Here is a 72,089-nt window from a genome sequence, read left to right as displayed (position 1 = left end):
TAGCACTGAGCCAGGGCAGTTAAAGCAGTCTCAAACTGGATTATTTCTGCAGTGTGTCTTGGATCCAACTCAGGCTGCATCTTCACTCCAGAGACAATCCAGTTTCATACCATTTTAACTGCCATGGCCCAGTGCTATGAAATCTTGGGAATTGTAGTTTGTTGTCACACCAAAGTTTGCTGAGAGAGAAGGTTAAATGTCTCAGAAAACTAGAATTCCCAGGATTCCATAGCACTGAGCCAGGGCAGTTAAAGGGATGTCAAACTGGATTATTTCTGCAGTGCAGTTGCGGCCTAACACGTTTCTATTTGGCACAAAGCTTCCTGGGCTTTGATTCCAATAGGAACCACTTGAACTGCCACGGCTCCATCCATGCAGAATCCCTGGGATTTGTAGTTTGGAACAGTGCCCCCCCCGCATTCTTTGGGCAGAGAAGGCAAAAGACTTTATAAAACTACAAATCCTAGGATTCCAATAGAATGGAGCAGCAGCTCTTAAAGTGGTGTCAAACTGCATTAATTCTAAAGTGTAGATGCACCAAGAGGAAGGGCGGGAGGAGTTGTTGAGGCGGGTGAAATAATGTTGTGTATGCTTTTATTTCAAATGTGGAACACACTCCTTCCTCAGAGTGTAGTGGAGTCTCCCTCCTCTTCCCCTTCTTTTCTTCTTTCCCCTTCTCCTTTTTTCTCCTCCCCCCTCTTTCTCCTCTGTCGCTGCTGCAGCTGTTGTTGTTGTGTGCCTTCAGCTCCTTTCTGACTTATCGTGGAAGAGAGGGGTAGTCTTATACGGTGAGTATATCCCAAACACTCTATTTTAAGTTGTAAAGTTGGGGGTCGTCTTATACGCCCAGTCGTCTTATACGCCGGAATATACGGTATTTCTTTCTCTGAAATAGTAAAAACAATAAACAAAATATTAAACAGTAGCAAGAATTAACTGATTACTAGTGATTTGAGAAACCCATGTTTTTCTTCTTGTTCATAGCGAACTTGAGGAGAATTTCTTTTAAAAATATTCATTCCACAAGTCCCCCTTTCAAAGCGTGATTTCTTCTCTCCCTTTCAGCATCTAGCGAAATATTTTTCACAGATTTCTCGAATGACAATAAAAGACAAGTCGAATAATTACGCTAATTACTTTGCATTTCAAACTCAGTTACCATGTCAAAAGGAAGTTTGGCAGAGGTTTAAAGAACATTCCTATGCTTTAAAAAAGCTGAAGGCACACACACAAAAGGGGGGGGGAGCCCAGTCTCAACAAATAAACTGTGATTGAAGCCCCAACAAGAAAGGGTAGAGCTGAGGGGACCCTCAAGGACCATCCAGTCCAACCCCCTTCTGCTATGAAGGAATACATGGGATCCAACTCTGCACCTCTCCCATGGTGATGCCAAGGTCATGCAATAATAATATCAACAACAACAACAATAATAATAATAATTGGCAAGGAGAGTGCAGAATATCCATGAGTGAGAGAATGTGACTTACCCAATGTCACCCTGTGGATTTACATGGCTGAGCTGGGATCAGGACTCTAGCCTCCCAGTTCACCATAGAAATTCACTGGCTGACCTTGGGCAAGTCACATGCTCTCAGCTTCAACTCCAACTCCTAGGTATTCCTTCATGGTAGAAGAGGGGGCTTTGGATGACCTCTTGAAATCCCTTCGAATGCTAGGTTTTATCCATCATGGCAGAATTCCTGCCATTGCACCCCACCCTGCCCCTTCTTCTCTTTTGTGAGGGTCACACTCTCTCAGCCTCAGAGGCAGAGCATGACCAACTCTGCACTTCTCCCATGGTGATGCCAAAGTCATGCAATAATAATAATAATAATAATAATAATAATAATAATAGGCAAGGAGAGTGCACATTCTCTCAGCCTCAGAGGCAAGGCATGACAAACCTCTCTCCAGCTCTCTCAAGGTGATGCTAAGGCAAGCCTACTTTCATTTTGCATTTTATTTTATATATATATATATATGGGAAGGAGAGCTCAAAATATCCATGAATAAGAGTGTCCAAAAAGAGCATGGCATAAAGGGCAGAATGTCTTATCTACCACCAACACACAAAATGCCTCCCCTTTTGTTCTCTTTTGTTTTTCAAAGTAAAGCTGTGAGTGAGCAAAGATGGGGGGGGGGGGAATCACTCTAACAAAGGAAATAGCCTCTGGTAAAACCCAGGATGAATGGTAGCTTTTCTTACGCAAAATACCCAAATCCTGTAGGTCGAATTTGTCAGCTGAAAGTTTCTTCTTTTCTCTTCATTTGGAAATGATTAAAAATCAAAATTCTTACTCATGATCGAGAAGTGATCAGAATTTCTTCTCTATAAAATGTTTTCGAAATTTTCGAATTAGACATATTTCTACTAATTTTTGAATTTTGGAGAATATTCTTTACATCCCTACTCATTACCACCACACTTACCTTCAATTCTCAAATGTGTAAAAGGAATAAAAAGGCCTTAACTTTCAAGTGAAATGTTAAAATCAATGTAGTCAAACATGTCTTATGTAGAAGAGAATTTCACAACAGGGACCACTCCCAAAAAGACTCAGGTTTGGAAGCTGGCATTTTAATCTGTGTAAACTGTAGTACAGAAAAAGGTCTCATTTCCTGATCTGAATAAAATAAGGCCTGGATATCCACTATCAGCTATAGAACAAGTGTCAGGCAGCACTCAGACATTAAGACACCAAAGAGGGAATGGAATGAGTAAACTTCCTGAACAAGTATCATTAAAAAAAAATCTTGTGTAACTGCTCTTCATCTCAATAGTGTTCACTGATGAATAAGATAGTGAACATCAATAGTGTTCATTGATGAATAAGATTAAAGTCTTGTGTGTTCTTATTTGGCAGTTAAGTGCCATAGATCAAAGTCATGTTTGTATCTCACAAGACATACATGGAATCCAAGCATACATTATGCATATGTACTGACTGCTTATCAAAATCTAAATACTTCAAAGCTAGGTCATGTTTCCAAATACCCTTTGAGGTATTTGGTAATCACTGATCAGGTTCCATTGGATAAAGGCTATGCTTTACTTGTTGGCAAAAGTACTATTTACTGTAATGGACCTGGATTGCATTAAAGATTCTGTAGTGGCTCACATTTACTATCTATATGCTGAATGGATAGTGGATATGGGCTGTGGATTTAAGGGCCATTTATACTGATCAGCATATTTTGTTCTAATCCAAAATTCTGATCATTGAATAAATAGGCATTTGTCACAAAATTAGGAAATCCATTGATTGTTTGGAAAGGTATGAGCTTAGCCCTTGGTGGAAACCATTCTTGAGTTTTTATTCTAAAATGTTGCAGTTTATCAGTTAAGTTTTCATGTTTTATTGCTAAAATTAAATATTTTTGTGGTTTAATATTATGTTTGCGAATGTTTCAGTTGTCAGTAATTATTTTTAAAGTTGCACACATACTGGAAGTGCAATCAACCCTTGTACTTAAAACAGTTATTAAAGACCATGCTAGGTTTGGTTTTTTCTTTTCAGTGGTAGCAGTGCCTTTAATTGCCTGTCAATTTATGGTGACTCCATGGATTTTTTAGGATTTTTATAGGCAAGGAGTAGCTTGCCATGGTCTTCTCTGAGTATAGCCTGATTATAAGCTGTTATTTCCTGGAGGTTACTCTTCCAATTTCTGAACAGGCCTGAGCCTGCTTAGCTTCCAAGATCAGATAGAATCTGTTGCCTTCAGGTTATTTAAGCTGTTATTACATGAATAGTGGGAGTATTGCCTACTAGTAATGGGAAAGTATGTTGTTCAAAATTGATAGTCTCTCTGGCTTTACTTCATGAACGAAGATTCAGGAAGGACTCATCCTGTGCTTTCCACAAGCACGTTGATGACTAAAAAGGCCACTCTGAGATAAACAAGTCCGGTGATTCTTTCTGCATTGTCGTTTCTCTTCGAGACTCGTTCGGTATGAGCTTTCAAAAAAGGCTGCAGCATCGTGGATAGTGCATCTTCATGCCTCCCAGAGCGAGGCCAGGGCGGACCATTGTTGGTGATCAGTTTGGCCAAGCCTGATTTGTTGTTTCAGGGAGTCCTTGTATCTCTTCTTTGGGGCGCCCCTCATACGCTGACCTGTGACGAGTTCACCGTAGAATACTAATTTTGGGAGGCGATGGTCCTTCATCCTAGAAACGTGTCCTGCCCAGCCCAGCTGCGTCCTCAATAGCATGGCCTCAGTGCTAGTGATCCCTGCTTGCTCAAGGACAGCAACATTTGTCACATAGTCAGTCCAGTGCATATTTAGAATTATGCGTAAACAGCGCTGGTGAAAGCATTCGAGGAGTCATAGGTGTTGGCAATAGGTGACCCATGTTTCAGACCCATAAAGGAGAATAGACAGTACAATGACTCTATACACACTGATTTTGGTGCTTTGCCTCAAGTGTTTGTTACTCCAGACTCTTTTGTGAAGCTTTCCGAATGCACTATATGCCTTTGCTACTCTGTGATCAATTTCTTTATCAATCTTGGCGTCTGAGGAGATGATGCTTCCCAGGTAGGTGAGCTGCTGAACGGACCTAAGCACAGATTTGCCTACAGTGATGTGGGTATGGTAGTGTTCTTCCTGTGGTACAGGCTGGTAGAGAACTTCCGTTTTCTTCAGACTGACTTCCAGCCCAAAGAGCTCTGCAGTGGTAGCAAAACAAGATGTTAGGCGCTGCAGTGCTGCTTCCATATGGGCAATAAGGGCAGCATCGTTAGCAAAAAGCAGCTCACGGACTAGATAGTTTAGAGTCTTAGTGCGAGCCCTGAGACGGCTTAGGTTAAACAGGCTACCATCAATACGGTAGCATATATAAATGCCGTCTTCTTTTTCGAGATCTGCCGTAGCCCTTTGGAGCATCATGCTGAAGAAGATTGTAAATAGAGTTGGAGTGAGAACACAATCTTGTTTCACACCATTAGTTATTAGAAAGGGTTCCGAGAGAGCGTCGCCATATCTGACTTGACCTTGCTGGCCTTCATGTAGCAGGATAATCCTTTTGAGGAATTTGGGGGGAGGGGGGGCATCCTAGTTGTTCCAGGATCTGCCACAGACCTTTTCTACTCACAGTGTCGAAGGCTTTGGTGAGGTCGACAAATGTTACATAGAGTCCTTTGTTCTGCTCTCTACATTTCTCTTGCAGTTGTCTAAGGGCAAATACCATATCTGTAGTGCTCCTATTAGCTCTGAAGCCACATTGGCTTTCAGGAAGACGTTCTTCTGCAATGGGAGGAACTAATCTGTTCAGGAGTATCCTTGCAAGGATTTTTCCAGCGATGGAGAGCAGTGTTATACCTCGATAGTTTGAGCAATCAGATTTTGCTCCATTTTTCTTATACAGGGTGACGATGACTGCATCTCGGAGATCTGATGGCAGTTCACCTTTTCCCCAGCAACATATAAGGAGCTTGTGGAGTTTAGCATGGAGTACATGATCTCCGTGTTTTCAAGATTCATGTGGAATTCCATCAAACCCGCCTGCCTTGCCATTTTATACCTGTTGTATGGCCTTAAAGGTCTCTTCCAAAGTGGGAGCTATGTCCAATTCATTTTTCATCGGTTGTTGTGTCATATGTTGAATAGCTGAGCCTTGGACTACTCGGTTGGCACTAAAGAGGCTTTGGAAATGTTCAGCCCATTGGTTCAGAATGGAAGCTTTATCTGTGATTAATGTTTGACCATCTGTGCTGTATAGGGAGCTTTGGACCTGATATGTAGGTCCAAACACTGCTTTAAGAGCTTCGTAAAATCCTCTGGAATCACCCAGATGTGCACAACGTTGTGTCTTTTCTGCTAAGTTGATCCACCACTTGTTCTGAATGTCTCCGAGTTTTTGTTGGAGTTGACTACATGTGAGGCGAAAGGCTGCTTTTTTTACATGGCAAGATGGCTGGGCGAGATGTGCCTGGTGAGTAGTTCTCTTCTTTGCCAACAGCTCCTGGATCTCTTGGTTGTTTTCATCAAACCAGTCTTGGTTTTTCTTGAGGGAGAATCCTAAGGATTCCTCCACAGATTGCAGGATGTTGTTTTTGATATGTTGCCAAAGAGCTGGAGGAGAAGAGTCTACAGGATGGTCTTGAAGTTTTGTTTGAAAATTTGCCTGGAAGTTGTCTCTCATGGCAGCTTGTTGAAGATTGTTGACTTGGATTCTCCTCTTTAGGATGCCACCCCTCTTAGGTTTAAATTTAAAATGAAGATTTAGTTTGCATCTTACGAGGCGATGATCTGTTTGACATTCTGCACTGGGCATCACTCGGGTATGACGGACATCGTGAATATTTCTCTGGCGCACTAGGATATAGTCAATGAGGTGCCAGTGTTTGGATCGGAGATGTATCCAGGTTGTCTTCAAGTTATCTTTCTGTTGAAAGATGGTGTTTGTAATAGTCAGCTGCTGTTCTGCACAAAACTCTAGCAGGAGGTGTCCGTTATCATTACAGTTTCCAACACCATGCTGGCCTAAAACACCTTTCCTGGTTTAGAAGTTCTTTCGTACCCTGGCATTGAAGTCACCAAGAATAATGATTTTGTCTTTTGCAGGGACTTTTTGTATAAGGTGGCGTAGGTCTGAGTAGAATTTGTCTTTCTCCACAGGGTCGGCTTGCATAGTTGGGGCATATATACTGAAGAGAACAACATGTGGGAGGCATAATGAGATAATGCAATCAGAATGTCCTGTTGGCAAGGTTTTGAGTTTGGAGGCAATGGAGTTTTTGATCATAAAGCCTACACCTGAAAGATGTTTTTCAGTTTTGGGTTTGCCAGACCCATAGAGTGCATAGCCGGCACTGTGTTCTTTAAGGCTGCCTTCCTTGTGGAGACGAACTTCACTAACAGCAGCGATGTCGATGTTAAGTCGTGACAGTACATGGGCTATTAGAGCAGAACGGCGCTCAGCACATCCACTATCTGCAGAATCTTGCATGGTTCTGATGTTCCAGCATGCGAGCGTTAGTCTATTTGCACCTTTGGAGGCTGGTGTGTGTCTTTGTTTCTTTGTCTTAGACTGCATCAGAAGATGCCTGTTGGCCGCAGCTAGCCAACCGGGTATATGGGGATGAGCTTTCATCAGGCCACCTTTTCTATGTCACTCTCCATATGGAGCAAGCAGTGCTCTCCTTAAAAATGGCTGCTTGGTCATTCAGGATGCTGCCGAACAAGACTGTCATCCCCCAGGTCAGTCTCAAATGACCAAAGTCGTGAACTGCCTGCATGCAGGGTTGGGTCTGCAGCTTCCAGTGCATCTTTACACCTGCCGTTTTGTCCCTCGCCTATCACTAAAGGGCTTTTTCAGAAGTTGGATGTATCCTTCGAGCCTGTGCAATGGGTTCTTCTGGTGGAGCGCAGCGTGCACAGAACTGGCCTCACCCTTTAAACCAGAGGTTCGTCTGCTGAGGCCTTGACAAGCATGGACAATGGCAGCGAGGTTCTCGGGTCGTAGGTTTGATTAGAGTTTCCTTCTCTTAGATGGTTGACCTTACAGGGTTAGACGAGCACCATCTGTCTGGGTTTGGGATTAGACTTTTCCTTCTCCTAGGATGGTTGCCATAAGACTAGAGAGCCCATCCTGCCCTTTGGTGCTTTTGGTCAGACCCTTCGGTTGTGACCTGTCTGGCATGGGAGGCCCTACCGGTTGCTATTATACCAGCGCCAGCATAGCTCACAATTTCATTAGGGTATGCAAGCCTCTCCCCCACGACAAGGGGGCGTCAATGGAGAGGAAATTGGTAGTATCCACTTGTCAAATACAGGAACTTTGACAACTTCAGAAGTAGCAGTCCTGTGTAGATAGCTGGAAATGGGGTTGCTGTTCTGTCAGATGAAAATGCATGATGAGCCACTCTGAAACAAGAAGCTGTAAAGTAACTTTGTACTCATAGTACACTGTATATTTGAGATCATGTGCACCTCTCCTTTTCAACAATGATCTTGTCCCACCAATAGAACCTAATCATCATAGATCAAGGTGACAGCTGAACACTGAGAGCCTTTTCACACCACACTATTACAGCACCATGATTTCATTGTTGTGGTTCTGTGCTATGGGATTTTGGGATTTCCAGTTTAGGGAGAGGTAGTTAGAATTCTCAGCCAGAAAGCGGTAGTGCCCCACCAAACTGCAAATCCCAGGACTCCATAGAGTGGAACAATGATAGTTCAAGTGGAATCATAACACTGTAATTGTGTAGTGTGAAAGGGCCTTGAAACCTTGAAGTCAGACTGCTGCCAAAGTGTAGAAATAAAACAGTCTGATACCACTTTGACTTCCATTGCTCAATGCTGTATAATTTTGCCCTCAGCACTGTGGCATCTAGTTGCCACAGTCCCATGGTATTCCTGGGGCACTCGGGGTGAGAACAGTCTCTATCCTTTAGCCCCATCTGCTTGAGACCTTAGTAAGTGTATGAAAGCTCGTGCTGCCAACTTCTTTCTTTTAGTTAGTCTCAAAAGTGCAACAAGATTTCTCTACCTACTGATTCTACAGACTAACACAGCTATATCTTTGAATTCCATCTTTATGTATTTCTGCCTGCATAACATGGAAATTGAAAGATTAAAGAGTCATCAACCTGGATAATCTCCAAACCTAACCCTAAGGCACATTTTCTTCAAGTAAACACTGCCATCTATCAAACCTTATTCTCCAGTGGATTTGAGATGGCAGTCAAAGGAGAAAACTCCTCACCTCGGTGGCTTGTTACTTCTAAGAAAACTGTACGCTGAAACAGATAAAAGAGTGATAAAGTTTGTGTGGCATAGGGTTTTGTGAACTACTACCTATTTCATCCAATACAAGTGGACTGACATCCAGGAAAGCCTATCTCAAATAAAATATTTGCTCGCCCCGGTGGTGCTTCCTTCTTTGAAATCTTGGCAAATACGCACTGCTTCCTGAGGGGTGAAAGGTTGTGTCTGTGTTTTTGTGTGATCCCCCCATTCTATTAGGGCTGAAGTGCAGGATATAAATACTTAAATAAATAAATAAATAAATAAATAAATAAATAAACCCTAACAATACACACACCACTAATAGATATGACCTACCTTTAACTATTCTTATACTAAAAACATATAACATAAAAGAGCAAACTTCCAACCACCTCAGTTTTTTTGTTCCTTTAGTATTATTAATAATTTTTTTATCTATATATTATTCTTACTGCTAACTTTACACTTTCTGATCTAATTCAAGATTATATAGTCCTCATTGCATTTAAATTTAGTTGCTTAACCTACTTTGGGGCATTTCATTTGAGTAAACTCAATTTCTCTCCAGTTTACATTATTAATTGTATGTATTTTCTTTTGTTCTTATTTCTTGTGACCAAGCTATATCATCCTCCTATAGTTACATTCTTTCCTTACATTATACAGAGATTCTGATTAAGATCTTATTTCTTAATTGTTGTCTCTTTCCATGCTTTGTCTGCTTTCCAGTGTTTGGCATAAATAATTCTAGCACATGTTAACAGGTAGAATAACATTTTCCCATATTTCTTCTCTATCACTTGTTCTACAATTCCCAACAGAAAGGTTTCTGGGCAAAATGATATCTGTATATTCAGTTCTACTCTTAATATATTATAGATTTCTAACCAATACTTCTTTGCTATCTTACATGACCACCACATATGGTAGTATGAACCTATGTTATCTGCACATTTCCAACAGTTTGACTTTGGTTTTTTTATATATTAAAGAAATCTTTTGTGGTGACAAGTTCCACCTGTAAATCATTTTGTATACATTTTCTTTTAGTTCTTGACAGACAGTGTATTTCATTTTCCTTCCCCATATCTCTTACCACATATGATATTCTAGATGATGTCCTACATTATGTGCCCATCTTATCATACTATGTTTAATTATTTCTTCTTCAGAGTCCCATTTCAACAGCATCTTATAACATCTAGCAATCATTTTTCTCTTCCTTTATTTAGTATTTCGTCACATTCTGATTTCTCACTTTGTATTCCTTCAAGTATTTTTTATCAGTCCTAAATCTTTCTCTTAACTGCCTATAGAGATACCAATGACAGTCCACCCCAGATTCTCTCAATTCTTCTTGAGATTTCATCACTATTTCCCCTTGTATCATTTTCAATATGTTGAAGTATCTTAGCCATTTAATTTTTGGAATACCTTCTTTTCCAAACAGTGCTTCATGAGGGGAAAATCATTGCAGTATTTTCATGCAAAGTCTGGTTTTATATTTCCCCCATACATTTAATAAAGCCTTTCTCACTAAATGATTTTTACATTTATATTTATATTAGAGTTGTTTGCTTTTATTTGAGAATGCCCTACACTTTTCTTGAATGTCCTACATTTTGTGGTGTTTTGTCTTCATTTAAGGTTATGATATCTGATCACCTTGGTGCTGCTTCCCTCCTGCCCCAGGAATCTTTTATGAGAACCATTGGGAAGGTGGCTGCTGACATCTCTGGTTGGGTTCTTGAAGGCAGAAAGTGAGCAAATATGCATGGGATTGTTTGGCTAGGTGGCGCTATGTTCCCACAGGTGTCCAAGGAAAGCAGAGAATGTTCAGTGAACTGAAACCGAATGTGTGTTTGTGGGTGTGCATGCACATATTCTCTTGCCTCTCCTCTGGAGAGATGGTGCAAATTTCTCCTTCCCAGAATGGGAGGAAGGAGGAGTGGTTTCTTCAACAGGTGATTTGGAGCATGAGGGGGAAAACAACTTTTTATGTCTTAGGGAGGTGATCTCGCTACTGTGATGATTTTTTTTCTATATTTGGTGATGAAAGTGGTCTGTACATGCACAGGAGCTCTCTCACTTTGCAGGAGAGACTTTTTTCCAGGAGGGATTGTGTGCGCATGTTGAGAAAGAATGGAATGTGTTTGCAGATGGCTTTCTCCCAGATTTTCACCTTTCCCTGTTTTTTTGCAGGACGAAGGGAGGAGGGGGAAAGCATTGTAGAGATTCAGGTTTCTTAACACAGAGCTAATTTCATGCTTTGCTATGCAGAGATACAGCTGTAACCCAAAATCAAAGATACACTGTCTATGTGTGGACATACATGCACCCATTTCCTTCGCTCTCTAGCAGAAGAGCGCATATAAACCTCTCCTTTGAAGTAGGGGAGAAGGAAATGGAGAAGGAAGTGGGCTCCTCAACAGCAGGTTTATTCATCAAGATAAGGGGAACATGTTGATAACAAGGAGACAATTAATGGATCTGAAGTTCCTCGCTACTATCAACAAGCTCTACCTGCCCTCTGCCTTCTTTTCCCTGCTCCTGCATGTCTGAGCATTTAACACAAAGTTATACAAAGCAAGTTGATATTCTAAATAGGAAGTATTGCATTAGATTCCTAAAGCATTATAAAACAGATGTCATGACAATTTGGGATAGGAACAGGCAATGCCAATAATGGCACACAAACATGTCTATTCATGCACCTAACCACATGTACTTTGAGAGAACCAAAACATTTGGAAAAGTGTGTGAAAGTTCAGATCTTGTACATTACAGGAACTTTTCCAAGAAGTAACATGAATAGTTATCTCAATTTAATATCAAACAATGAGGTATATATAATTTTTGTTTTAAAAACTGAAGCCTTTATCACTATGCAAAATACATATCTGTCTCTGGATTTGTCCAGTGATACACATGAAGTTTTTGTTCAAAATGGCTTGTAAAACAGCTTTGAAAATCCCATTTTAAATTGTCCATACAATGACCCTGTTACAGATAGGGTAATTGTAGATAGTAAATGTTCAGCCAAACAGAAGCCAAATGTAAGATGCTAGATAGTCAGTGCTGATCATTTTATCATCAGTAGGGTGCCTTGTTTTTCAGGGATATGCAGTCGAAGCATGCATTTCAGCTGTCTCAATATCTCTTGTTAAAGCCAATTGTGTTTTATAAAACCTATGCAGCAAAAATAAGTGTGGCTAAGTTTAATGGTGCTGGCTGCTGGGTAACTACATAGAATTACATCCAACTATGCAGGGCCAAAAGGGTACTCCCCCCACCTTCCTTTCACAACATGTACAATGGTGCCACGGCAGTGAGGTGGGGGCACACTTGGCCCTCTCAGCAGCCCCCCATCTTCCGAGTCCCTTGTGGCCATAGCAGAGTTGGATCCAGAAGGCAGCCACCTTTCTACCCCAGCCTTATGAGTCCCACATGGCCGTGGCCATTCTCCTCAGGGTTTACATGCTTGCTCCCCCAGGGTATACTACCACACTGGGTGACACCCCCCTCATATAACACAAATTAAATGAGTGTGTATTCTGTTGCATATTCTATTCTATAAAATGCCTAAGGAGATCAGATATTAAAAAACAAAACAAAACATCATTTCACACACACACACACACACACACGATTCATTTAACAGAGAGATAGGAATGTGTCACAGAAAAAAACTTCTTCCAATGCTTATGAAATCATTCTGATAGTGCTATTAATATATTTCTTGGTTTTCTTTGGTATTTATCATGAAGGCTTTTGATTGCAGTCTTGGTCTGGAAAAAAAAAGGGGAGAATATAAATGGATGTTCAGCCCAACCTTACTATTTTTTTGCCTTTTTTATTTTTTTATTTTGAGGGATGAGGTTTAGGAGGGAAAGGCAGCTTGTGTGGGAGGAAGCACTGCAATTGCAACTGGTTATGGGTTGATTGGGCTGTTTTTTGTTTTTCTTAAAACCACCTGAAAATCAGCATGATTTTTTAAAAAATTGGATCTGAGCACTTAAGGAAGCTCCATCAGGCTGTATTTTGGGATTTCAAGGGCCACATGTGGCCCACAGGCTGCTCTTTATTTACACATAGACGGGTTAAAAACCGCCGGCTTGTGGCGGTCTCCCACCGCCGCCGCTTGCAGCATCCAGGAGCCACAGCTGCCACATCGCGGAGCTCCCAGATGCTCCGAGGAAGGAGCGCTGAAATCATGCTCCTTCCTGTTCCCCGGAAGTGGCACCGCAAAGCGCAAGGCGTGCTTTTGTGGCATCACTTCCGCCGCGACACGTCTGGATGCTATGCGTCCAAGACGTCAAAATGGCGGCGGCCGTGTGGAACGGCCGCTGCCATTTTGTGCGCGTGGAGCGTGTACTAGGGTTAGGGGTGTGTGGAAGCACTGCCCCTTCCTAACCCTAGTACGCGCTCTGTGCGTACTTTCTGGCGGTTTGTAACCCGCCCTAGTTTACTTTGACAAAAGATTAAGATCTTGAGAAAACCAAAGATTCATCTATAAGGGCCCTGAAAAAGAGGAAGGATCTCAGGTCAAAAGACACTAAAAAGGGAAGTGTGGGCTGCATCTACACTGTAGAATTGATGCAGTTGACACCACTTCAACCACCATGGCTCCATGCTATGGAATTCTAGGATTTGTAGTTTTGTGACATATTTTGCCTTCTTTGTCGGAGTGCCCTGGTTCCACTACAAACTATAAATCCCAGAATTCCATTGGATGGAGCCATGACACTAACAGTGGCATCAAACTGCATTAATTCTGCAGCTTAGATGAATACCAGGAGTCTGAGAGATCTGGGGCTTCTGTGGTGAGGTTATGACAGACAGCAAAGAACTAAATAAGAAAATATCAAGTAAGATTGTACAAATCTGATTAAAAGATTCTGCATTTTGGATGGCCCAGAGCCCACCAGCACCCATACTGTAAAAAAATTGGTTCCAAGTCCACCAATGCCACCCATAATGGCCTAAGAAGAGTCAGAAATATCATGAAGTATATTTCACCTTATGTCATAGGGGATGTGGAGACATTTTTTTCCAAATAAAAATCCTTTTTAAAGATGGGGACATCTGCCCTCCTCCATTCTTCTGGGACTACTCCTGTTCTCGTGGAGTTCTTAAAAATTCATGCTAATGGTTCTGAGATTACATTTGCCAATTCTTTTAATACCCTTGGATGTAGGTCATCTGGTCCTGGAGACTTACATTCATTTAGATTAACCAGGCATTCCTGTACTTCCTCTTTACTTATTCTGTGCTGCATTTCCCCTATTGTGTCCTCTGTCTAATATCCTCAGGGTGAGCACCCTTTTCCTTTTCTGAGAAGACTGAAGCAAAGAAGGTGTTGAGTAATTCTGACTTTTCTCTGTCCCCTGTTAGCACTTTGCCATCTTCTCCATGCAGCGGCCCTATCATTTCCTTCTTCTTCCTTTTGGTATGTACATACCCAGAAAAGCCCTTTTTGTTGTTCTTAACTTCTCTAGCAAGCCTGAGCTCATTCTGTGTTTTTGCTTTTCTGACTTAACCCCTACGTGTACTAGATATTTAATTGAATTTCTCCTTGGTGATTTCCCCCCTTTTCCATTTCTTATACATGTTCCATTTAAAATTTAGCTCAGTTGAAAGTTCTTTAGTCATCCATCCCAGTTTCTTGAGACATCTCCCATTTTTCCTCTTGGAAATAGACCTTTGAATAGTGTAGGTCACCACAGTGAAAACATTTGTCCTATGTCCTACGGCTGTGAAAAGAGTGAATGGCATCTTGGGAAAGGAGAGGAACTAAAAATGGAAATCTCAGTATTGTAATACTTTTATATAAATAAATGATGTAAACAAATTTGGAATACTAGATATGTATCTGGTCACTCCACCTCAAAACAGATATTGTAGAGCTTGAAAAGCAGAAGCAAAATAATCAATGTCCTGGAGCAATTGCCAATGAAGAAGGACACCTGAAAAAATCCAGTTGAAGACCACTTTAATGTCCCTGGCTCAGCACTAGGGAATCCTGGGAATTGTGGCTTTAGAGCTCTCTGACAGAGAAGGCTAAATGTCTCACAAATATACAATTCCCAGAATTGCCTAGCATTAAGGCAGGGCAGTTAAAGCAGTCTCAAGCTAGACTATTTCTGCAGTATGTTTTGGACCTTCATTTCCAGAGTATTTGGTTAGAAAATAATGAGGTAGGAGTACATGATAGCGATGTATGAAATCAATCATGGCTGGAGAGCTTGGAAATGGAATCTTTCCCCCTCCCACAATCAGTCATTTAAACTATTATCCAATTAATCTAAATCAAATTAAATTCCAAGAGAACTGAGGCAAATAAAAAGAAATATTTCTTCAAATATCACATATTTATTTGCCACTTTTCTCCTGCAAAGGAACCCAAGGTAGCTCACAGATAAGTTAAATAATGGAAATTGTTAGCACAATAAGTGGTGATACTTCCTTTGGTGCACAACCCCACCGTTTAGAGAAGGCCATTTAAAAACCTGTGTATTCTTCCTTATTTTATTATATAAACTTTCATTTACATACACAAACACATATAATGACGATGAAGATGATTAACATTTTCTGTTACTAGTTTTTAAAATACCAGAAGACTCCTTGCATTTCCAAAAATAATTATACCAGAAGAAATTATTTACAAGAAATATCCTGAACTCTAGATACAATACACTTAGCAGCAAGCAAGTAAAATCCTTTCACATTTACTGTTCCTTGAAATCCTGCTCTTCATTTGAGTCCTGTCACCTCCCTCTGACTGCAATATTGTTTCTTCTGAAGTGGTTTTGTTCAATGTAATCAGTTTTCTCCCAGTCACTCCCAAATAAAAAGGGTGTTGAATGCCACTCCTGTGTCAGCCATGCCAGCTTAAATTGCTAGTAAAAGAATCACACCCACAGCAGCAGCATTCTGTTACACCCAACTGCAAAATAACACCTACACTCTTTGCTCTCCCCATGCCAACTGGTAACTTCTCTGTCATCTGTTGTCTGGCTGCGACTGTCTACTTTCCTGGTGATGATAATCACCCATCCTGTGACTGCCATTACATCAGGGCAGAAAACCTGTTGCAACCAAATAGCAGCTCAGACATCATGACTGGCACTATGGATTAAGCCCAGAAGTGATAGGCATCATGGAGAAAAGGTTAGCCTCATTCCACCACAGTTTAGATTCAAATTGCTCTGGCTTAGAAACATCCTTCTCCATCCCCATGACAGCTTTGTTCTGCCAAAAAATAGTTGTCAGGAGATCCATTGTGCTTCCAGAGGTGAGGGCTATTACAGAGGAGCACAGTTGTCTACTGTTCTTCAGCATCTACATCTAGTAGCTATGGTGCATTCCTCCCTTTTGCACACCCCACTATCTTCCACCTATACAGCAGCAATAATGTAGATGACTGTGAGCAACTGCATGAGACCCAAGGTTCAGTTTTCCTGCTCTGACTCCCCTGAAAGCCACACCCTCAGGAGTACTCTCACATATCTCTGACATCATTGGAGGTCTTCCCCAAATGGGAACCAGACTTCATATTGTGTCACCTCCTGCTACCATTTTGAGAATATCTTAGGAGCTGCTGGGAGTTCTGAGGGACTTTTTGTGTGAGGCAGAGTGTTGTTGTTGTTGTTTTTTGTACATGAGAGCAGCTTTCCACACAAATTTGGTTGAAAAATGCCCAAATATAAATGGCCAAGAAATAATGTGAAACAGATGGGCCTGAGATGTCAAAGTGCATTCATCTAAAAGAAAATGGCTGAATATATCTTTGTTGCTCTCTTGTTCTCTTCTTCCCTTGGGGAGATGCTACCACACTGAAAAGATGGATTTTTTTGGTGAGGGATTCTCCAGGAGGCAAAGTATCAATGAGGCAGAGATAATGTCTCTCTATGCAGGATTTTGACCACAATTAGACCTTTTTTGATTATTAGTAATTAAGTTAATGTGTTAATCCCTTCCCACTTATTTTTCCAGCTCTGCCACTTATAGTTGATTGTCAAAGAGAACTGTTTAGAAAGCCAGGTTTCTGCCTTATGGATAGGGAGAAGGAATGCTAACTGCTCATGTTTTATTGTATTTTGGCCCTTAACATTCCACGTTTATTGGAATGTTGGACTTGTATTGGCTCAGAAGTTTAGACAACACAGAACGTGGGGATGTTGGCCATTATGAATCAGAGTGAAGGAAGATCTAGCTAGAAATACCTAAACAGTCCAGCAGCCAGGGTACAGTTATTGATAGAGAGAACTCAAAATCACTCAAGGCAGAGGAGAAAAGCAGGAATCCAGAGGCAGCTTTTCACAAATGGCAAAAGCCTTAGTGGCCGTTGATGGTAGTTTTATGGCACCATTGACACTTGAAGGATGGTTAAGTTGGTTTGGAGAAACACAGGCTTTTAGTGCTGGGTTGCAGAAGCATGCTTACAATAACCAATGCAATTTGAGTTGGGAAAGAATGAGATTTTGTTGTGGCAGATCATACTTTACTGTGGCTCTGTGTGCCTGCCTATAACAGCCAAGGTAAAAAGCAGTTGCATCCAGAATCTCTTATTGAGAATGCAATAGCAACAAAACAGAGAAAAGGGGAGAACTGGTAAGCCTGCCTATAATTGTTGTGGGAGATCATACTTTACTGTGGCTTTGTGTACCTGCCTATAACAGCTGTAACGGTACAACACTCCTCCTCCTTATGGCAGTCCTATGTGGTTTTCTTTCTTCACCCCGCTGCCACCCAATGTATATAACGAACCCCCTTTCTTATGTGGCAAGTTCACAGTATGATATAATATAGTAGCGTGGATACAATATATATGGCAGACCAGTCTTTGGATAAAACAAAATATGAACTTTATTTAACAAAAGGTTTGAACAAATATTTCTTGAACTAAATGATATTAAACAACTGTTAGTTCAGGCACGTGTTACTTCTTACTGGTTACTATATTACCACAGTTCAACTTGTTACAGAGTATTTCTATGACCAGCTGTTAAGGACACTGACACTGTCCTTATTGCCTACTTTCCTAAGTTTAAACACTACAGTATTGCCTCTCAGGCTTACTATAATCCTTCCTTCACTTGGAGTCTCTAACTGGTTAAAGGTCCCTCTCTCTAGACTATAACCAAGTTCCCCTCTGGAACCTACTCTTCCCCTAACTGTCTCCTCAACTCAACTCCTGCTTCAACCCTCAGGAGTCCAAAAACCCAACTTCATCTCTCAACATTCTAACCCCAACTGACCCAGCCCAACTGCCAAACGGAATCTTCAAATTCCTAAGGCAGCACCTGATTGGCTTAGGGCCCCTGGCTTCTGATTGGCTGGTTTGTAGTCAGCTCGTTACACAAGATAAAAAGCAGTTGCATCCAGAATCTCTTATTGAAAATGCAATAACAGCAAAACAGAGAGAAAAGGGGAGAACTGATAAGCCTGCCTCAACAGCTGCCTCTTGGTATGTGTCCCTTCCACCCTAGATCTGTATGTTTGGCAACCAAAATGGAAATCATAAGAAAAGTGGAAGTCTATGAAAGAAACCTTTTGGAAAAAAGAACTAGGAAGTGGATGGAAGCAGCATCCAAAAGCTATCTGGAAGTTTCAAAATGTTTTTGTTTACTTATGCAAGGCTATGGGCCAAAACAGAGGGCCCTAAAGGGGTGGTTTGACACCACCTCTTTGATCGCTGGATTAGAGCCTCAGCAACCACATGCTGCAGCCCCAATCTGGCATTTTTTTGGCCCAAAAAGAAGCAACAAAATGTTGCTCCTAGTTGCACTGGGAAAAAGCCACCCTTTCTGCTTCTGACGAGACTTTGATGCTTCTCAGCATGCGGCATCTAAATGCCATGCAGCTGGAGCGCCAAAAGGTTGCCTCCATGTGGGCAGTGACGCCACAAGATGCTGGCTTCGGGGTGCCATCAGGGTGTGTGTCATCCGTATGACACGTCCCCAAGCTTGCAGGAAGCTGGCATATTGTGCCGGTCTGTACTGGTTCTTACTTGACCTGGTTGTTTCATTTCCTCAACATCGATATCTTATTGTGACTATCATACCTGTCATTGCACAGAAAAAGGAACTTTATAGGATTGTGTTGGTGAACCTATGGCACGCATGCCACTTCTGGTGTAGCAGGCGACTCCTTGTTGCAGCCTGGATCTCCAATGCAAAACCAAGACCCTGTTAGAAGCCCCATCCTCCACGAGGCACAGGCCCCCGCAGAATGCCTTTTTGTTCTCCTCCTCCTCCTCCCAGATGTGGGAGTGTGTCTTGAACATTTCTTGAAACAAGGTTTTTCTTCCCTCCCCTCCCCCTCTCTCCCTTTCCTCTCTTCCTTCCTGTCCCTTCTCTTTCCCTCTTCTCTGCCAGCATCCTGCGTGTCCTCCCTCCCTCCCTCCCTCCCTCCCTCCCTCCCTCCCTCCCTCCCTCCCTCTCTCCCTTCCTTCCTTCCTTCCTTCCTTCCTTCCTTCCTTCCTTCCTTCCTTCCTCCCTCCCTCCCTTCCTTCTTTTCTCTTCTCTTCCCCCCTTCCCTGATGGTGTCCTACATGTCCTCCCTTCCTTTCCTCACTCTTCATTCCTTCTTTTCCCTTCTCTCCCCCCATACTTTCTTGGCAAATTTCTTTGTCATTCTCTGTGACTGAGAGAGTGTGTCCTGCCCAAGTGTACATGTGTCTGTGCTCTGTGCCTTCCAGCTTGCCATTTGTTTTCCTCTGAGGCTGAGAGAGGATGTCCTGCTGAAGGTTTCCTCCTAGGCCCTTGTCACACAGAGCCTTACTGTTGGTAAAATCTTCCTGAAGTATTCCTGAAGCATGAAGATGAGATAGCCAGTCATGCTTCTTAATCGTCATTGAGGTGTCCTGCTTGTCAAACATTTGTAGAGCAGCCATTTTTTGAATAACAAGAACTTCCATTATTCAAGAAATGACTGCTCCGCGAATGCTTTGACAACGGGAGAGAAGCGGGACACCTCAATGATGATTAATGTATATATTCGACCTCATGTACAAGTCGAGGGCAGGTTTGGGGGTTAAAATGACAGATTTTGATATGACTTGTAGATAAATCAAGGGTAAAAGTTAAGGGCATGGAATGAAGGATGTGAAGGTTGAAGCAAAGGAAAACAATGCCAAAGAACTTACAAAATTCTAGTGGGCATAACTGCTTGTAATAAAGGCTGGATGGATGAGAGAGCAGAAGGTGGTCAGTGCTTCCAGGGCAGATTAAACTCTTGCCTTTCATCAGGAGATGGTTTTGTGTACGTATATGTCTCAGTGAGTGAATTAAAATACAGTACTTATATTGACCCATGGATACATTGACTCAGGGTTTTTTGGGTCTATTTTTCAACCTAAATTTCTAGGCTTATACATGCGTATATACATTAAGAAGTGTGACCGGCTATCCCACCTTCATGAATCAGGAACACTTCAGGAACCCTTTGCTGGCATTTTAGCAATGGGAAGTGCCTCCATGTGAAAGAGTCTCTAGTGGGTTTCATAGCCCTACATTTCTGCAGTGGGTATGAATTCAGAGAACCAGACCTGTTAGTCTGGAATATCAGTATGCACGGGTGTTCTGGGGAAGACGTTCGAGAAAAATGTAGGGCTTGATCAAATAAACAGTAAAAAACACTCCTGTAAATTCATGCTTCTTAGCCATGCTCAAAATGGAGGACATTACAAAATAAACGTTACAAAACATTTCTATAAATATAAATCCATGCTTTTTAGCCATGGTCAAAATCGGGGACATTCAAGAAGTTCAAGAAAAATGGAAGACATGACAACATAAAAGCTAAAAACAGAAATATAATTTCAGTTCATCGGGTTTATTTACATCTATATTGCATATTGTTGTTATGCCTTCATATTTTCAAGATTTGTTCAGAGGGGATTTCTGCCATTGCTGTCATTTGAGGCTGAGATAGTGTGACTTGCCCATGGGGTTCCATGGCTGACCTGGGATTCAAACCCTAGTCTCAGAGGTGCACGCTCAAATCACTGTCTCTCTGTTCTCATTCTTGTGCTGTACTTTCTGTGCTTCATTATGCTTGCTGTTGTTGTAAATCTACAGCACTAGATAAATAAAGTATAATAATAATAGTAATAATAATAATTGTTTTGGGTCTCCAAGTCGTTTCCAACTTATGGTCCCAGAGCACCATTCCTCCCTTCCGAGCATTGCTTCCTGGCAACCCTAAGGTGAAACTATCATGGGGCAAGTTTCATCAGAGGGGGATTTCCACTGCCATCCTCTGAGTCTGAGAGAGTGTGATTACTGTGTTTTGTGTGTGGTGCCTTCAAGTTGTTTCAGACTTATGGTGACCCTAAGGTCAAATTATCCTGGTGTTTTCTGGCAAGCGGTTGCTATTAGCAACCTGAGACTGAGAGTGTGCCTTGAGTTCCCCCCGAAATTCTGCCCCCAGAAGGCAGATGCCCTGCCCCTGGAAGGTGAAGTCCCACCCCTGGATGTCCTGCCGCAGTCCTCAAGGAACACCTGATGCAGGAATGCCTGTATGTTCCTCATGTTAGTTTTTGGTTTAATTGGAGGTGAAATACAAACAGATTCTGATCAGAAGAGAAAGTTCACTGTCCAAAAAACAAAACACAAAAACAGTCCACTTTACATTGTTTCATTGAAAACACAAAGAAAAATAAAAAGTTAGTCAACTTTATGTAGAAGAAAGTAATATTCATTGAGGAGGGAACAAGCTTGTTTTCTGCTGCTCCAGAGAACAGGACTCGGAACAATAGATGCAAGCTCCAGGAAAAGAGTTTCCACCTCAACATTAGGAGGAACTTCCTGACAGTAAGGATTGTTTGACAGTGGAACACACTCCCTCGAAGAGTGGTGGAGTCTCCCTCCTTGGAGGTTTTTAAGTAGAGGCTGGATGGCCATCTGTCGGGGATGCTTTGATTGAGAGTTCCTGCACGGCAGGGGGGTTGGACTGGATGGCCCTTGTGGGCTCTTCCAACTCTATGATTCTATGCGTCTACTGTCTATGATGGAGCATAGTGTCAGGAAATTTACAGAAGTGAATATTTGCTGAGTATTTTATAAAATTCGAAATACAAGTATTCATTATTTTGACACATTGCTCACAAAGATATGAATATTTTAATTAGACATTTGGCTAATAAGGCATACCAGTGCATAAGATATATGAAGGCTAGTTCTCTTTGTGATGTTTCTGAAATCGTTCTGAAAGAGCTCTTAAAATATTTCCTGGTATTTGTTGATGTTTATCACGGAGATTTTCAATAGCAATCTTTGTCTGTTAAAACAAAAAGGAGAAATATAACATTATAAACATTATTTTTAAAAAAAACCTACAGAAATATCACATACAAAATTAGGAGGTAACCAGTGCTAAAATTGGCATGTACAAGGACTAAATGTGATTACGTTATCTGATTTCTGAGTAGTTTTATTCCGTAGATAGAGCAATATGCGAGTGTATACACTTAAGCTCCATTGAAGCAGATAGCCTTTGAAATCGATAAAGTGTGGGTCCCTTATGCATCATGACTGTTTTAGCTAGTATTTTTGGGCACATCATGAGAAGGCATGACTCATTAGAAAAAACAATAATGCTAGGAAAGGTGGAAGGCAGTAGAAAATGAGGGAAATCGTACACCAAATGGATAGATTCAATTAGGGAGATTATGGGCACAGATCTTCAAGACCGAAGCAGAACTATGGCGGGTAGGGGGTCTTGGAGATGTCTCATCCCCAGGGTTGCCATGAGTTGGGGATGATTTGAAAGTAGTTAACAACAAATAACAATGCCTTGTCTAGCTATATAAGATTTTAAAAAAAACAGATGTGAAACAGATCATTTCCCCTACATATTTGTGTGTGTGCTTGTGTATATACGAACAGATTGTGAATAATGGTGGCACATTATGGTGTAATGAAAGTTCTCTTGCACAGACATGACATCTGACCTTTCCAAGAACTTTGTTTTGTTAGTAAAAGCTTGAGAAATCAAAAAATGCTAAACAGAACTGATCTGTTTTTATTGAAGCAATTCAGGATGCCAGGAAATGTCAAAGAAATCCAGATGAAGAAAATCCTATAGAGACAGTAATAACATTTCTGCGAAGAAAAATTATGTTTTCTGCTCAGAATAGAGGCCACCTGACTCACTGGGCTGGCCATTTTGGTGGTGGTGGTGGGTGCTCCAGGTCTCTCTGGAGGCTTTGCACCCATCCCCATCTCAGCCCAGCCAGTATCCCATCATGTGCTGGCATCCTTGGCCTTTCAATCTGGGCCATAAGACAGAGGACCTACCGTTCTGGGCTGAGGGGGGTTTGGGAGGATCAGCAGGCTATGGCCTTAGCCACTTTCAATGACGATGAGGATTCCCCTGGTATCCATCTCAGAATGAATGAATGAATGAATGAATGAATGAATGAATGAATAACAACCAGGGATCCTAAGACAGTACTTTGTGGATATTTTCACTTTTCTTAAACATGAGAAGGAGGAGGGGTGTTCTCTATGTGGAAAAGAGAGGAGGGAGGTGGAGGTCGACCCGGTCGTGTAATCCTTCTCTAACTGGCTAGTGGGTTATTCTGTCTATTCGTGGGAGTAATCCAAATGACATATACTGATTGGGGATGTTACCTTTCCAATCACATGGCCAATGTCCTTAAGGCTAGGGCTCTAGTGGGAGAGGCTGGCGGGCACTGAGTTTGAAACCACTTTCCGCAAGCTGGCATCCCAAACCAGCAGGGGCCGGTGGGAGCTTATCAATGATAAGCTACGGTTATTCCTTTTAGGCCCTCACATAAAAGGGAGGGAAGATTCTTCCAATCTCTTCAGTTGGGCAGGGAAGCATGACTCCTGCAGGTCTGTGTGCTGGGAGTTCCAGTTGGGAAAACGTGTCTGCCTTCACTGCAAGTTGACACACAGTTGTGAGCTTTGCCTAGGCCCACACATCAAGCTTCCATGCTCTCGCCCTGGTGGTGCTCAGCAGGCCTTTACGGCAGGACGCCCCAGCCTGACAGCCTATGAAATAAAAAGAGTGAACTTCTAGCTCCAGAACCATAGGGATGGGGGTCCAAAATAAATCCCCTGGGGCTGCCTGGCACGTTTTTGTCCTCACTTTTACACCTGTGTACTCATTGGTACTGCACCCCCTTCTATGTAAATATCTGAACAAAAAGGCAGCCCTCTTTTCGGAAGAAGGATTCACTCAGGCTTTCAGGATCCCTGCTTCAGATGCTCAGAACCTAAAATCAGGGGCTCCAAGTCCACTTGGATGCTGCCGGGAGTTTGAGTTTCGGAGTCTTCTTCCAAGGACATTGGTGTGCTCAATGCCAGTGGGCACAAGGTGGGATCCTCCGGGACCTCAAGTTCCCAGAGTTCTTCCCAGTCTTAGTTGCAGTTCATATTTGGGGGGGGGGGGGGGGTCTGTTTAGAAAGAAGGCTGTTTGTTTCTGGTATGACAACCAGATGGTAGTCAGGATCCTCAACCACTTTTTGGGGGGCCCTACAAGTGGGTGAGCTGGTTCCCTCTTCCAGGAAGGACTGAGCCAGGAGGGTGCTAAGGTGAGAAGATGTCTCTTTCGTTGGACATGATGTTTTGTTAGTTCTTTGCAAATCCAAGTGTGACCAGATGGGGAAAGACTCCACCATCAAGCTAGTTCAGATTAACAGCAGCCAGCTTTGTCCTGTCTGGACTTTGCACAGGTACCTTGCATCCCGCCCCGCCCCCAAACTGAAGGCTTGCTTTTTCTACATGACGGTGGAACCCCCCTCACCTGGTTTCAACTGGTTGCAATGCTCAGACTGACCCTGCGATACATCAGGCTGCCAATGGAGGAGTTTGGAAGACATTCCTTGCGCATTGAGGCTGCTAACACTGCAGCGGACTGTGGCCTTTCTGTTGATGCCATAAAACGGTTGGGCAGGTGAAAGTCTAGGGCCTTTGCTGGATATGTTCAACCATGGTTAGACTCCTGCAGGGGAACACCCTTGGTGCTCCTTACCTGAGGAGACTAGGAATTGGGCTATCTCTTTGGGTTATGGTACAGCTTTCAGCTGGGGGTTGGTGAAAGGCGGACCCCTATCGAGAGGCTAGATTTTTGTGGCAGGAGCAAGGGTCATGGTTCTGGTGGGTGGGTCTATCTGTGCTGCAGAGCACTTATTTTGGGAGTCCAATAGGGCCCCAAGGGTGCTGGGATGGAGAAGGAGTCGCCAATGAACTCCTTATCAGCATCCCTTGGTGACAAGGGGCAGAGATATAAACATCCAGTTCCCTCCCTTTGCCATCCCTTTGCCCAGCCATGACTGGGCAGTGGGGTTCATCGATCAGCAGTCGGGTTGGTTGATGCAAGATCCGGACCCATGACTTGGGCCAACCCCTCCTGTCAAGTCTACTTTATGAAGTTGTGGGCCTTTCCCTTCCATATGATTGTCTATGAATTTTTCTTACTTGTAGTGCCCCCCTCCCCTGCAAATGCTATTTTTTTGTGTGTATGTGTGCATGCACACACAAACAAAATGCTGTTTTCATGATTTCATGATTTTTAAAATTATTATTCAGGTAAACTGCACTGCAAGATAGAAACATGTTTGTCTTTGCATTTGTTTCCATTTTCCCACAGTGGCTACATAATTTCCAGCATGAAATCCAGCATGGTCTTCCATCACCAGCCCCTTGGTCTTAATTCTAGCTTGCTGTTTAAATTTACATTTTCGTTCAGTTTTTCAAAATGGGCCATGTGCCTCCTGCTGTCTCTTCATTCCAGTGCAAATATTTATTTATTTGAATTATATCCTATCTGTCTCTCAGTCATATGGGACATATAAAAACACAAAATATACTGTCAAAAACAGTTAAGTAAATGCTATTATTAAAATGCAATAGAAATAAAAGCTCTTAAAAGCACAGCAGTAAGGAAACAACACACATATTTTTACAAACTCTTCCTCAGCAATTAGTCAATTGCCAGTGACCTATCTAAATAAAAAGTATATGAGTGTTGGCAGCAGAACAATATGGAGGGAAACAGGCTAGCATTATTTGAGATGGAGTTCCACCACTTAGACACAGCCATCAAGAAAACCTTCAGCAAATATGACCCTGAGATAGTCTTGATGAATAGAAGGGCCCAGAACCAGTTGCAGAAGTGGTAGCAAACCTAAAGACCATAAGAACAAATGTACTACATCTCATGCAACTGGAAAGGAAATGCAATGCTGCTAGCCCATTTTCCCTATGCTATTGTTATATGAGGAAATAATCAACAACAAATGGAGTGGTGTAGAGAAGAGAGATCCACAAAAGAACAATAATTTATGTTGACTAACTTTTCACATCATATATTTTTTGTTTAGGCTAGAAAGATGGTACAAAATAATAACAATAATAGAGGCACCAAAGAGGTACAGCAACATGGCGATGCCCTAGCTTCTGCCTGTGAGTATTCTGCTGCAGGTGAAGTGCTCCACATGGCAATCACTGAGTAGAGCAGGGGCAGGCAACCTTTTTGAGCCGGGGGCCGGGTTGCTGTCCCTCAGATAACTGGGGGGCTGATTCCAAGAAATAAATAATTAAATAATTTTTAAAAAAATTAAATATATAAATAAACCAGGAAAAATGTAGGACAAAATTTTCAAATAGAAGACACTTTTTTAAAAAAATGGAGGACATGCAAAAAAATTTGCTGATTTTTAAAAAAATGTTAATATAAATGCATGTTTCTGAGGCTTCTATAGACAATTGCCCCCCAAAGGCCCCGGTGGCAATTGGCGGCAGGACCAGGCTGGGGCCGGTCCCAAGGCCTTGCCGGGCTGCATTCGGCCCGCGGTCCGCAGGTTGCCTACCCCTGGAGTAGAGGAGAGGGGCCCCAGTGAAATTGCCCTCTGGAGTACAGGGAATATCCATGTGGGCACAGAATATCCATGAAGATCCCACAACTTTAAAACTGAAAGAATAAATTAACCCCCTAGTAGAACTTTGCCTTAGTACAGTGCGCCTGCGCCATATGCGGATGCACTATATGCGGCTTCCAGCTTATGCAGAAGCCGCATGCCAATCAAATGCTAACACATTTTCACTCCTCCTAGGCAATTTTAGGCTGAGGAAAGGTTTTTCTTTAGTAAGAAGGGACTTGAATGTCACTTCTAGTGGGAAAAAAGAGCCTTTGCTGAGCCTAAAATGGACCAGAGATGGCTGAAATCATGGCCAGATTTTCCTTTTCCTTTTCCATGGCCATGAAGGATGTTTGGGAGCAAAAATAATTAAAAAAAAAAATCTGTGAAGTCATCCTGCTAAAGTCTCCTAGGGGCCAGAGCAGCCCTAGTCCTTCATCCCAGCTTTATATCATATAATGAGTCTTTACAAACACCAGGAGAGAAAGGCTATATGGAACAAACTATGTACCAGTCCACATATAGTCAGCCCTCCATATCCATGGATTTTTTTATCCATAGAGTCAAGCATCCACAGCTTGAATACACACACACACACACGCACACACACACACATTCCACAAAGCAAAATTTGATTTTACCATTTTATATAAGGGACACCATTTTACTACACCATTGTATTTAATAGAACTTGAACATCCAGGAATTTTGGTGTCCACAGAGGGGCTTAGAACAAAACCCCAGCAGATACCAAGGGCCTCCTGTACTAAATGTCCATTCCTGAACAAGGAGGATGTAAAGTATGCAGAACATAACAAAAATGAAAAACTTTATCCCTAAATTGATTTAATGTTTATATTTTCCTGAGCAGTTTCACTTACTTTTTCTACTAGCTCTTGTGCAGTTATATTCGGATCATATGGGATGGGTTCTCCAATATATGTACATAATTTGACAGGAAAATATCCAGCAGGAGGGAGGAAAAACCATCGAGTTTTTTCATATAGCCATCTGGTAAATCCTGTGGAGGAAATGACATAATTTCAGATTCAGCTAATGCTGCATGTTATCAGACTGAAGACTGTCTGGTATCTTGAATTTTAAGAGTGGCAGGAATCCAACCCAAGAAATGAGAATTAAATAATAGAAGATCCACATGGTATTAAACATATCATCTTGCCCTGGGTACCCATTTCCCTCATCACATATAGCTGGGATGTACATGAACTGTATAAATTATTGGCAGTTGTAGAGCTCACCCCCCCAACCCACATACTTTAGTCTTAACAGATCCAATTTGAATGAGAAAAACGTTCAACTGAAGAGAATGGGAAGTTTTCTTTCTGTCCAAATAGCCAGTATATCACACCCAAGTATAGACAGGATCTAGCATCAAATATTCCCTTCTCACAAATTAGTGTCACCATCTTGATCAAGGACCAGTGTTGACTGTTTTTGAGGCAAAAATCCTGTATTCAGGGGCAATATTGTTGGACATCTCGTGCTTAGGCCTAAATATTCTGAAGTGTTAGCACAGCCAAGGCATTACTTCTGATCACCAAACCTCTCTCTCTCTCTCTCTCTCTATATATATATATATATATATATGGAATTAAAATTAGCTCAAATGGAATTGGCTATGTTACTTAGGAATCTTCACCTGTGTATACTAGGTCCGAAGGTACAAAGAAGTCCAGAGGCAACTCAAAGTTACAAGTTTTATTTAAAAGAGAAAAATCCACTCACATACGCACATGCATGCATGCACGCACACACGTACACTAGAAATAGGGAACAAAGAGTTAAGTTGGAATAGAAAAGGCTTTAGAAGGGGAACATACAACCCAAATATTGAGGGGATTTCCGGCAAGTCCAAGGCATAACAGAAGGCACCAAATCCAGTCTGATCTTAGAAGCCAATCAGGACCAGTTTTTGCATGGCGGACTGCCAAGGAAAACCAGCGGCTTTGGCTATATTTAAAAGAAATACAGTGTGCCTGCGTCATACATGGGCATGCCATATGCGGCTTTGACCATATGCGGAAAGCTGTGAGGGAGTGCGCGGGGTGGCGCGTCCCATTCACATGAATGGGATGCACACCCGTGATGCATGTGCACTGCTGAGCAACTGCACCACTGCATACATGAGCCCCATTCATGCCAATGGGGCTAGAGCATGCACGGAATTTGGCTTACATGGGGGGAGGGTCTGGAACAGATCCCCCATGTAAGTCAAGGGTGTGCTGTATAGGACTAATCAAGAGGAGAAATCAAGAGTAGAACTCTTAGTTGTTTAAGAACAACAAGAACAAAGCCCCCAGGGCCACAGTTCTGAGGTAAAACCACAGTTCTGAGATAAAGAGTTTCACGTTCTTTTTCTGTACCATTATTACTTATTTATTTCCTGCTTCTCAATGTTTTCATTCTGTCTTTTAGGCATATCCAGAACTTTGTGATTCCTGGCAATAGAGCAAGAACAACTAAAAGCTCTCATGGTATGTCTCCCTGAATAAAGTCTGAGTTTTGCCCCTGTGTTTACTCATTCCTACCAACTTCTTCTGAAGGTCCAGTAGTTAGAGGGGGAGAAGGAATAATGAAATCACGCACATGTACATTGTTGTATTAAAAGACAAGGCCATAACTTTTTTGGTAGTAGCTGTTAGGTCCTTTAGCGCTTAGATCCAAGCAGGCCTCCTGTATGCCATCTGATGAAGCCCCTCCTCCAATCTGCCTGCTGGGAAGAACTATTTTATGGCAGGCTGTGGGGGTCCATGTGGGCATGGGCCACTATGTGAGACTCCCCCATCTACCTTGGAGTTACATATTTCCTAGGGTTGTCTCCGATTGGTTCCATCCCCAAGATCTTTTATACAGTGCTATAAAGAGGAAGCATGCAGCCCACCCAAGGATCTGGTCAGTACCAAAACCTCCTTCTAAAGTGTTGTGACAAGAAAAATCTGAATGATACAGACAATGAAATACCACAGGATTTGGTTCACTCCAAAGAAAAAATATATATAAAAAATTCAACATTACCAAACTGATCCAGGGAGGGAGCTGAGAAGACTAGAGTGAACTGAATGAGAATAGTTTGGTGGGGATTTTTTTAAAAGCTTCCCAGGCATATTATAGTGGAGACTGCAGGAGTTCACCTTGTTCAGGAAGTTCTTCCTCCAAGTCTTGCAGTTGGCTCTCTGATTAGCTGGGCTGAATCTAGGACTCAGATTATCATGCTAAGTGTCTGAAAGTCTGGATTTTGGAGAGCGGATCTGCATCCCCAGGTCTTTTATTCCAAAGTACCATGTGGTAACATATAGGAGTTTATTGCACCCCAAATAAACCCGTCTCCTGGGTTAGATTCCATTACGGGATGCAGCCAGGTTTTATCGCATGCAAAATGCTACCAATGCCACCACCTTACTGCATCCCACCTAAAACCCAGCTACAACATGTACTCAGATGGCCAATTTACAAAGTTGGGAAGCTTTGCGTGTGGCTTATAGCTGGATTTTAGGCGGGATGCAATTGGGCAATGGCAGTGGAGGCATTTTGCATGCAATAATACCCAATTGCATCCCATAATCGAATCTAACCCAGGAGAGGTAAGTCGGATTTATTTGGTGTACAATAAACTCCACTGTCAAGGAAATCTTCAGTGCTGAGTCTGTTTAGAAGGGTATTTCAGGATCAGCCATGTTGATAGTGCCATTAATGTCTAATTAGACAATATTATATAGTCTGTACACACATATTTCCATGAACAGACATGAAAAAAGTAAATGAGGATTATCAAGCAGACTATGAAAACAGTTTTAAGGAACACATCAAGAAATTACAGGAAGGAATTTAAGAAACCAAGCTCACGTGTATTTCCAATTGGTCTGTTAACTTCACGAATATTTCGTGTAAACATGGGAATGATGGGCTAAAAAGGATGAAAGAATGGATGAGAAACGAGTTTCACCATAGCAATTATTTTGTTATGAAGGCTCACCTAACAGCACAGTGATTACAAATAGCCCATAAATGAAGAATTTGGCATTGTAATTCCTAATAAAGATTATTGCTGTGAATAAACTTTTCACTGGGTGTCTTAAGTGTACAGAAACATGAGCAAACAAATGAACAAACAAAACCCAGGAAATAAAAAGCAAATAATAATAATAATAATAATAATAATATTTTTAGATTGGCATTAAGCTCAAGGAAATATCTTATTTTACTAGACACTATACAATATTTTCTATGCTATAGCAAAAAATTGATTCATGTCCTCCTTAGGCGTCCGTAGTGCTAAACTATGTGTTTTAGGAGTTTAGTGCACAGATAAATAAACCGGCTTACCTTGTCCGGTTTGAATCCTCTTCTGGATATTATCATATGCATTCTGCTGCTGATGGCACCTCCTGCCTAAAACCTGGCTCCCAGCCGCACTCAGCCAGCCAATTTGCAACGTCAGGAGCTTCCTGCCTTTGCAAATCGGCTGGCCGAGCTCAGATTTTAGCTGGGATTTAGGTGGGTTTTAGGTGGGAGGTGGCATGGGCAGCAAAATGCATCCTGGAAGAGGATTCAAACTGGGCAATATAAGCTGGTTTATTTAGATGTGTACTAAACTCCTTAGTTGCTTCAGCTATAGGCTCTATGGGAACTGTTATGTAAGTTCTATTAATTCATTGGGGCGACTTTAGTTTGGACTAAAAATGATTATGGCTGAAGTCTGGTTAATATATTATGCAGCTGTAAACCCTATGAATTATTTGTTTGGCCTACTGGATAAGAAAACCCCAAAGAATGGCTATTCTTATTAGTTCAGTTCAGAAAGAGAGAGAGAGCTAGAGAGGACAAGAGCTGCTGCTGCCAAGCCTAATGATTAGACACTTCTTACCTTGAACAGGTTAGTAGGTTTTTCAATTATGTATTTAGGAGTGGAAAAAGTTAACGTTCCTCACAGTGGAATTTCTGTTAAGCATTTGTATCTTCTGTGTATTTATTTTGTATCGTTTATTTAGGGCTTTAAGGTTTGTTTCAGAGATTGCTGTGCTACCAAGCTGCAGATATATAACAGGCCTCCAATCAAGTTCTGCACTGGCACCTCATTGGAATGCATGGAACTTCTGAGATAGTTGATGTATATATATTCAGTTGTGTTGTTATTCCCCTGTAGTCTAAAATTGTGATAGCATTTGCCATAGTCATCAATAAACCGAGAAAGGGGTACACTGCCTCAACAATGCTGTTCATCAGGGATCTAGCCAAGGGGGGGGGGGGTCCATGAGGTACAGACCCCCCTTCCGTTAGAAAAATGAATGGCACTTGCTGCTGCGCCACCGCACCCAAGCCCCATTATAATGGTGGCACTTAGTCTGGACCCCCGCCCCCCCCGGTTTCCTAAAATCCTGGCTACATCCCGGTGCTCATGGTGGTGGTGGCAAGAAGAAAAAGTCTGCATTGGAGGAGGAGAGGCAGCTTGGAGCTGGCAGATATTCATAGCAGAAGCAACTCCTCCTGGGGTTTGACAGCTAGGGCAAGGCTTTCCATGGAGTATTAAAGGCTAATGGAATGTTCCTTGCCCTCCATCCCAAAAAAGACATATGTGCATACATAAGCCACACTTACATACATGTATGATACTAACAGAATCTTGCCTTTTTTTTGCCTTCCCTCCCCATCATTATAAACACATTCTTCTATTTCTGAAGTAATCAAAGTACATTCACATCCCTGCACATTGCACTGTATCTCTAGCATAATTTGAAAACAGTACATCAATAGGACACTCACCACTTTGGTTTCTAAAGCCACCTGGGCAAAACCTGTACGGTTACCCCATATGAGTTTGTAGAACTGGTCACCAAATAATGCTTCTCTCATTCCACCAGGTGCGATACCTAATAACTGGCCCCTTTTCAGGATTTCAACACATTTTTCTCTGTTGCCAGGAATGCAACCACTCAGTTGAAAAAAATTTGTTAGGCCTGTTAAAATATGCCATGAAAGGGGGAAAAAAAAGACACATGTTACAGAATAGCTGTGTACAGAATAGTATTTATGAAGAAATTCTCTTTGTAAGTAATGCTATGTTCCCTGTGTTGAGAATGCTAGAAAGCTTACTTACAGGCTTGACAGACTGGCAATAAATGCCGGCCTCAGTGCAGAGTGGTGGCATGGTGTCCACATGACACACGTCATGATGCTGTCCTGATGCCTGCTGTCACAGCAGGTGATGTCACTATGCTCCTCTGGCACTGTGCCCAGATGATGCAGTGCCAAAGGAGTGCAGAAAAGCCATGGTGTTGGCAGCTATGGCACCCTTTCTGCAGTGCATTATAAAGCCTCTTTTTGCGACTCCTTTTTGTGCCAAGGAAAGGCCAGATCACAGCTGTGGCATGCAATTGCCACAGCCCCGATCCAGAAAAAAAAAAAAAAAAAGGCAGCTGCAGGCCACTGCTTAGGGGCTGTCCAATTTGGTTTCCTGTGCATCTGCAGAGTATGTGACTGATGCTCTGTGAGTGGCTAGATAACAACTGCCCTGACTTAGAGATATGCTTGCTGTAGGGGTTTATGAACAGAAACAAGCATCTTGTCTTAGTTAAAATGTCCCTCTGTTAGCTGCAATGACAATGCTGGCATAACCCTCTTTCTGCCACTTGATCTCAGAAATCAACTGGCAGAGAAATTTTCTGATATAACAGTGCTGTTTTAGTGGAGAGCAGCAGATAGAAGAGCCCCAAAGAAGCAGACAAGTGGCAGAATAAGGTCCTGTGCAGACCAGCACTTTGGGCTGGCCTGGGGGAGAAGTTGGGGCATAGCAACTCCATGACACATGTCCCAGCTCTGCTCCCAGGGTGCCGTGATGTCATGCGCTGCACCACATGGCATGTGGTATCATGGTGCTCCTTCGGAGCTGTGTACAGATGACACAGCACCGAAGGAGCACCATACCCTTTCCAAGGCACAAAAATGAGCCACTTTTTGCATCTTCTTTTTGTGCCCTGGAAGGCTGGATTGGGGCCACAGTGTGCGCTTGCTGTGGCCTCTATCTGGCAAAAATTGAGGCACCTGCATGCTACCCCTTAGGAGCAGTGTGCACAGCCCCTAACTGAAGAACCAAGTCATGTCAAATCAAAAACCTTCTCCAACGGAATGGCCAATATATTAGCAGAAAAAAAATGATCAAGGCAATACCTCTAGGCTGCAAGCAGTTTCGATTTAACACAGGAGTGTTACAGATCTCCTTCTAGTGCCGGAAAGGGTGCTCTATGCGCCTTCACGCGGGTCAAAGAAATCACATCCACACCGTCCCGTTTGGAGGCGGCGCGTTCGTGAGTCGTAATGGCGGCCCCTGTGTGGAACGGGAGCCACCATTTTGTACGTCCTGGGGATGTATTAGGGTTAGGGCATAAGGCACGCACTTTCCCTAACCCTAGTACGTCCACAGGATGTACTTTTCGCCCAGCTGTTACGGGCCACAGTTTCAGCTAGCTTACTGTTGGCACCTCTGGCATTCAGCCATCTTGTTGAATTAGGACTGAGTTCTTATCCATTTGGAGGAAGTGCGAAAGGTAGTACAAGGGTGAGAGCCAGTGTGGTATTATGATTAGGGTGTTGGACTATTACTCTGGAAATGAGGGTTCTATTCCCAGATTGATCATGAAACCTACTGGGTGAACTTGGATGAGTCACACTCTCTCAGGGGAAGAGTGTGCCTCAGGGAAAGGCAATGGCAAGCCTCCTCTGAACAGGTCTTGACAAGAAAACTCAATGCTAAGTTCACCATAGGGTTGCATAAGTCAGAAACCCTATGTATACCTTGCCTGATCTACTTGTTATCTGATAGCTATTGTGACCACTTGACAGATTGTACTGCTGAAGAAGTGAAATATTTTCACTCAGTCTTCAAGGGTTTTGATCTACTAAGCTGAATACAGGGCATCATATAATGCAGTCAAGTTTTTTTTTGCTTTGGGTAATAGACTTTTCAAGTAATAAGTTAGCAATATTCATTCATCTTGCTGCAAGGTTGGAGAAAATGAGGTGATGATGTGCCAGATTCCAATTTGGGAAAGGTCCTGAGGCCACATGTCACCGGTGCGAGGGCTAAGGCACAGTGTCTGGTTAAGCATAAAGTAGCTGAGGCCATAGGAAAGTGAATTATATGAGTTGGGATATTTTTCCATCCATTATATAAAGTAACCATACTTTACATTAGGGTTAACTTAATGGATTTTGATTGGGACCAACAACTGGATTTACTTCCATAACTTTCCACAATTTAAGGAGTTACAATAGTGCAATTTTAAATGTGGAATTACAAGTACAGTACCTGGCAGACCATACAGGCGATTTTCAATCACAGAATGACAGACTCTTCCTGTCTGAAGAAACCAATTAGCTGCAAAAAAATTTAAGTCATAACACAGTGTTCCATGATATAAAATAATAATCCCAGGTCCTTGTGGTATATTCTCCATGCCAATAATCTCATAACCTGAAGAAAGTACAGAACACAAGAGGTAACTATTCTATTTTAGTATAAGTTAAAGAAAAGCATAATACAGTAATTGAAAGATATAACTGTGTTTGTCTGGGAAATCAGTATGCAAAGGGTTCTTGAGAGATCTGAAATGCATTGCATGGTACCTTTGCATAAAAAAACATAATAAATTTATTTACTATTTGGTAAGAAATAATGGATAAGAAACAAGAAAAAAAGCCATATTTTAGGGTCAATCTTTTTAGGACACTAATTTGTCCTTATTCAGAAGCATGATCTTCTCTGTGATGACCTCTTAAAATGAACCCCCCCCCCCCACTAAGCCTTTGGATATAGCATAATTTAAGGATATGTGCTATACCACTGGATTATTTCTGCAATGTGCAGTCTTAGGGGCTCGACAGACGGGCGGCTCCATACCCCCCATCTTTGCCCTGGATTATTGCTGTAGCCACCAAATGGCATGACAACGATGCGCTGCCAGAAAGAAGCTGCCTAGAGTGGCTTCATTTTGTAGCACCATAAATAGCAAAGCGTGCCGCTATAATGCCACTTCCTGCCAGCAACGTCTGCACGCTGTGCAGCGTGTGCATCGTCATGGTGGCCCCCATGTGGATGAGGCCGAGCCATGATGGAACCACCAGCAAGTACTAGGGTTCGGGAGCGTGCAGTTGCTCCATTCTTCCGAACCCTAATTTTAGCCTCAGGCTGCCGCAAAACAGTGGTCTGTTCCAAGCCTAAATTAACTTGAATGACTTAATTATGACTCTGTCTATTTTCACCCCAATCTATTACAGCAGAGGTAGAAAGACATATTTTTATTACAGTTCTTAGCCTGCATATTATTGGCCTGCATATTATTGTTCTTGGTCTGCGTATTATTTTTCTTTAACAGGCATGGTAAGGAGATTGAAGGTAAATGGGTATGAAGATAGCATGTTCTTCCCCTAGAACCACTCTTTCTTTTTCCTGTTTATTTTTTCAACTAAATTTATACACATTTGTGTTCACTATTATACTAGGTGGAGTATCACCCAGCATTATCTGAGTGCTAATACGTCCAAATAGTTGCAAGAGGATTTCCTTTTTCTCTTAGGTGACATCCATTTGGATTTTTAAGGTGAAGCTGGACACTATAAATTGTGTGATGATCAACACTGACAAATTTGTGAAACATCTACCAGAATGTCCTGATGTGATATGGCTACTCCTACTTTTCTTCTAGAAAGTCCTCCATTTGTAATTTCACCTTGAAAATTAGCACTGCAATTTAGGAGACAATCAAAAATTGTCAAATTTTGTAGTATTTAGCACAGTGCCCTTATGAATGACTACAGATTATGCAGGCATCATTTGTTTACTGCTTTAGATAAGATCCATGGGTATATTTGCTGTTTGTATAATTGCTCACATTTATATTAATAAAATTAATAAAGTTACTGAAATGTTAGGCTCCTAACCTAATGCTTGGTGTTTCAGAAGTTTATTTTCATTTGACTTTAACACAAGAATGAGGAAAATATGCCCTTAAACATTTTTTTATTCTTTATGTCTCCCAAATATCTTCCAGTGAAACTTGGTAGTAAATACAGTGCCCAGTCTAATCTACCTCCCAAAATCAACAGCAAACTGCATTCCTGTAACAAACAAGAAGGGAGACACATTTCAGAAATATTACTGAATTTTCAATCAATTTTATGTTGCAGGTCTGGAACACTAATTAGTTTGTGGCAACTAAAGCAACATTGGACAAGTGGTAAGCACTGCCAACTTATTGGCTTATTGTTCTTCATGTTATTACAATAGGAAATTGACAAAATATATAGTATTCATTGTATTTCAAGACAGATATGTTTCAGGAACTCCCCTTCTAGTGCATCATGCCCTTTCATCAGAACTGGAATTCTAGAGGACCTGCTTTAGGAACAGAGTAGCTCATCAGATTAGTATTTAGAAAATATTTTGCTTACCATGCACTATCTTTCCAAGTGTACTTCCCATGTATGAAATTATAGACCTTGGGTTATCCCATATTTTGTTCAGCTTGTCTTCTGGTGCATTATTAATTTTCTTGTATATATATAGAGAAAGTGAAACAATACATATTGCAACGTATACCATTAAAATGAATATCAGTTCCAAGATGAGAGGCATATAAAGTAACCACCAAATCACACAATGTAGATATTCATTCAGATAGGTGAAACTAATCCCGTCTTTCATCATTGAAGTGAACATGGGTTCCTCTCCTGGAGCATCAGGTATGGTTGAAGATACCATGCCCTGTACAATGGTAAAGCAAATTGAGTGAAATTTTCCTATTAATCTTTTCTCTAGAAAAACAAAATGTGTGAAGTCCATTAATTTGAACATTATTCATGTTAAATTACAACTGATGATGATGATGATGATGATGATAAAACGCCACATGAGCACTGTTGCTTTGGAAGCTCACATTTCCATTTCAAAGATGGCCAATATGCTCATCCCTTTCACCTCCTTATTTCATTTCATTTGCAGCTTTATGTATGGAACAAATGTGATTTTATGAACTTTATAAGAGTTAACGGTTTTTGTAATGGGTCTGGAGCTGCAAAATGATGACATTAAAAAAAACCCCCTCATTTACTTTGAGATGATACTACATTAGCAGCTATCTGTCTTTCATTAATAAATCCATTCAGATAATCCAAGATATATGTTAAACTAATATCACTCAATTGATTTCAAAATATAGTAGAGTCTTGGTTATCTGAGTCTCATGAGCGCGCGTAATGCCACGGTTTTCCTCAGCCCCAAGGGAGTCCGCGGACTCCCTTCGGACTGAGAAAACTAAGCCTCCAAGAAGAGGCCTGGGCCGAGTGCCCAGACCTCTCCTCAGTGCGGCTTGGACTCCTTCTAACCGAAGGGAGTACTTGGACTCCCTTCAGAGAGAAGGAAGTTAAACCGTTTTATGTAAAAAATACCCTTTTTCTTGTGCTACCCAATTATGTGAAGGCCTCATCCAATCAACCTTGACCCTAACGCTGCCACCAAATTATGTGATGCACACCCAGACCACAATCATTTTCTATGATGGCAGGCACCTGGGAGTTTGTTTCCCACTGCTGCCACCCATGTTTTTTAATGTGAATAGCATGGTATTAACTCAAGTCCAGGCGTATCCTTCTTGGATCAAACAAATAAAACTTTATTTACAAGAAGGTTTAACAGTGTTGGTTTTAGTATGATATCTTATGTAATTGTTACTTTCTACTTTGTTACAGTTACCGTTGGTTTTATAAATCTTTAGCTAAATCACCAGTTCTTTATAACTAAGATTCACTCACTCCTTCATTTAAGTTCCGCTTTTAAAACTAGATCTAACAGTCACCAAAGTTAACACTATCCTGCAGGATATCACATTCCAGACACTCCCTTTCCTAGAGTCCTGGAAGTGACTCTTTTCCACTCAGACTCTACCCCTAACCATCCTTCTCTATCCCTGGAACCTTCACTCTCAGGATTCCAAGCCCTAACTGACTATTCCCTCAGGAACTCATGGAACCCGGTCCTCTGTTCCCTCAACTGTCAAATCCTAACTGTCAACATTCCAACTGCGAAAACCAACGGACATATGGAATGCTCAAAATACCAGCCCCACATTTTATTGGCTGGACCTCAGCTGCTTTCTGATTGGTCAGCGGGGTGTTCTGTGCACCACAAGCCGTGCCCAGGAGAGACCTGGGCCAATGGCCTGTGCCTCTCCTCAGCACTGCTTGGGCTCCTTCTCTCTGAAGGGAGCCCCTGTGGAAGGATTCCCTTCAGAGAGAAGGAAGCTAACCCTTGCCAAAGAGAGGCCTGGGCTGACAGCTCGCCCCTCTCCTCAGTGCGGCTTGGGCTCCTTCTCTCCGAAGGGAGTCCCCATTGAAGGACTCCCTTCAGAGAGAAGGAAGCTAAGCCGTGCACAGGAGAGGCCTGGGCTGATGGCCTGTGCCTCTCCTCGGCATGGCTTGGGCTCCTTCTCTCTGAAGGGAGTCCCCATGGAAGGACTCCCTTCAGAGAAAAGGAAACTAAGCTTTGCCGAAGAGAGGCCTGTGCCGACAGCCCGTTTAGCTCCTCAGCACAGCTTGGACTCCTTCTCTCTGAAGATATTCCCCATGGAAGGACTCCCTTCAAAGAGAAGGAAGTATAAGTCTCGCTGAAGAGAGGACTAGGGCGACTGGCCACACCTCTCCTCGGGGTGGCTTGGGCTCCTTCTCTCCGAAGGCAGTCCCCATGGAAGGACTCCCTTTAGAGAGAAGGAAGCTAAGCCGCATCGAAGAGAGGCCTCGGCTGACGGCCTGTGCCTCTCCTAGGGGTGGCTTGGGCTCCTTTTCTCCGAAGGGAGTCCCCATGGAAGGACTCCCTTCAGAGAGAAGGAAGCTAAGCTGCGTCGAAGAGAGGCCTGGGCCGATGGCCCGCACTCTCCTAGGCACGGCTTGGGCTCCTTCTCTCCGAAGGGAGTCCCCATGGAAGGACTCCCTTCAGAGAGAAGAAAGCTAAGCCTCACTGAGGAGAGGCACGAGCCATCAGCCCAGGCTTGGACTCCTTCTCTCTGAAGGGAGTCCCCATGGAAGGACTGACTTCAGAGAGAAGGAATCTAAGCCTCACCAAAGAGAGGCCTGGGCCAATGGCCCACCCCTCTCCTCGGTGCGGCTTGGGCTCCTTCGTCGGTTTGTAAACCATACATCAAAGGAGACACAGACAGAATAGGCAAAATGATGAGGAAGCACAACCTTCAAATGATTTACAAACCGACAAAGAAAATACAGCAAATGCTTCGCTCAGCCAAGGACCAGAGAGACCCTCTCACAGTCGCCATAGTTTACCCCATACCATGCAGTTGCAGACAAGTCTACATAGGGACCACCAAATGCAAACAAGAATCAAGGAACATGAGAGACACTGGAGACTGGGCCAGCCAGAACAATCAGCAGTAGCAGAACATGCCACAAACCATCCTGGGCATAAAATACTGTTTGAAAACACTGAAATTCCGGAGGCTTCCGGTGGCATGGCCGATCGCGGTGGCCATTGTTGAGAGAGGCTCTCCCTCGGAACGGCAGTCGCTGGCCCTTAGACCCTGTTAGTGACATCAAAGGCAGGGTTGAAGTACCCCCTCGATAAGGGGGACCAGAGGCGCCCACTTTGGCATCCCCGAGAGCACTCTGCACCGAGCCCAGAAACCAAAAGAAGCAAGCAAGAAGGAGGAGGGTAAGAAGGGACTTCGGGACGCAGAGAAGCCTGGGGAAAGCGCGGGCGCTCGGAGCCAGCTATCAGCTTCGGCGGCAAGAGCGAGCCTGCCATTCAAACTTTCAAGCAGCAAGAATAAAAAAAAAGGGAGAGAAAGCACACTCCTCTTGGATTAAAATCTCTGTGCTAATCTCCATTGCGGCTTGTATATTTGCAGTTAATCAAGAGTGTGCAATAAAGCTGGGACAAACAAGCACAACGAAAGAGGAAAGGACATTGTTGTTTTTGTGCATGGTAGCTCCGGAAAAGATATCTAGGAGTGAGTGAAGTAGCTATTTAAAAGAGTAACAAGATCGGGAAAGTCACCCCTTTCTAAACATTCCAATTTAAAAAGAAACAAACAAACTTTATAGCTCAACTGGACTCTGTTTCTCTTCTTCCTGTTTCCTGCTCTTTAATTTGGAATTACAAATCAGAGCACTGGAGTTTTGACATTGGAATCATTTTGTTTTGGCACACCAGTAGCAAAAATTATTGTTTTGGAAATAATATTTGGGAAAATATATTTAGAAGGTGGGTTAATAAATTAATAAATTCCCCTTGGAGTTTATAAGTGAAGACTGGAATTATAAAAACACAATCAAGGAGATAAACCAACTTTTGAACATTGAACATTGAATATTGAATATTGAACTTTGTATATTGGAAACTGTTAGGAGTACTGCAAGGAAACAGCAATTGAAACTTGTGGAAGGAATTATTGGAATATTTGGTAAAACTTAACTGTCTAAGAGAGTTTATATTCATTGTATTTACTGTATTCATTGTATCCACTGTATTCATTGCAATATACTGAAACAATAGGCACTTGAGTCTGATTTATATAACAACAGCAATAGTATAACAGTATTAATTTGTAAAAGCAGTTCAGAGGAAATAGTATATTGAAGAGGGGTAGTATATATATATATATACTTTCTCTCACTGTGACACTGTTGTAAATTATTGTGAGAATTTTTAGTCTTTGCTAGTTGATTATCTCATTGTTTGGCTAGAGCCTTGCAACTGACCTTGAAAGCACCTGCAAAATAAGGGATTGCTCAGTATAAAGTTTGACTCCCTAAGGGGGAAAAAAAAGAGAGAGAGAGAGAGAGAGACCACAAGAAGTCTTGATAATTATTAAAGAGGCTGGTTTGCAAGACGTGTAACTAGAGAAGGGTAACACCTGTGTTATCAGAGATAAGGGTGAGGGAAAGTAAAACAAAAAGAAAGCTGAAAAATTGGTGAATTGTAATAATTGGTATTGGCAATTAAACAGGTGCTTTCAAACATATTTGTGGGCTCTTAGATACATATAAAAGAAAAGGACTTTTTGAAAGCAGAAGAGATCAAAAGACTGGGCTTGACAATTGGGATAATAAGGGATTGGAGCTAAGATTGTGAGTAGTTGTATGTTTGGTTGTGTACCAATAGAAATACTATTTGACTGGTTGAATTATATAGAAGGAATGTCTGCAAACAGGAAAACAACAGCTCAATTTACATCCCAACCACCGAAAAGACCATCCCTAGAGACAGTGCTCAAACCTACAGAATATAATGAGTTGTCAATGCTGGATGAAATAAGAAGGATGAAGGAGGAGCTGAAAGAGGACAACGCAAAATTGAGATCAGATTTGAAACTGGAAATTAGGACTGAGATACAAAAAGAAATGGGAGAAATAAAAGGCTCCTTGGAAAAAATAAACAAAGATTTGGAGAAAATAACTAGCAAAGTGGAAAATCTTGAAAGTAATTTAACGCTACTGGAGAATAGTGTCACACAAACGGAAATAAAAGTTACTAAAATTGAAGAGGAGAAGAATGAGGATAGACGTACAATAATAAGGCTTGAGACGAAACTGAGACAAAACTGTATTAAGCTACGTGGTGTACCAGAACAAGATCAAGAAAATCTTTATAAATTTTTGATTCCTATTTTGGCTGATTTTGTGGAGGAACCAGCAGAGCAATTCCCCTGGGAGATTGACACCTTATACCGCATAAGCTCTAAAGTCGCAAGACAAAAGAAGGTACCCAGGGATATTGTGGTGAATTGTGTATGAAAGCAAACGAGAGATTTGATAATACAACAAAGTTATAAAAAAGAATTAATCATTGATGGACGTACAATTCAAATTTTTAAGGACATTCCCAAAATTGTATTAAAATCGAGAAAAGATTATAATTTTCTTTCAGACCAATTAAAAGTACATGGGATTCCATTTAGATGGGATGAAGTTGAAGGGTTATCTTTAACCTGGAAACAAAAAAAATACAGAATCGACACAGTAGAGAAAGCAGCGGACTTTTGGAAAAGAAACAGAAAAGATATTGAAAGATCAAAAGAGCAAGATCAAACGGGATCCAAAGAAGGTGTGAAGACGAGACAAATGATAGCGAGAGAAACAGAACAAAGCAAAAAGGAAGAAGGAAAAAGATCAGAAGAAAGGGATAGGTCAGAAGGAGAAGAAGAGGAAGGGAAGAGCTAGTGAAGTTGTGAGATTAATGTGATTGGGTTGTAGACATAGATATATTTGTATATTTGTGATTTTTCTTTTTTTCTTTCTCTTTTTATTTTTTATTGTTTTATTGTCCTTTGTATTCTGAATATATATTTTTTGGTTTTGGGTGGTATATTGATAAGAGAATTGATTCCTCATGTGTTTGAAAATCTAACCAAATAAAGTTTGTTTTGTGATAAAAAATATTTACATAAATACATATATATATATATATATATATAGAGAGAGAGTGATATAATAATTGAACCTAAACAATGAAAATATTAAGCTGGAATGTGAACGGAATGAACTCACCACATAAGAGAAGGACAATATTCCATTTTTTACAAAAACAAAAGTGTGAAATAATCTGCTTACAAGAATCGCACATTAAACAAGGGGAAGAAAAATTTATTGAGAACGGGAAATTAGGGAAAAATTATATATCAACAAATAAGAAAAGGAAAAAAGGAATTGTAATATACGTAAAGGAACAAATAGAATCAAAGGAAATTTACAATGATAAAAAAGGCTATGTACTAGGAATTGAAATCAAAATAAATAACAAAAAGATTCTCCTAATAGGAATTTATACACCACAGGAAAAAAAAGCTAAGTTCTTTGAAGAATTACAAAATATTATACTAGAACAAAAATATGAAGATATAATTGTGCTAGGAGATTATAATGGGGTAATTAATCCTGAATGGGATAGGAACTCCAAAAAACCTATAAAAGATAAACAGGGCAAACTGCCAAAATCCTTCTTTAGACTAATGGAAAATGTGTGTTTGGTGGATACGTGGAGATACCTATATGGGAAATCGAAAGAATATACACATAGGTCAGAAAGACATAAATCGATGGCTAGAATTGATTTAATATTAGTTACTCAAACCCTATCAAAAATATTGAAAGAAATGGTAATCTTACCAAGATCAATATCAGATCATAACCCCCAAATAGTAAAATTGGAAGACACTAAAAGTGAGAAATCCTTTTATAGATGGAGACTTAATATTGATCTTTTAAGAAGTGAGGAAACAATAAAAAAAAATAAAAACGGTAATACAAAATTATTTTAAAGAAAATGCAGATAAGGGAATTGGAATCGAGATTGTTTGGGACGCGGCAAAAGCGGTAATTAGGGGTTTTTTAATACAACAAAATGCGATAGTAAGAAAAAAGAAAAATCAAGAATTAGATCAATTAAATAAAAAACTTAAGGACAAAGAAAACTTATTAAACAAAAAACCTAAGGATGAAAAACTAATTAAGGAATGTAAATTATTAAGAGATAAAATATCACTGGAACTGACAGAAGAAGTAGGAAGGGAAATGAAAAAGGCGAATCAACAATATTTCGAAAATGCCAACAAACCCGGAAAATGGCTAGCATACAAGTTAAAGAAAAAAAGGGAGAAAAAACTGATAACAAGAATAAGGAAAGATAATAAAATAATTACTGAACAAAAGGACATTATAGAACACTTTAGAGATTTTTACACCAAATTATATATGAGACAGCAAAAGGAGGAGATAAGATTAAAAGATTTTATGAAAGAAGGAGAACTATTTAAGATAAATGAGATCCAAAAGGGAAAATTAGAAGCAGAAATTACACAAGAAGAAGTAGAAAAAGCGATAGAGAAAAATAAAAATGGCAAATCGCCTGGACCAGATGGATTCCCTATAGAATTTTATAAGATCTTTAAGGATGAAATAAAAGAACCATTACGAACAGTTATGAATAACATCTTAAAAGGGAAGATACCAGAAACGTGGAAAGAATCAGAGATAGTACTGTTACAAAAAGAAGGTAAGGATATATTAGATGTAGCAAATTATAGACCAATTTCATTACTCAATATTGATTATAAAATTTTTGCAACAATTATGGCCCAAAGACTTAAACAATGTATAGAAGATAGGGTAGATGAGGATCAATGAGGATTTTTGCCAAAAAGATATATGAAAAATAATATGAGATATATATTAAATATTCTGGAGTATTACGAAAGACATAATGATAAAAAATTAAGCATGATGTTTGTTGATATGGAAAAAGCATTCGATTCGGTGGATTGGGAAGCGTTATTAGAAATTATAGAAGATATAAATGTCGGACCAAATTTTAGAAAATGGATTTCTCAGATTTATAGGGAACAAAAGACAAAAATTAATATTAATGGAGATCTATCAAAATTGGTTACTATTGAAAAAGGGACAAGGCAGGGTTGCCCTCTATCTCCACTGCTCTTTCTATTAATTATGGAAGTTCTGATGAGTAGAATAAAGAGTGACAAAAGGATACAAGGGGTGAAAATAAAACAATATGAGTATAAAATACGGGCCTTTGCCGATGATGTAGTAATAAATTTGGAAGACCCACAAAACAATGTTGAGATACTGATGAATATAATTGACAAATTTGGGAGGTATACGGGATGTAAAATTAACAGGAATAAATCGGCAATCATAACTAAAAATATGAAGAAAGAAGAGGAAGATGAGATAAAGAGAAAAACTGGAATAGAAGTAAGTAAAAAAGTTAAATATTTGGGTGTATGGATAACAAAAAAGACGAATGAATTATTTGAGAATAATTATAAAAAGTTATGGGCAGAGATAAAAAAAGACCTAACAAATTGGAGTAAATTTAATTTATCATTATTAGGAAGAATAGCGACGATAAAAATGGCGATATTGCCGAAAATTCTTTTTCTATTTCAAATGATCCCTATTATTAACTCAAATAAACCAATAAAAATTTGGGAAAGAGACATATCATGTTTTATTTGGCAAAATAAAAGACCTAGGATTAGATTAAAGTTGTTACAGGATGCTCAGGAGAGAGGAGGTATGTCCTTACCAAATTTACAATTATATTATGAGGCCAGTAGTTTAATGTGGATAAAGGATTGGATGAAATTGGAAGAAAAAAGAATGCTTGAATTAGAAGGTGAGGGATTAAGTTTTGGATTCCATGCTTACCTAGCTTATGATAAGGAAAAAAGTAACCAACTTATTAATAATCACTGTGTAAGAAAGAATATAATGAGGATTTGGAACAAATACAAAAGAAATATTATTCATTCATTACCATTATGGTTATCGCCACACGAGGCTATTTATAGGAAGGAAATGATCAGAAGGGAAAAGTGGTTTACTTATAGAGAATTGTTAAAAATTGAATCAAATAAATTTGTAATAAAAACCCAGGAAGAATTGGAACAAATTGGATTTGATGCTGGTTGGTATGCATATAGGAGAATTTATGAGAGAATGAAGAAAGATTTAAAAGAGTTTGGAGAAGAGGAAAACAAAACAGATTTGGAAACACTACTAATCAGTGAACAGGAGAAATTGATTGGGAAAACTTATAAAAAATTATTACAATTAAACACGGAAGATGAAATAGTTAAAGAGACAATGATAAAATGGGCTAGAGACTTTGGTTATAACATACCACTGGAAAAATGGGAATATATTTGGAAAAAGGGGTTGAAATGTACAGCATCCCAAAACTTAAAAGAAAATTGGTATAAAATGTTTTACCGCTGGTATTTGACACCGGAAAGATTAGCAAAAATTTATAAAAATAAAAACAATAAATGTTGGAAATGTGAAGAAATAACAGGATCGTTCTTACATTGTTGGTGGAACTGCAAAAAAGTTAAGAAATTTTGGAAGCAAATCAGAGAGCTGATTAATGAAATACTACATATCAAATTAGAAATGAAACCTGAAATATTTTTATTGGGAATATTTGATAAGGAAATAAATTTGAAATATGGGAAACAATTATTTTATATGGTAACAATAGCTAGAATGTTGTTGGCACAAAAATGGAAAAATAAAGATATACCAAAAAAAGAGGAATGGCTATTGAAACTAACGGAAATAATAGAAATGGATAAATTAACACAAATAATAAGAGATAAATCTATAAAGAACATTACAGGAAAAATGAAAAAGGAATGGGATTTGGTATTGGAATACATGAGGAAACAATTCGAAGATTATGACATCTAATTTGTAAGTGTAACATATCTGATTTAAGAATAATATTAGGTGAATAAGGATGATATTCGTAGTGGAGAAGATAATTATATTTAGTAAAGGAAGGTAGATAATATAGGAAAAATATAAGGTGTATATAAGAGATACTGGTAGAATGTTATAATGTATAAAGAGGAAGGAAGTCTTTTTAGAATGAATGTTGGAATGGTGATGGGAAGGGTGGAGGGATAAATGTTTTGTTTTGTTTTGTTTTTCTTTTCTTTTGGATTTTTGTTGTTGTTGTTATTGTTGTTGTTTCTTTCTTTTTTTTTCTTTGAAGTAAGAATTATTATATATAGATATGTGTTTATTTGTTTGTTTGTTTTTGATCAAATTTAATAAAATTTAAAAATTAAAAAAAAAAAAAAGAAAAAAAAAAAGAAAACACTGAAATTCTGGACCATGCCAACCACTAGTCAGGATGCACAGGGAAGGCATTGAAATCCACAAACATCTGGTTAATTTCAACCGGAAAGAAGAAATCCTTAAAGTGAACAAAATTTGGCTACCAGTCCTGAGGAATAGCAAAATAAGGACTAAGCAAATGCAAGTGGGAAACCACTCAGAGTCAGGGGCTTTCCCAGCAGATAATGATCACCAATTAGTAAACATTAATCCTCTTTTGCATTACCTTCCCAGCCTGAGGCCTGCCATCAGCACAGAACAATACACATGCAAATCACTCCTGCATTCCCAGGCTCACAGAGTATATATATTTTCCAGGCAAGCATTCTCTGAAGATGCCAGCCACAGATGCTGGCAAAACGTCAGGAAGAAACTCTTCTAGAACATGGCCACATAGCGCGAAAAACCCACAAAAAACTATGGATGCCGGCCATGAAAGCCTTCGACTTCACAAACCACCCAGGGTCAGGGGCTTTACCAGCAGACAGAAATGACTAACTAAGTAGACGCTAATCCTCTTTGCATACGCTCCCATGCTGAGGCCCTGCCATCAACAACAGAACAATACATAGATTAACATGGAGATCACTCCTCTCTACCCAATGTGTGTGTGTGTGTGTGTGTATGCGCACTGTACTGTATTTTTGTTGCCAGGAGAGAGTAGATATTATTAGTTAGTTTAATATGTTATGTGATATCTTAACTATTATTAAGTCATGTATTTTGATTTTTGTATCTTGCATTACTATGTCTTGTATTTTTGACTATGTTTGCTGTATTTTCTGTACTAATTCTGCTTTATTATTAATATTATTATTATGTCAGTTAAGTTTTATTTGGTAGGGAGCATACTTTTTATCTAATGCTTTTGTTGTAATCCGCTTTGATTTTGCAAGAAAAAAAGCAGAATAGAAATATATTATTATTATTATTATTATTATTATTATTATTATTATAATATTCCCAACTGTCTTCCATGCCAGCATTCTCTGAAGATGCCAGCCGCAGATGCTGGTGAAACGTCAGTAATAAACTCTTCTGGAACATGGCCACATACCCCGAAAAACCCACAAAAAACTATGGATGCCAGCCATGAAAGCCTTCGACAACAACCATACACTTTTTGTGTATAATAGAAATAATCCCCTCAAAGCTGGTTACTGTATCTAATAAATGGGGAAGAGGAGGAGGGGAATTTGGGGCAAAATAGATGTCCTGATAAAGCGGCTTCTAGTTTGCTTGGGGTGTGGCGTTTAGACACTACATGCCCCTGAGTCACCCAGAAGCTGCACCAGTGATTACTGGTTGTCTGGCTTCTGGGAGACTTGGGGGCATGGCATTCAGATGACATTCGCCCCAGAGCCGGTGAAAAGCCAGCTCTGGAGGTGAAGGGGCAGCTTTTTTCCATCCCAAATAGGAGAGGACTTTTTCCACTCCTGTCTAGGGCAGAAGCTGGCCAGATTGGGGCCATGGCATGCAGGTGTCATGGCCTCAATCCAACTCTCTCAGGAGCAGCATCATGCAGCTCCTTTGGAGCCATCTTTTTCACTCCTTAGTTTGATTTCCTGATTTCTGGTCATAGTCAAAGGAAGGCACAACTCCATTTAAAAAGTATTGACTGGATACTAAGTGCATAATGTAACTGAATGTGCACTACATAAGAGCACTAGGACTTGCTGTCATAACTTCAAAGGGTAATAAAAATGTTGATACCTTTTGACCAGCTATCACCAAACCAATAAAGTTTCCTTTGCCAACACTAAATTTCATCTGAATTTTAAAAGGGATAATATTTTCTTTAAAAAGGGGAAATGGACAACTTCAATGGGAAGTTGAATGGTCAGCATTTAAAACTGTTTTGAATTTACACATTTCTATACATCATATAATAGAAAATGAATACTATGGAATGTTGAGTCTTATGGAGGATTCTCTTCCCTTTGACTCACTTTAACTGAGGAGCCACTATTATGCTTCTTTAATTATATTAATTATATTTAATTATCCTTTAATTATATTACATTTGGTACTGTTTTTTTCTTCCCATTTTTGGGCATATATCATTCTTCCAGCTTTGACCATATAAAATATCATTTTCCCATATTTCTGTTCCAATTTTTCATCTGTCACTATATTTAATACATACATTTTTGGATCTTTCTCTACTTTCTCTACTTTTTCCTGTAAAATATTTTACATTAATTTATGTATTTCATTCCAATATTTACGTGCCATTTCACATCCCAACCACATATAAATTAGAGTATCGGTTCCCCCCCCTGCATTTCCAACATACATTATTTACATTTTAAAACATTTTTGCTAGTTTAGCTGGTGTATGGTACTAACGAATATACATTTTATAGTAAATTTTATTTATAATTAGAGCTTAAAGTATATTTCATTCTTTTCATCCAAGTTTTTACTCATTGGCAAAAATCTATATTCTGTCACAATCCCTGCACCCATTTTACCATTTGCATTTTAATTTGTTCATCTTCCAATTCAATTTTCAATAACATTTTATAACATTTGCTAATTTTATGACTATCTTCCGACTTAACAATTTTTTTTCTAATTCTGCGTCTAGTTATCCCCTAATTGAAGTGTACCTCAAGATGTTTAACCTGTGATTGTGATATTTTAAATTGTTTTTATACAATGTTTTATGGAATATATTTGTGATTATAATTTAAATTGTTATACGATACGATAAACTTTTCTCTTGAACCTGTGAACCGCTTTGATCTTATTGGAAAAGTGGTATAGAAATAAAGATTTTATTATTATTATTATTATTATTATTATTATTATTATTATTATTTCACCAATTGTTTGGTTAACATCCTTTAGAAATCTTTCTCGTATTTGTCTATAAAAAAGCCAAGTATAATTATACCCCTCTGATAATAGTTGTTCTTGTGTTTTAAGTTTAATTTATTTTGATTTTTTATCGAGCAAATCTTCATAGGTTGGCCATTTATCTTTATACATTTGTAGAACGCTTCATTGATAGATGCCCATCTTGGTATAACTGTACAACATTTTGATTTAATTTTTTTCCAGGTTCTTAATAATGAGCACCTAATATAATGATTATTGAATTCTTTGTTGATTTTCAATTTGTCGTAGAATAAATAAGCGTGCCAACCATATCTTAATTCTGGCCCCTCCAACGTTAACATTCTTATATTCTTTAATTTTATCCACTCCATTACCAGTCCATGCATCAGGCATAGTAATAAATTTTAAATTCGGTAATGCAAGTCCCCCTCTTTTTATCTTATCTTGAAGTATTTTATACTTAACCATGAGTTTTTTCCCAGCCCATAGAATTTTTTTTACTGATTATTTTCTAATGGTAATCTATAAATACACACTAGCACATATAGTTTTACATATAATATGTGCTGTTTTGTGTCCTCTTTATCACTGATGGGTCACCTCTTTTTTCAATACTTAATATGCACCATAAGAATGGGCTCTTGCATTCTCAACAGTTGCGTAGAAGAAAGAATTTCAGCAGGTAGAGCTGAAGCTGAAGTTACTTCTGTTAAAATTTCTTCTTCTGTACAGTTATTCAATGTGCAGGAGTTTATCCTCTCTGGCATCTGGCCACCTGGTCTTACATTTATCATCCAATTCTTCCAAGAATTAGTTCTCCTCAACTAATACTTCTATTACTTTTCCAATACCCTATCCATTTATAGGATCTTTAAGGATCAAAGGGGGGGGGGGTCTCAATTACACCATCTTCCACTCACCTGAACGCTACAGTCTCTTCACTTTAAATAAATATTTTAAAGACTCAACTAGATGTGAAGGTCACTAGCAGCCAATAAAGATGTCAAAACAACACTTATTTGTAGGCTCTCTACATAGCTGAATGAACAGATTATAGCTGCCAATAATGTCACCCAAGAAGGAAAAAAAATCCCTGTCAGCTAAAACTGAACAACTATTTCTTCATGTACATTTTTAAAGAAACCTCATCCAGAACATAGTGCAAATTGCCAACTTGTTGTGCAGCTGCCACTAGTCACTGCTTCTTGAGGGGGAGAGATACAAATAATCTATATTCAGTAGAGAGAAATCAAACACCATTGTACTTACTGTTTCTGGAAACTCGGAACATCCCTTGTTTCCACCTACCTTGCTTTGACATCAATGATTCCTTTATCTGAAGTTCTTTGTTTCACTCTTGAGTTTTCACATCTATCTGCCACTCCCATGGAGAAAATGTCCTCACAGAAGGGTGGAGGATATGACACCCCACTCTATGTGTAAATAATGCAGACTATAAATGAGATATCAAGTTAGATATCACATCTCATTCAGAACGCAATTAAATAATGAGTAATGGTTGCAAAGACAACACACCCAAGGTAGTCTTATTATTTTGTTAAATGTCATTACTGAGTACTCTGATCAGACACAGAAAGCCTATTTACTTGCCAGGCATCTCATGTAATACACAGAGTTTGGGACTAACTACATTATCACACTACACTCTTATAGTACTGCTATTCCACTTTGACTGCTTTGGCTGCCTCCTGTAGCATCCTGAGGGCATTTATAATTCTCAACCAGAGAGCTCTTAGGACTCTCAGGACTATAAGCTCTAGAATGCAACAGGAGACAGCCAGAGCAGTAAAACTGGAATAGCAGCACTACAAGAGTGTAGTGCAGTGATGTTGGAAAAATGTATGCATTGCATTCTCCTTTCCCTCCTTTATATAGTCAGGGACTTCCCTATTTAATTCTATCTACATATGTGACTTTGGTAATTTACTCTTGAAGGCTGCTTAACAGACTGTCTCTCAGATTCTAAAAAGTCTCCTCTCAGTCTCAGTCAGAAGAACAGTGTCCTCTGAGTGAGGTCAACAGTCTCTTCCTGCAAAAGCAAGTCCCATTGAAAGATGACACAATTTCTCCAGTTCAGGATTCTGCAGATGAGCAACTATGTTCAATATATTCAAATCTATCCATCTATCTATCTATCTATCTATCTATCTATCTATCTATCTATGGCCCCATAGAGACAGGCCAAAATAAAGCTGCTTCAGGCCACTTTGGAGGTATGCTATTTAAATGATGCATGCATCCTAAGCCCCCAGAGGCCACGATCCAGTGCTAAGCATTCATTTCTCTTCAAATTATGTCTGTTTTTTAAAAAGACAGATAATAATATTAGCAGAGAAATATGAGTAGCTATCACAGAGAAAGCAGAAGCAGATTCAGAGCTGGAGGTCACCATAGAAGCTGATGGGGTACCACAACCAGAAGTCAGGCTCTCAACCACTCAAACAGAGGAGTGCCACCTCTACACCTGAGTACCACCTCTACTTCTACATAGAGTTACCATATAAATCTTTCACATGAAAAGAAATTCAAGGACTGCCTGCAGAAGAAGCAAGAAAATGGAAAGAGGCTGCCAAAATAAGGACATTTTTAAGTTTGACAGCATCAAGAAAGAAGGATGTTGAACACTTACATGCTGCAAGAGCTTGAAATGGGATACTAAATGAAATGCTAATCAAAGGTTTTGCACAAGGCAATGCTGATCCTTGTCATGATACAAAAATGACAAAGAGACTTGCATTTTGATATATGTTGATTTGATCTTGGCTTACCAAGATGAAGCTGATTGTGAAGAAATCATAACTCATCTAAACAAAGAGTTTAAATGAGACAAGGATGCATCACCTATTATCTGGGAATGCAGATAGAAAGAGATGAAGATGGAAGCTATCTTCTCAATCAAAAACAAAGGATATGTAAAGTCATGGAATACCTAGGACTCAAAGAGGCCAACCCAGTGTCATACCTATGGAAACAAGCTACTTCAAGACAGATGGACACAGTGAACTTCTACCAAATAACAATAAATGCAGAAGTGTTATAGGAAAGCAGTTGGGCCTCAGCAGTTCGAGTTCTTTGTAGAAAAACCAAGTCACATGTGCAGAAGGGAGGTGGGAGGGCACTCACCAGGTTTCACCCCCTTCAGAGGTATCAGCCAGTGCTGGTCACACACCCCACACACCCCTGCTGATGCTACTGAGGTGGAGTAGTCAGCCGGGCAAGCAAGAAACAAGATGATGTACCACTATCATCTCTCTCTCTCTCTCTCTCTCTCTGGCTTTGCTTCACGAATGAAGATTCAGGAAGGACTCATCCCGCGCTTTGTACAAGCGTGTTGGTGACTAAAAAGGCCAATCCGGGACAAACAGGTCCGGTTGCAGAAAGCACAGCAGAAAGTCTCCTTGGGTGATGTTTCCAGGTTGCAGTTCTTTCTGCGTTGTCGTTTCTCTTTGAGACTCATTTGGCGTGAGCTTTCGAAAAAAGCTGCAGCATCATGGATAGTGCATCTCCATGCCTCCCGATGCGAGGCCAGGGCAGACCATTGTTGGTGATCAATTTGGCCAAGCCTGAGATGTTGTTTCAGGGAGTCCTTGTATCTCTTCTTTGGGGCGCCCCTCTTATGATGACCCATGGCGAGTTCACCGTAGAATACTATTTTTGGGAGGCGATAGTCCTTCATCCTAGAAACGTGTCCTGCCCAGCGCAGCTGCGTCCTCAATAGTATGGCCTCAATGCTGGTGATCCCTGCTTGTTCAAGGACAGCAACATTTGTCACATAGTCAGTCCAGTGTATATTTAGAATTGTGCATAAACAACACTGATGAAAGCGTTCAAGGAGTCGTAGGTGTTGGCGATAGGTGACCCATGTTTCAGACCCATAGAGGAGAATAGAACACTTAATATGAGTAGCATTCTGATTTTAATTGCTGTTATCCACCCAAACCATGACAGATTAAGGACATTACCACATGATGCTTTTAAACTGCCATTAAAGTGGAGAATAGTACCTTTAACAATACATATAACACAATGTCATCTCTGTCTCCATGCTACTATGTCTGTGAAGTGTTGTTAGAGCACTCCTTTTCATTGATGGAAAAACCTATCCAAAAGCTCACAGCCCCACTGCTGTTCCACTACTCCACACTATGCATTGAAGGGAGGAGGGTAGAAAAAGAGAGAGATTTAGAGCTTGGAAAAGTTTTGGACTAAAGTTCCCACAATTCCCCTTCCAGTTACAGGACATGTAGTCAAAACTGATCCAAGCTTGTTTCCTTCATTCTACCTTCCACATAAACTATATCAAGCTACCTCCCCCTCCCTCTTGTGTGACATTTTATGTTGTAGGTTTGCCAAATTTGAATCCAGCGATTGCAGAAGCATAGAGAGAGATAAACAAGAAAGGTCATTAAAGAAGTTCCCTCTCTACCCCGAATTATCATAGAGACAAACATTAATGCATCCTTCACTTCCAACACCCCTTCTCATGGATACTTATTTATATCTATGAGATTCATCTTTTCTTTCAGGAAGATGAGACAAACATTAATGCAGGAGCTGGAACTGGAAATGATTGAATGTGTGTGTTATATATACTCACCACAATTGTTGGTTTGCAATCTTCTGCTGATTATCCGATTTTCCTCTTGCCATAGACAACTTATCTAGTACATTTAAATTTGTTGCAATCTGCTTCAAATAATCACCACAACTGGTAAATTGCAATGCAAAGAATACTCAATAAAATGCAGTGTGATTCTGAATAGCACTCTGCTCATGTAATTCTCCCAAGGATTCAATCATGTTCATGCTTCATTTTTCACATGTGTTAGCTAATTATCCTCTAAGCATTAGATTATCAAACCTTTCTCCTTACTGTGATGCCCATTATAAGTCAATTGGGCTGGATCCTCAGCTATATGGCTTGGGTCCAGGCTATTTGAAGAACCGTATCTCCCTGTATGAGCTCCCCAGAATATTGAGATCATTGGGAGAGTCCCTTCTCTCTGTCCCACTACCCTCTCAGGTGCGTTTGGTGAGGACAAGAGAAAGGGCCTTTTCAGTGATTGTTCCCAAGCTCTGGAACTCCCTTCATAGGGAGGCCAGGATGGCTCCACCCCTGCTGTCTTTCCAGTGGCAGGTAAAGACGTTTTTATGCCACCAGACTTTCATATGTCATGGATGCTGTTTTGCTTTTGTTTTAAAGAGTTTTAAAGTTTGAATTTTAATAATGTGGTGTTTTTAATGGTTTGAATTTAATTGTTTTTTAAACTTGTATTTTTGCATGTTTTATAGTGTTTTAACTTGGATTGTCTTAGATTTGTTAGCTGCCTTGAGTCCCTGTACTGGGAGGAAGGCAGGATAAACATAAACATAATAATAATAATAATAATAATAGTTGCTGAGCTTTATGAATGTTTTTTCTCTCATTACAGCAATAATCAAAGTACTACTGGTCACTATGATGTTGCAGAGATAAGCATCAGATTCCTTGATAACCACTTCATCCTCAGATTCCATGCTTTTCTCGGTACCCAGGAAATTCTTGTGCAAGATGGGCAGCTTCATTGCAAGGAGTATTGGTAGCACTGGGTATGAGTAGAGTCTACTGGGTGGGTGCATTCTTCTGTTTCATTTTCAGTGTTGACCTGCTGTGTGGTGCCCCCATATTCCATAGAGCTCTTTCAATCTTCTATAGAGCTAATTTTGTCTATTAAATACTGTTGGAGATTGTTGAAATGGTCATCCATGCTGCTCTACTGCTGTTTTCTGGAACTCTCCTTAATTATTGTTTGAGGAATGATGCCGCAATATTTAATTGTCGATTTTATGCTGACAAGCTGCTTGTTTTCTGATTCAATCTGTTGAACGAGTTATGTTGCAAACACAATTTCAGGGCTGGCCATCTGATTCAGTTCAGTGCACTCTTATCAGCAGAAGGAAAGCTTTTATACTCATACTGAATAATCTTTAACATGGGAAGAACTTTCTCCAAGATGGAATTTTCAGCACTAAGTAGTTTGGTACAGTCATAAAAAATATTTTAATTGGCTAAAGATCATGTGTGGGGCCCAACTGACTGGATATAAAATTAAAAAGTTGAGGTTCCTTTCTTCAGTACATCATCTTTGAAAGCCCTCTTCTGTTGATAAAGTCTCTATCATGTTCAAAATGCTATTCCAATGCATAAAAACATGCTATGGAAGTTTTCAATGAATGAAAATGAAACTTATTGCTTCCTTCACAGGGCAGGAATGCCAAGGTGGCTGCAAACTGAGAAGCCAGTGTCAGTGTTTCTTTATTTCTGAGGAAACATTTCTGATATATATATGTGTGTGTGTGTGTGTGTGTGTGTGTGTGAAATTTCTGATATGTGTGTGTGTGTTACCAAGCAATTTGGAATGCACTAAACATAGTTCATTCTACTAACACTAATACTTCTTAGGGAGTTGGTCACATTTTATGTTACAATATATGTATGTATGTATGTATTTTATAACCTGTCTTTCACTCAGGGTTGGGATGCAAGGCAGTTTAAAAGATAAATCAAATTGTTCCAATAAAATCATAACAAATTATACATTTTAAAATACAAATTAAGCCAATTGTACTGTTAATGGATGCGGTGGTTAAGACACTGACTCTGTTGATTGCAAGATCGGCAGATTGGCAGTTTGAGGTCCAAGAGCCACTTGATGGGGTGAGCTCCCATCACTAGTCCCAGCTTCTGCCAGCTTAGCAGTTCAAAAACATGCAAATGTAAGTAGATAAATAAGTACCACTTTGATGGGAAAGTAAACAGCGTTCTGTGCAATAATGCTGGCCACATGATCACAGAGTGGTCTCTGACAACGCTGGTTCTTTGGCTTAATAACAGAGATGAGCACCGTCCCCTATAGTCAGGCACAACTTGACAATCTTGTCAACTGGGAATTCCCTTACCTTTACCTTTACCTACTGTTAAAGCAGTAATTGAAACAGATGTGGTAATGATAAGTAAGCAATAACATTTTAAAAAGTTTATAATATTCCTTTTAACACATCAAACTATATCATGTTGGCAGCTGCTGAAATCTTTTAAAAAAACTTTGCCTGTTAGCAGGAGAATGACAGAAGAGGAACTAGCCTAACACTTTTTGGAAAGGAGTTCCATAAGTTGGACAACCATCAAGAAGGCACTATGTACATCAGATATATCTCTAATGGTGTGAGGATTGAAAAAGGCTCTCTCTTGCAGATTTCAAAGCCTACAAAGGCTTATGTGGGAAAATATAGCATTTCAGATAGCCTTAACCCAAGTTGTATAGTACTTTATAAGCCACATCTAGCATTCTGAATTGCACCCAGAAATCTGTCACTAGCCAATAGCACTGTTGTAAATAGAGGAATTATATGTTTCCTGTAACCAGCCTCAGGCAACACTATGACTGCAGTGTTTTGGAACAGCAGCAGTTTCTGAATATTCTTTAAAGGCAACTCCACATAGAGTGCATTACAGTAATCCAAATGGGATATAACTAAGAGAAGTGTTACTATAGTCAGATAAGCCATCTTGAGGAAAACGTGTTGCTGAAAAACTAGCTTAAATTGTGCAAATACATCCTATTGTTGGGCTCCTTAGCATTAGTAATTAATTAAATTCCTCTTTAATTCTGTTATCAACATTCTTCGCACTATGTGCTTCGGAGAAACTAAGAATCATTGTGGCATTGAGTCAGCTCATTAATATGACTTTGTCTGATTGTTGCTTAAGTTGTTGTTTGTGTTGTTTAACCCCAACTCATGGTGTGTTGTCTACATGTGTGATTGGAGTCTGTATTGTAGAATTTTGAGCATAAATTTGCTTGCATGTGACATTAATGCTATCGTTCTATACTTGCAGTCTTTTGTGTCTTAATTTTTGTTGATGGAGATTTATATTGATTGTTTCCACTCTGTTGGCTGTCATTTTGTTTTCCATTTGCCTTGTATGTGCTGTCAAAAAATAACCACAGAACACCAACATGGGAGAAAGGCCACAACTTTATTAAACCATTGGTAGGGTTGGCACAAAGCATAAGGTCAGGATTGTGTGCAAACAACCCACTGTTATTTGATTATCCAAAGCCGGGTCCCTACTCAGTGCTTGGGATGACCTAGGGGCTAAGGAACACCGCTTGAGCGCAAACCATGCCTTGCGTTCCCCAATTCACAAAGCCCCTAGTCACCGGGAGGTGCACCTGCGTTCTGGCCCCCGCAATGGCCAAACGCCTTCGCTCATCGCCCCCGGGTACCTTGTGACTCCCAAACCAGAACTCCATAGCCCTGGTACCACCAACGTTCAGATCCTGGCCTATGCTGCCGCCACAAAGGCCTACGCAGAAGGCCTGCCGCCAACCCTGCCAAGAGCGATTTAATGTGCACCACATTGGTCCAAATGTGGGCGAACATAGCCAGCAAAGGCCTTGGATCTCCAGCGTCCCACATGTTTGATATCTCTGGCAAGCATGCCAGCCCTAGAAGCAGCAGTGGCCGCACCAATACGGCCACCAAACTCCCTGGCAGGGAGACCCAGACTTGAAATGACCATTCTGAGCACAGAAACAAATTGGTATCTTGTAAGGGGAGAACCATCCACATGTGTGAAAAGAAATTCGGCCAACAAAGGCCTAACATCCCAAAAGAGTCGAAGAGCTTTAACTGGACAAACAGGGGAGCCACGAAAGCGACGTAGCACCACATTCTGACCAACCCCTAACTGGTTGCACTTGGAGCGACGCAAAGTTAAAGAGACACCATGCTTTATAAATGTTACGTCAGAAGCACACAGTGGCCTGCCAGATAAATCGCTCTTGGACCCAGCAACTATTTCGCCTAAACGAAAGGCACCAAAAAAGGCCACTGAAAATGCAGCACAAAACAGCTGAACTTTGTATTTAGAAGAACAAATAACAGGAAGAGTAGCACAAATTTGACAGAGCAATTGCAAACATATAGGGCGTCTTGTGTCCTTATTACAAGCATAAGCACGCTTCCAACCCTCAACAGCCCTTTTTACCAAAAAAGAGGCACATGGACCAGCAAATCCCCCAGCCTTAGAGAAAAAGGAAATACCAGCCAAATGGATGGACATCGTCTTAGGAGCTACATTATTGTGGCGTAGCCAAACTAAAAAACGCAAAACCACCTCAGTGGTCAAAGGCCAAACATGCTGAGTTCTAGAGTCATGAAAATAATCTGCCAGCTTTCTTATGGCATTTTTGTAAGTCTTTAAAGTGGAAGGAGCAATGGATCCCAGAATCCCATCCATTATTTCAGACAGCCAACCTCCCACATGGAAGCAGGACATTGGGTAGGTTGAAGGTCTGCCTCTGGGGCTAATTGTCGAAATCGCTGAAACTGAAAACGAGAAATTGCGTCAGCAATACCGTTATCTAAACCAGGAACATGTTGAGCTAGGAAGGAAATATTGTTAATCAAACAACACAACACAAACTTCCTTAACAATCCCACAACCCTCGGGGATTTTGCTGACTGCTTATTTATAATTGACACCACAGCTTGGTTGTCACACCAAAATTGGACTCTTTTGTTTGCAAATTCAGTGCACCAAATATGAACGGCCACAACAATGGGAAAAAATTCCAAGAATGTCAAATCCCTGAGAATGTCTGACCCTTGCCAGGCCTCAGGCCAGCGTTCAGCACACCAATGTCCTTTGAAAAATAAACCAAAACCGATGCTCCCAGCTGCATCAGAATGAACCTGCAAAGAATCTTTAATGTGCCAGGTCCTCTGCCAAATGGCAATACCATTAAAGCTTTTAAGAAAATGGAGCCAAATGCGAAGGTCATCCTTAACACCTTTAGAAATCCTAATGTGATGGTGTAGCAGCCTAGGACCTGCTAAGGACCTGGCTAATCTAGCGCAAAAGGCTCTGCCAGGAGCAACCACCTTGCAGGCAAAATTAAGATGGCCCAACAGGGACTGAACCTGCTTCAGAGTAAGCTTGGAAGCCTGAAGGGCATGCTCCAAAAGCTCGCATAACGCCACAATTTTTGTCTGGGGTAAAGAAGAATAACCCTTGACCGAATTTAACTGAATGCCTAGGAAAGACATGGACGAAGAAGGACCCTCAGTCTTGTGAGCAGCAAGCGGAACCCCAATTTCTGAAGCTAGGGAAGAAAAAGTGTTCAATAAATCCAGACACACCGTAGAATTGGCAGGGCCAACAAACATAAAATCATCCAGATAATGTGTAACCAAAGAGGAAGAAGCCCTTCGCTTTAATTCCCACTCCAGAAAGGTGCTGAAGGTCTCAAAGGCTGAGCAACTGATAGAACAGCCCATAGGCATCGCCTTGTCAAAATAAAATTGACCTTCAAATTGGAAACCAAGAAAATGAAAATCGTCCGGATGAACCGGAAGGAGCCTGAAAGCTGACTGAATGTCGCACTTGGCCATAAGTGCACCGGTGCCACAGGCCCTGACCAAACGAACTGCATGATCAAAGGAAGCATATTTGACAGAGCAAAGCTCATCTGGGATGGCATCATTGACAGATGAACCAGGGGGGTGAGAAAGGTGATGGATGATCCTGAACTCACCAGGAGCTTTTTTGGGTACAACACCCAAAGGGGAAATATGCAAATTATCAAAAGGAGGGTGCGGAAATGGGCCAGCAATACGCCCAGCCTGGATCTCTTTTTCGATCTTTAAACGGAGTACCTCAGGCATGGATCTAGCAGATAGCAAATTCTTAGGGAACTGATGTGACAATTGACTAGAAACAGGAATCCTAAATCCAAATAAAAAACCATTGGCCAAATACGAAGCAGCTTGCTTATTAGTGTATGCTTCCAACAGCGGAATAAAGGCCTTGGGTTTGACAGGTGAAAAGGCTAAAGAAAAGACATTAGGAGTGACAACCAAATCATTTTTGGCTCCCTGCTTGACCGGCAACTGACCCCCCGGCCCCGTCGCCCTTTCCGGTGGTTGAAGAAGCAGGGCGCCCCCCTCCAAAGGGCTGGGATGCTTGTGCAGGACGAGGGCAGGAAGTTTTAGGGTGAGACCCCTTACAATTGGAACAACAATGCTCATATTTACAATGGGCACGCGTACAACGACTAGAATTATAGTCCCAACAAGACAAAAACTTAGAGTCATTTTTATAGGCCCCTTTTGAGGGCCCTTGAGCCTTGCAGACATGCCCACTTCCAAAAGCCAAATCTCGTGATGAAGCAGGTCCCAACGTTCACGAGAGTTCTGAGAGGCATGTTGGCGAAATGCAGCATCATAGGCAATAGCAGCTGCGTCTCCAGCGAAAGCCCTGGCGCACTGAACGTTCAAAAGATGGCTAATGAGGTGCCAAGCGCGCTCAGGGAACGCCATGGAGACCACGGCCGCAAAGATGGAATATCCCTCCAACCAATTAGAAAACGTAGGCTCAGCCGGAGCAACCTTGGGCTCATGCCTACTCTTTTTGGTTGAAATAACAGCAACCACCTCCTTTCCCTTAGGTTGAAGTAGGGTGAAAACATCTACGTAACAACCTATCAAAATGTTGTTAAGTATCTTCTTAGACAAATGGGCTCCAGGAGGGCGCTCTCCAGGAGAGCAAACAGGGAACTCAGATGCAAGCGGATCAACCCAAACTCCTTGCAAGCCAGGTCGCCAAGCCCGCTTCTTAATGGCCCACCGTGGCAAACCAGGGACCATGGCATGCTCAACCCAAAAACCATCCCTCCCCACTGGCACATCAGGTAGTGAACCACCTGCAGAAGATGATTGAGCAGAACCAGCCTTCCGCGCTCTGCGCCGTTTCTTTTTAGCCTTGCGCTTTCTCTTCTTTTCTCTGCACCGATGTGCCGCTGAAACACCAGAAGGGTCATCATCATCCGATGAAGACGACGAAGAACTGGAACTGGAGGAGCTGGATGAACTGGAAAACTGAACATCATGTTGACGGGACCCAGATCCGGATGACTGGGGGCCTTGAAAATTCGAAGAGGTAGATGGCTGATCAGACAGTCGAGCACCTCGATGTCTTGGCTGGAGCACAGGAACCGCAGGCGTCGACGTGCTGGGCATCCGACCAGCACCAACTGCTTGTTGGATGAATTCTGTGATTGATCTTGATAAGTTCGCAATTGCATCAGGATTCATCCCGGCAGAAACTGCCGGATGAGCCAGGCCTGGCTCAGTAATATTGGACTCACTGTGCATGTCCAAAACTGTTGGTGTATGAAGGGGAAACCCATGGCTGGAAGCCTGGGCCCGACCCGGTGAAGCAACAGAGTCATTAACCAACCGTGCCTTACGACACTCAATTCTCTTTGACCTCTTAGGGAGCATCTTGGTCGTAATTGAGAATTGGCAATCATGAGGAAGAAAGGCATTCCCAAACAAGACAGCACTTCTGGCAAAATACTGGGCAGCAGCCAATGGTCAGGCAAAATAAAAAGCCCAACAAAGAGTAAAATAGCTGGCACCAGATGGAACAGTTAGCCAGGCATCATCTATAACCCAGAGGGGTTTATGAGGGGAAACAATAAACTCAGACCCCTGTAGGCATACAAAATGGCGATTCCCGCCAAAAAGGACAAACAAAATGGCATTTCCACCAAAAACCAAAAACAAAATGGCGCTCCCGCCAATATTGCAGCCAAAATGGCGGCTCCCGCCAAAACCAGGGCCCTAGAATGTGGCCTGGAAGAGAAAAGGCCCCAAAAATGGCACCTCGCGCCTGGGCAGGGCCGCTGGGGATGGGAGCACTCACCTGGTTTGCCCCCACCCCGAGCCGCGGGGCAAGTCGGCAAAGGGCCACGGACCAAGGCAAATAGGCCCGACGGAATGGGGATCCGGGGAGGACGCCTCCCCGAACCGCACCACCCCGCCAACCCTGGCCCGGCAAGCCCAATTGGAAGGGAGAAGCTCAAGGCTACCTCCCTTCCAATGCTTCGCTCCGTCCCTGTTCGGAGCCAAGCGCTGACTGAGGCGGACAGGCCTCCGAACAGCAATTTATACTGTTCGGCCCCTCCCCTCTGTGTGAAATTGCGGGGCCCCGCCCCTAAGGCCGAGCCCACCAATGGGCAGCCTTGGAGGACTGGAAGCCCTGCACCAGCGAGTCCGGCTCCTAGAGCGTCCCGGACCAGAAGGGCCGCCCCTTCCGGCCCTTTAACCAATCGGGAGCCGGACAAGCCCCAGAGCACTCTGGGGCTTGTAGTTTTTTGCCGCTTGACAGCGGCAAAGCAGTCTGCCCCTGCATTGGGGCGACTGCTTTTATTTGTTGTTGTTGTTGTTATTATTATTATTATTATTATTATTATTAAGCTTTATTTATATAGCGCTGTAAATTTACACAGCACTGTACATACAATCTTTTAATTAGACAGTTCCCTGCCCTCAGGCTTATAATCTAAGAAGACACGACACAAAAGGGGAAGGGAATGGTGGTGGGGAAGGGGATCAGGTCCTGGAGTTACCATATATTAGTAACCACTGAGTTGTTTTGGTCTTTGTGGATTATAGCAGTTCAATTGGAATATCATTTGTTCCTGGTGATTAATTTTTTTCTCTTATTGCATATTTCAATTTGTTTTTTAGTATTAGGGGGGTTATCTTCATTTGTTTCTTCACTCCATGTGTCATTCATTTCTTCATCTCTTTTACATAACTTTTCTGTGTATTGCATCCAATGCCTTTTTGATTCTTCCAGATCTTGTAATATGTTCTTTTTCTTGGCCTAGAGCATCCCGGTCCTTGGTCTGAACTTTCCTTTGAGTTCCCAGATCTTTGAAAGAGGTCTCTTGTTCTTCTTTTTATGTTGTTGTCTTCTATTTCTCTGCGTTGATTGTTATACCAATTCTCTTTATCCTTGAGCATTAGTCATTGTACAGTTGCATTCTTGGTTCTGGTTTTATCCCTATCTCCCTTTTGCTTCTCTTCTTTCTTTTACTGCTTGAAGCATTTCACCTGTTATCCATTGTTTCTTCTCTTTCTTTTTGGGCACTGCTTCCTGCATTTTCCCTTAATTATGTCCTTAACTTCTGAACATAGTTATTCTGGTTCTCAGTCTATTATGCTTAATGGCACAAATCTATTTCTTACATTGTGAGTAAATTCTGTTGAGATATTGCTTAGATCGTTTTTTGGAATAATGGATGGTTTTGTTCTTCAGCCTTACTATAATTTTTGATGTAAGTAGTTCATTACCTGTATCACAGTCAGCATGTGGTCTAATTTTAGGTGCCAGAATGGATCTTCTACTTCTTTTGCTTCCAATGGCTTTTGATACTTGTGTTGGCCATTTGGTGATGTCCATATGTATACTCTTCTCACTGGATATATGAAAAAGATGTTTGCAATGAATAGGTTGTTGGCCTCACAAAATTTTATCAGGCACTCTTCTGCTTAGTTTCCTCTGCCTAATCGAAATCTTCCTACCATTTTTGAATCTTCTTTGCTGCCTACTTTAGCATTCCAGCTACCTACAATTAGTTTGAAATCCTGCCTTGGTGTGTTGTCAATTTCTTGCTCTACTCCTTCATAGCATCTTTCAGTTTCTTCTTCCTCTACCTCTGTGGTTGGCCAAGTAAAGCTAGTTAAGTACACCAGCCTCTCAAGTGCTGTTTTTGATTAATAGACCATTTCAACAGAATAGTAATATAATACAGAGCAGTGTAGTGTCTCTCTAATGTTATTTGCGTTGTTGTTGTTGTTGTTGTTGTGTGCCTTCAAGTTGTTTTGGATTTATGATAATCAAAAGTAAACCTATCTGGGATTTTCTTGGCAAGATTTGTTCTGAGGGGCATTTGTCTTTGTCTTCCTCTGAGGCTGAGAGAGTGTGACTTGCCCAAAATCACCCAGTGGGTTTCCATGGCCAAGCAGGGATCTTCAGATCTCAGATATGGAGGACCAGCCATTCCCTCCTCCTAGAGTGCCTGAGACCAGTACTATATCTGTGCTTACTGGCTATAATGGTTTCTTTCACTTTTATCATCTCTTCAGGGACAGGAGGCTGATGACTCACTGGTTCACAGACCACCACTTTGATTAGTGCTGATTTAATTTCAGTTGTAAGAGATAATTTACATTTCTAGGAAAACAAAAATGGATTATGCTAAAATAAGAAAGGGAGGGAGAGTTCAGTGAGAAGGTGTGGTAAAGATCAAATTATATTAGCAACTGATGAAGTAAGTGAGGAAAGAAAGGTAATAGCAATCCTAAATGATGCAACCCCATATATTCATCAATATTTATCTGAACAATCAACAGCTCCAACCCACTCAGTTCCCCAAGGTTGATATGCAGAGGCACAATGTCTCAGATACTGGAAGGATTATATATCAGTGAGACAAGTAGCAACTGATAGACTCGTCCTTCACAAATTTGGCCTATCTCTTTAAAACTGCTCCATGTCTACTATTTATCTTTTTAAAAGTGGCCCAATCATTTCTGTTGCAGAAAAGCACTCAATTTAACTTTGTGTTCCAAGTATGTTAACAAAATATTTTCCTGGACAACCGAATCACAGCATTCTGTGCCTTCCTACTCACAGTAAAGAAGTGTGGTATGAAGAGATGTGTAGTAAAGCACATATTTAGAATTCAGGAATGAGGGTCCACTAGTTCAGTCTTTGGCATACCCAGTTTGGAATCAGTTCCTTTCAGACTCAGCAGTTTCTTAATGAGAAACACAGCAACTGATTTTTCTCTCTCTTCTTTGCTGGAAGTCAAACTCTGCTAAGAATATATGGTCTAACAATTTTTTCATCAGCCTTTCAGTCAATTTCATTGTTCAAAAGAGGCAACAAGGGGACCATTCAATAATGTAGTCAAGTTTTTATGCCACGTTTCACATATCTACCTTCAGTTCTCAAGTCAAATCTCAAGTGTTTGCAAGGTATTTTCAAGTCAACTCTCAAGTCTGGGAACCAACTTTAACAGAAAAAAAGGTGGTGGGATGTGTGTGTGAGGACATGAGGTGGAATAAGCTTTCTAAAGCTTTTCAAAACAGGGACAGAGTGCTAAGTATACCTAAACCCCTGCCTAAACCACTTTATTGCTGAGTTGAATCCAAGTCAAGTCATTGCAGTGACTTGAGTACATCACTAGGATCAGCTGTTTTAAATCTGAATCTAAGAAACAGTGATCCTAGTAAATGGGGTGGAAGTAGCAGGATCCTCAAGTGGGAGTAACTATCTTCTGCTGGAGTTTGTTATACAAAAGAAGGGGAAAGCCAAGTGCAGTCAGACACAAATTCCATATTTTAAGAAAACAAATTTTAGTAAACTTATGGAAATATTGGCTGTGATTCCATGGTCAGGAATAATAAAGGGAAGTGTGTTCATGATATTTGAGAGTTTCTAAAAAGTGAAATATTGAAGAAACAATTTCAAATGACCAGAAAAATGGGAGATGTCTAAAGAAACCAGTATAGATATCTAATGAAATTTCAATGGAGATAAGATTTAAAAGAGACATGAACAAGAAATTGAAAAGGGGGGAAATTACCAAAGAGGAATTCAAATGAGTAAGCAGTATGTATAGGGGGAAAGTGAAAAAAACTAAAATGCAGAACAAGCTCAGGTCTGTAGAGAGGTTAAAGAAAAAGGAACATGGTTATGTCTGCATCAAAAGAAAGAACAAGTTATTATTATTATTATTATTATTATTATTATTTAAGTAAATAACAGGGCCACTGTGTGAAGAAGATGGTGAAATGCTACAGGGGGCAGATAAAAGGCAGAATTATTCAACATAGGATATGTACAGGGATACTTGACTATTCTAAATGAATTCTAAAGCAGATCATGTACCAGACAGTCTATAATCACTTAGAAAGGAATGCCATGATTAATAAAAGTCAACATAGGTTTCTCAAAAACAAGTCATAACAGACTAATCTTATCTCTTTTTTCAATAGAGTTACAAGTTTGGTAGATGAAGGGGATGCTGTGGATGCAGCAAACCTTGATTTCAGTAAGGCCTTTGGCAGGTTCCCCCATGATATTCTTGCAAACAAGCTGGTAAAATGTTGGCTATAGAATGCTACTGTTTTGTGGATTTGGAATTGGTTGACCAACCAAACCTAAAGACTGCTCACCAATGGTTCCTCTTCATCCTTGAGAGAAGTGACTAGTGGGGTGCCACAGAACTATTCAACATCTTTATCAATACATTGGAAGAAGGAATAGAAGTCATGCTTATCAAATTTGTAGGTGACACCAAATTAGGAGGGGTAGCTAGTATCCCAGAGGACAGGATCAGAATACAAAATGACTGTAACAGATTAGAGAGGTGGGCCCAAACTAACAAAATGAATTTCAACAGTGAGAAATGTAAGGAACTATGCATAGGCACAAAAAAGGACATGCACAGATGTAGGATGTGTGACATCTGGCTTGACAACAGTACATGTGAATGGGATCAAGGAGTCTTAGTAGATCACAAGATGAATATGAGTCAATAGAGTGATGTGGCAGCTAAAAAGCTAATGTGATTATAACCTGCATCAACAGGAGGATTATAGTGTCTAGATTAGTGGTCTCCAAACTTTTTTTGTCCTACCACCCCCTTTTCTCTTGAGTGACAACTCTATGCTCCCCATGTATTTTTTGATATTAGGTCTACTGTTCTACTGCACATTCAAAACAACCAATATGGGTCGCTTCTTCCTTTGCCATCCAATAATCTTGGGAGCAGCAACCATGTAGCTGGCTGACAGCAGCTGAGATGCCTTTTGCCTGTCCCAGCCTTGTGGCAGAGGCATCACTAGGCAGTATGGGTGTGTGTGTGTGGGCTGCACTGGGTGATACTATGACCACCACCCTAATAACACCACTGTTGCTCCCTAAATGTCTATCTTTTGGAAGAAATAGGCACATAGAAAACATTAATGTACCTTGTAAGACACAAGGAGCTCAGCAGAAAAAAAAAGTGTGACCAGATACTGGGGTAAACAAGGCTTCTCCTTTCTCTGCCCACTGAGCTTTAAATACTCTCTGGGAGAAGAGAAGGAGACCACACAGGACTTTCTAGATTCCTCTGTCGTCCTGGTATGTCCTGGCCCTTTCCATGACCAAAGGCAGGAGAATCACAGAGTAAATGACTGTGAGGAAGCCTGTTGTCTGCCATTGACACAAGAGTCTTCAGCTTCAGGACTGGGGAACAGGAGGAATCTAGGGATTCTTCATCCTCTTAACTCCTCAAGCAGAAGGCTGTTGTTAGAATGGGAGACAGCAGCCTCCAGCTTCAGGAGTGGGGTGCAGGAGAAATCCAGGGATTCTTCCTCCTCTTAACTCCCAAAGCAGAAGCCTGTAGTGTCAATTCTGCTTTCTGCTTTGGGAGCTGGAGGCTGCTGTCTGCCTCCCATAAATACACCAACCTCCTGTTTTGGAAATTAAGAGGAGGAAGAACCTGCAACATACTCCTGAAGCTGGAGACTACTGTTTCCCATTTTAACAACAGCCTTCTGCTTCAGGAGTAATATGGAGGGAGAATCCCTGGATTTCTTCTGCACTCCAGTCATCATCATCATCATCAAATTTATTTTTATCCCACCCCTCTTTGCAACACAACTGGGGCGGCGTACAAAATGAAAACATACATTCCCATCTCACAATCCCACCCCCCTCTAAAATACAATTAAACAACTTACAATTTGAAACATAACTTAAAATAATAGACAAAACAAATAACAATGGCTGCAGCTGAAATTGGAGTGATCAAATTAGGCTTTTTTTTTTTTTTTGGTGGCTGGGTGTCTTAACAGCCTTTTAAAAGCTGTTTAAAGTCATAATGTGATGGATCTCCTCCAGCAGGCCATTCCACAATCTGGGACTGGTTGCCGAAAAGGTCCTCTGGGAGGTTGTAGACAATCTAATTTTTATAGGTTGTAGCAAGTTCCTCCCAAAGGACCTGACTGCATGGGAGGATTATACTGAAGGAGGTGGTCCCAAAGATAGGTTGGATCCAAGCCATTTAGGGCTTTAAAGGTGATAACCAACACCTTGTACTGGGCCCAGAAACTGATGGACAGCCAGTGGAGCAATCTCAAAATCGGTGTAATGTGGTCTCTTCTAGTTGTACCTGAGACCAGCCTGGCTGCCATGTTCTGCACTAACTGAAGTTTCCGAGTCAAGCACAAGGGTAGCCCCATGTAGAGTCCATTACAGAAATCGAGACAGAAGGTTACCAGCGCGTGTATCACAGTTTCAAGGTTCTTAACTTCCAGGAAAGGGTGCAGCTGGTGTATCAGCCAAAGCTGATAACAGGCACTCCTGACAGTCACATTTACCTGATTAGTCATATGGAGTGATGGATCTAGGAGCACCTCCAGGTTGCGAATACAGCCCTTAGAGGAGAGTGTGACCCCATCTAGGACTGGAATTTTTTTAAAATAGATTTATTATGATCAACTAATCAAACATCACAAACATCAATCAACAAACATCAACCAATCAACAAACATCACAATAAATCATCAAATTGTAAAAGTAAATAATAGTTAGGACCAGAAGTTGTATCCCAATATCTGGGTTCAGGGCCACCACTGTGAGTAATAATAATAATAATAATAATAATAATAATAATAATAATAATAGGATTTATTTATATGCCACTTATTTACTGGGAATCCAGGTGGCTTACCACAGAGGGGATAATAGACGGTTCCCTGCCCTCAATCTAAAAAGACACGACACAAAAGGAGAAGGGAATGGTGGGGGGGAGGGGATCAGGTCCAGCATTCTTCTCTCCCTGTGAGGCCTGGACCAAGGCAGATGGACTGGAGGGATGGTTCTTTTTCTTAATTGAGGCTGGGCCTGATGGCGTTGGGCCTGTCCTTTCACTCCTTCCCAGGCCAGAAGATGACAGTTGGAAGGAGGGAGGGGAGTACCTATGTTTTTTCTGGATTCAATTTCAATCTGTTTTTCCTCATCCAGTCCATTACTGCTTTAAGACAATCATTGAGAGGAAAGACGCCACCTTAAGTCAGAGCTGAAGACCGAGACATGGAGAAATATATCTGGGTGTTATCTGATATCTGTACTGATACCACCCCGCCCCATGCCTCCGGACGATTTCTTCCATATATCGGGGAGAAGATGGCACCTTGGGGGATGCCACAATTAAGCCCTTTTTTGTACAGCAACTGTCTCCAAGCAACATGCTCTGGAATCTGCCCAAAAGGAAGGAACGAAACCACCACAATGCAGTGCCTCCAATTCCTAACCTTCTCAGGCAATCCAAGAGGATGTCATGATCTATTGTATCAAAAGCCGCTGAGAAGTCTAGTAACACCAACAGGGTCACAATACTTTTTCTCTCACTGCCCCCTTTTCCTCTCACTGCCCCCTTGGATCTTTCTACCATCCCTGCGGGGGGGGGGGGGGGCATACCACCTACTTTGGGAATCATAGAATCATAGAGTTGTTTTTCTGGAACCCATGTTGACTTTTTGTGATTATGGTGTTGCTTTCTAAATGTTCACAGGCTCTCTCTTTAATTATCTGTTCTAGAATCTTTACTGGTATTGGTGTAAGAATAATGGATGACAATTGTTGGGATTCTCTTTTTTCCCTTTTTGAAGATGAGGACAATGTTTGCCTTTCTCCACTCTCTGGGACTATTCCTGTTTTCTGAGAGTTCTCAAAGATTATTGCCAATGTCTCTGAGATTACATTTGCCAGTTCTTTTAATACTCTTGGATGTAGTTCATCTGGTCCTGGAGGCTTAAATTCATTTAGATTAACCAGGTATTCCTGTACTATCTCTTTACTTATTCTGTGCTGAATTTCCCCTATTCTGTCATCTGCCCCATTATCCTCAGGTTGAGGACCCTTTTCCTTTTGTGAGAAGACTGAAACAAAGAAAGTGTTGAGTACTCCTGCCTTTTCTCTGTCCCGTTAGCATTTCACTATCTTCTCCATGTAGTGCCTCTACTATTTCCTTCTCCTTTTTGCTGCAAACATACCCCAAAGCCCCTTTTTAATTGTTCTTAACCTTTCTAGAAAGCCTGAGCTAATTCTGCACTTTAGCTTTCTTGACTTAACCCCATACGTGCTTGGCTTGAATTCCTCTTAGGTGATTTCCTCCTTTTTCCCATTTCTTATACAAGTCCTGTTTAAAACTTAGCTCCATTGAAAGTTCATTAGTCATCCATCCAGGTTTCTTGAGACACCTCCCATTTTTCCTCCTTGTTGGAACATTTTGAAATGGTGCCTTTAGTATCTCCCTTTTGAGAAACTACCATCCACAATGAACTCCCTTCTCTTTTTATTATTCCTCACCATGGGATCATCCCCAGTATTTCCCTAAGTTTTTTGAGATCAGCTCTCCTATAGTCTAGAATGCTTGTCTCACTATGCTTGGCTTCTCCTTTCCACTGTATCACAAACTCTGAGATAACATGGTCACTCGCACCTAAGGATCCCACCATTTGCACTCATCCTTGTTAGTTAGGGTGAGATCTAAAATAGCAGATCCTTGTTACCTATTCAAACCTTTGGCACAATGAAAATGTCTTCAAGGCAAGTGAGGAATTTGTAGACTTGAGGTTTTAGCTGAGTTTGACTTCCAGCAAATATCCGATAGTTGAAGTCCCTCACCATCCCTTTTTTCTGAGTGTGTGGTCATCTGTTCTAGAAAGGCATCATCCAGTTCTTCCATCTGACGTGTGTATTTAGTAGACTCCCACAATAGCATTCATGTTGTCCTCCCCCCCCCCCCTTTAATTTTTATCCAGATGCTCTCCATTTGGCTTCCATGATTGAAGTCCTGGATCTTTTCACAGATGTAGACATTCCTGACATATAATGCTACTTCTCCTCCTTTCCTGTTTGTCCTATTTCTCTTAAAAAGGTTTTACTCCTCTATTACTATATTGCAATCATGAAA

General features: G+C 40.9%; 1 protein-coding gene and 1 long non-coding RNA gene across 2 annotated transcripts; one reads left to right on the top strand and one right to left on the bottom strand.

Moving 5' to 3' along the window:
- The first annotated feature begins 18,117 nt into the window (after positions 1–18,117).
- On the top strand, positions 18,118–56,136 carry LOC149317328 (uncharacterized). Its single transcript, XR_016280741.1, has 3 exons — positions 18,118–18,206; positions 36,832–36,881; positions 55,647–56,136. It is a non-coding gene; the product is annotated as an uncharacterized LOC149317328 (long non-coding RNA).
- Positions 20,592–38,681, bottom strand: LOC149317329 (DGAT1/2-independent enzyme synthesizing storage lipids-like). The gene is made up of 8 exons (XM_089518873.1): positions 38,455–38,681; positions 37,096–37,408; positions 34,955–35,119; positions 32,413–32,606; positions 30,496–30,556; positions 27,513–27,652; positions 21,895–22,021; positions 20,592–20,822 (listed from the first exon to the last, which is right to left on the bottom strand). The coding sequence occupies exons 2-7, from the start codon at positions 37,403–37,405 to the stop codon at positions 21,917–21,919; spliced, it is 975 nt and encodes a 324-aa protein (XP_089374999.1). The 5' UTR covers positions 37,406–37,408; positions 38,455–38,681; the 3' UTR covers positions 20,592–20,822; positions 21,895–21,916.
- Positions 56,137–72,089: the final 15,953 nt, after the last annotated feature.

The sequence above is a fragment of the Sceloporus occidentalis genome, unplaced genomic scaffold, assembly GCF_023333645.1.
Source record: "Sceloporus occidentalis isolate IW3139 unplaced genomic scaffold, rSceOcc1.0.p SCAF_3, whole genome shotgun sequence".
NCBI classification, from domain to species: domain Eukaryota; kingdom Metazoa; phylum Chordata; class Lepidosauria; order Squamata; family Phrynosomatidae; genus Sceloporus; species Sceloporus occidentalis.
Note: the sequence above shows the minus strand (reverse complement) of the source record. Positions and strands in the feature narration are given on the sequence as shown.

Excerpts from the sequence above, each read along its gene's own strand:
- LOC149317329 (XM_089518873.1), bottom strand. The coding sequence starts at position 37,405 with ATGGTATCTTCAACCATACCTGATGCTCCAGGAGAGGAACCCATGTTC. Across the intron at positions 32,607-34,954 it reads TCGCCTGTATGGTCTGCCAG|GCCTAACAAATTTTTTTCAA; the intron begins GTACTGTACTTG and ends ATATTTTAACAG. Across the intron at positions 30,557-32,412 it reads TGGCTTTAGAAACCAAAGTG|CCCATCATTCCCATGTTTAC; the intron begins GTGAGTGTCCTA and ends CATCCTTTTTAG.